This window comes from Oncorhynchus kisutch, linkage group LG29 (genome assembly GCF_002021735.2).
Source record: "Oncorhynchus kisutch isolate 150728-3 linkage group LG29, Okis_V2, whole genome shotgun sequence".
In the NCBI taxonomy this organism is placed as follows: domain Eukaryota; kingdom Metazoa; phylum Chordata; class Actinopteri; order Salmoniformes; family Salmonidae; genus Oncorhynchus; species Oncorhynchus kisutch.
Window position 1 is genome coordinate 35860256 of NC_034202.2, and position 71512 is coordinate 35931767.

The 71512-nt window shown below is 41.9% G+C and overlaps 2 protein-coding genes, 1 long non-coding RNA gene and 10 other non-coding genes across 15 annotated transcripts; 12 read left to right on the forward strand and 1 right to left on the reverse strand.

Annotated features, from left to right (window-relative positions):
- Positions 1–6139: 6139 nt before the first annotated feature.
- Positions 6140–14025, reverse strand: rab34b (RAB34, member RAS oncogene family b). 2 transcript variants are annotated; one of them, XM_020466193.2, is made up of 11 exons: positions 13654–14025; positions 12727–13061; positions 11747–11838; positions 11509–11574; positions 10156–10257; positions 9974–10038; positions 9809–9860; positions 9548–9629; positions 9349–9439; positions 8302–8409; positions 6140–8223 (listed from the first exon to the last, which is right to left on the reverse strand). In XM_020466193.2, exons 2-11 carry the CDS (start codon positions 12772–12774, stop codon positions 8162–8164), a joined length of 768 nt encoding a protein of 255 aa, XP_020321782.1. In that variant the 5' UTR covers positions 12775–13061; positions 13654–14025; the 3' UTR covers positions 6140–8161. The 2 variants fall into 2 exon arrangements, with proteins under 2 accessions (XP_020321782.1, XP_020321783.1); XM_020466194.2 differs by lacking the exon at positions 8302–8409 and having other exon boundaries at positions 13654–14007.
- A 423-nt stretch (positions 14026–14448) lies between these two features.
- LOC109874153 (uncharacterized) lies at positions 14449–18257 on the forward strand. Of its 2 annotated transcripts, none has more exons than XR_002252675.2 (12): positions 14449–14696; positions 14986–15051; positions 15340–15387; positions 15600–15651; positions 15898–15945; positions 16308–16358; positions 16649–16694; positions 16928–16977; positions 17190–17239; positions 17484–17511; positions 17707–17762; positions 17947–18257. It is a non-coding gene; the product is annotated as an uncharacterized LOC109874153 (long non-coding RNA). The 2 variants fall into 2 exon arrangements; XR_002252674.2 differs by having other exon boundaries at positions 15343–15387.
- On the forward strand, positions 14781–14847 carry LOC116358342 (small nucleolar RNA SNORD49). The gene has a single exon (XR_004206241.1). It is a non-coding gene; the product is annotated as a small nucleolar RNA SNORD49 (small nucleolar RNA).
- LOC116358353 (small nucleolar RNA SNORD65) lies at positions 15445–15519 on the forward strand. The gene has a single exon (XR_004206252.1). It is a non-coding gene; the product is annotated as a small nucleolar RNA SNORD65 (small nucleolar RNA).
- LOC116358351 (small nucleolar RNA SNORD65) lies at positions 15722–15796 on the forward strand. The gene has a single exon (XR_004206250.1). It is a non-coding gene; the product is annotated as a small nucleolar RNA SNORD65 (small nucleolar RNA).
- Positions 16110–16183, forward strand: LOC116358341 (small nucleolar RNA SNORD49). Its single transcript, XR_004206240.1, has one exon. It is a non-coding gene; the product is annotated as a small nucleolar RNA SNORD49 (small nucleolar RNA).
- LOC116358343 (small nucleolar RNA SNORD49) lies at positions 16498–16565 on the forward strand. Its single transcript, XR_004206242.1, has one exon. It is a non-coding gene; the product is annotated as a small nucleolar RNA SNORD49 (small nucleolar RNA).
- On the forward strand, positions 16750–16824 carry LOC116358354 (small nucleolar RNA SNORD65). Its single transcript, XR_004206253.1, has one exon. It is a non-coding gene; the product is annotated as a small nucleolar RNA SNORD65 (small nucleolar RNA).
- LOC116358350 (small nucleolar RNA SNORD65) lies at positions 17035–17109 on the forward strand. The gene has a single exon (XR_004206249.1). It is a non-coding gene; the product is annotated as a small nucleolar RNA SNORD65 (small nucleolar RNA).
- LOC116358352 (small nucleolar RNA SNORD65) lies at positions 17303–17377 on the forward strand. The gene has a single exon (XR_004206251.1). It is a non-coding gene; the product is annotated as a small nucleolar RNA SNORD65 (small nucleolar RNA).
- Positions 17559–17633, forward strand: LOC116358356 (small nucleolar RNA SNORD65). The gene has a single exon (XR_004206255.1). It is a non-coding gene; the product is annotated as a small nucleolar RNA SNORD65 (small nucleolar RNA).
- Positions 17808–17881, forward strand: LOC116358357 (small nucleolar RNA SNORD65). Its single transcript, XR_004206256.1, has one exon. It is a non-coding gene; the product is annotated as a small nucleolar RNA SNORD65 (small nucleolar RNA).
- A 19673-nt stretch (positions 18258–37930) lies between the features above and the next one.
- On the forward strand, positions 37931–57211 carry LOC109874382 (CMP-N-acetylneuraminate-beta-galactosamide-alpha-2,3-sialyltransferase 1). Its single transcript, XM_020466265.2, has 7 exons — positions 37931–38129; positions 40356–40695; positions 49531–49724; positions 50665–50847; positions 50936–50981; positions 56293–56412; positions 56909–57211. The coding sequence occupies exons 2-7, from the start codon at positions 40405–40407 to the stop codon at positions 57074–57076; spliced, it is 1002 nt and encodes a 333-aa protein (XP_020321854.2). The 5' UTR covers positions 37931–38129; positions 40356–40404; the 3' UTR covers positions 57077–57211.
- The last annotated feature ends 14301 nt before the right edge of the window (positions 57212–71512 follow it).

Sequence of the window (71512 nt, forward strand, 5' to 3'; positions counted from 1 at the left end):
GAAGTGTGTCCTTTGGTCTGGAGTCCGCCGTGTCTTTGTAAGACGCGGTGTGGGTGAACGGATGATCTCTGCATGTGTATTTCCCACCATAAAGCATGGAGGAGGAGGTGTGATGGTGTGGGGATGCTTTGCTGGTGACACTGTCAGTGATTTATTTAGAATTCAAGGCACAATTAACCAGCATGGCTACCACAGCATTTTGCAGCGATTCTCCATCCAATCTGATTTGCGCTTAGCCCTTACACCTCCAGGTTGTGTAAGGGCTATTTTACCAAGAAGGATAGTGATGGAGTGCTGCATCAGATGACCTGGCCTCCACAATCACCCAACCTCAATCAAATTGAGATGGTTTGTGATGAGTTGGACCGCAGAGTGAACAAAAATCAGCCATCAAGTGCTCAGCATATGTGGGAACTCCTTCAAGACAGTTGGAAAAGCATTCCAGGTGAAGCTGGTTGAGAGAATGCCAATAGTTTGCAAAGCTGTTAGCCAACCTTTGCCTTGATATTTGAAGAATCTCAAATATAACATTTGCATTTGTTTAATACTTTTTACATGAGTCCATATGTGTTATTTCATAGTTCTGATTTTTCACTGTTCTACAATGTAGAAAATGATAAAAAAAATTAAGAAAAACCCTTTGAGTGTCTAGGCATTCTAAAACTTTTGACCGGTAGTGTGTACACACACACACACACCTCTGACAGTACACACACATGCTTATGAGTCTCTGGTATTGAGAGAAATGTTTGCTATTGAATATGAAGAACGCTCTCCTTAAACTCCATCTTAATATATGTGAATGATACCTATGTGATGATGGGAATGATTCAAACCCCAACAACACAGGCTGGTGAGATTTAATATTGTCTTATGTCAAAAACCTACTGGTTTATTAGTGTTGCCGTCAGTGTACAAACAGAGATAAACTTTAGGTTTTAAACAGACAGACGGACGGGGTGTGTGGATATAACTTGGTCTACTCTACTGTCATGTATCTCTTTGGAAGACCAGAGAGTGAGCTGCTAGACTTTGTTTCTGTGTTCTAACCACCGAATAAAAGATTTAGTACTACCGGTAACCTTCTTAACTGATACCATGACGACGTCCCAGGTGAACTGAACTAGATTGTAAGAGATGGCAGTATGTTAGGGAGGAACTAGGGTTTAGCCTTGAGCTTTGCTTTGCTGTGACAACTTTTTTTCCATGTGAAGTTATTTTTGGTGGTGTAAAGCTGGTAGTTTGAAGCAGAGGAAGATTTGTTGTGAATTTATTTACTTGTAAACTAGATATTTTAACAGTTGTGTCTGTGAACTTAGCGTTTCTTTAAATCCTTTTGTCCTTGACTTTCAATCATCATGTGTGCATTTACGTCACTCTTGGGTATTCTGACATTTTACATGTGGTCTGTTTTAAATGTGTCCCTCTATTCCTAACTCCTGCCCCCTTAAAGTCCACAGATGTCCAAAGAGTGGATATCTGTGATCACTATGGAGATGGTTCCACCTAGCCCCTCAAGATGAGATGTGGAGCTCTAATTTGCCGTAGTGCGTTCACAGATCTGCACAGGTCTGGATAGATGAACTCTTAACGGGCTAGTACTAGGTCCTAAGGGAAGGGGAGGAGGCTACTGACTAAAATGTCAGTTATGTGAACACATTAGACCTTTTGTCTGATCCACAGATCATTATCATAATAAGGATTAATATCAGTGGTGAAAGACCTTGTGTATTACTGCTTCCAAGACAACAACAAAAAGCGAGGTCAAATTATGACGTCTGTGATCTTCAGGTCGGAAAGTCTGAGCTCTAGAAAGATTGCCGGAGTTTCTGACTTGGAATTCCAAGTTAAATGATCTTTTCAAAGCGATTTTTCCCAGATGGAGCTCGTTTTTTTCTTCTTCAGGATTTCCAGTTGTCTTAAACGCACTGATGTCAGAGGCACTGAAGTCGGAAGTCTGAGATTTCCGAGTTCCCCAGGTTTTTTACACAGCATATATCTCTAAGTGACACTGCCTAGTGTCACTCAAACACGTCACAGTGTTGTATTCTGGGAAATGTGTTTTTGCAATTGTGACTATTTGCTCTATTGGTATACAGTCAAATGGGTTGCTGATATACAGTTTTGGTCTTTATGTTCTTGAGTGTTCCTAAGGGTTCTAGGGTTACTCCTGGGCTAAAAACCATTGTTCAATGTATTGTCTCGTTTAAAAATGCTCAGGCTGATTATTGCAAATAAGGATGAATCAATCTGCCTGGTAAACGATGATTTAGTTCAGGGAGTATAGGTTTTATTTAGGGCTTGGAAACTAATTGTTTGACTTGTGGGTTTGTATTTTCTATTGGCAATATGAGATGTTGTACCTTCAGTAAGCCTGTGGTAGTTGGCAGTGGGAGAAGATGGGGATAGATGAAGGGATAGGGAGAGGTTTAGCCTCTGTTATTACACTGCTGATACCCTTTTCTACCGGTGATCCCTTTAATAAAAGTGTTTCTGTTATTTACGCCCCAGTCCCCACATTGTGTTATTGAAGACTGTGACTCTGTTCCATTTATTCCATACAAAGAGCCCATCCTCCTATCTATCTTATCTATCTTATCGATCTATCTTATCTATCTTATCTATCTTATCTATCTTATCTATCTATCTATCTATCTCACAGTACTACATAGAGCCATGACTACATGGAACTCTATTCCACAGTACTACATAGAGCCATGACTACATGGAACTCTATTCCACAGTACTACATAGAGCCATGACTACATGGAACTCTATTCCACAGTACTACATAGAGCCATGACTACATGGAACTCTATTCCACAGTACTACATAGAGCCATGACTACATGGAACTCTATTCCACAGTACTACATAGAGCCATGACTACATGGAACTCTATTCCACAGTACTACATAGAGCCATGACTACATGGAACTCTATTCCACAGTACTACATAGAGCCATGACTACATGGAACTCTATTCCACAGTACTACATAGAGCCATGACTACATGGAACTCTATTCCACAGTACTACATAGAGCCATGACTACATGGAACTCTATTCCACAGTGCTACATAGAGCCATGACTACATGGAACTCTATTCCACAGTGCTACATAGAGCCATGACTACATGGAACTCTATTCCACAGTGCTACATAGAGCCATGACTACATGGAACTCTATTCCACAGTGCTACATAGAGACATGACTACATGGAACTCTATTCCACAGTGCTACATAGAGACATGACTACATGGAACTCTATTCCACAGTGCTACATAGAGCCATGACTACATGGAACTCTATTCCACAGTGCTACATAGAGCCATGACTACATGGAACTCTATTCCACAGTGCTACATAGAGTCATGACTACATGGAACTCTATTCCACAGTGCTACATAGAGCCATGACTACATGGAACTCTATTCCACATCAAATAACTGACGTAAGCAGAACAATTTAGATTTAAAAAACAGATTTAAAAAACACGATGAAACAATGGGGACTGTGAAGCAACACAAACATAGACACATGCATACACACACATACGATAACACACGCACTATACATACACATGGATTTAGTAATGTACAGTTGAAGTCGGAAGTTTACATACACCTTAGTCAAATACATTTAAACTCATTTTTTCACAACTCCTGACATTTAATCCTAGTAAAAATTCCCTGTTTTAGGTCAGTTAGGAAAACCACTTTATTTTAAGAATGTAGAGAGAGAATTATATATTTCAGCTTTTATTTCTTTCATCACATTCCCAGTGGGTCAGAAGTTTACATGCACTCAATTAGTATTTGGTAGCATTGCTTTTAAATTGTTTAACTTGGGTAAAATGTTTCGGGTAGCCTTCCACAAGCTTCCGACAATAAGTTGGGTGAACTTTGCCCCATTCCTCCTGACAGAGCTGATGTAACAGTCAGTTTATAGGCCACCTTGCTCGCACACGCTTTTCAGTTCTGCCCACAAATGTTCTATAGGATTGATGTCAGGGATTTGTGATGGCCACTCCAATACCTTGACTTTGTTGTCCTTAAGCCATTTTTCCCACTTTGGAAGTATGCTTGGGGTCATTGTCCATTTGGAAGACCCATTTGCGACCGTTGTAACTTCCTGACTGATGTCTTGAGATGTTGCTTCAATATACAGTATCCACATAATTGTCCTGCCACATGATGCCATCTATTTTGTGAAGTGCACCAGTCCCTCCTGCAGCAAAGCACCCCCACAACATGATGCTGCCACCCCCGTGCTTCATGGTTGGGATGGTGTGCTTCACGGTTGGGATGGTGTTCTTCGGCTTGCAAGTCTCCCCCCTTTTCACCCAAACATAATGATGGTCATTATGGCCAAACAGTTCTATTTATGTTTCATCAGACCAGAAGACATTTCTCCAAAAAGTATGATCTGTGTCCCCATGTGCAGTTGCAAACGGAAGTCTGGCAATTTTATGGCAGTTTTGGAGCAGTGGCTTCTTCCTTGCTGAGTGGCCTTTCAGGTCATGTTGATATAGGACTCGTTTTACTGTGGATATAGATACTTTTGTACCTGTTTCCTCCAGCATCTTCACAAGGTCCTTTGCTGTTGTTCTGGGAAAGATTTGCACTTTTCGCACCAAAGTATGTTCATATCTAGGAGACAGAACGTGTCTCCTTCCTGAGCGGTATGACGGCTGCGTTGTCCCATGGTGTTTATACTTGTGTACTATTGTTTGCACAGATGAACATGGTACCTTCAGGCATTTGGAAATTTCTCCCAAGGATGAACCAGACTGGAGGTCTACAATTTGTTTTCTTTTGATTTTCCCATGATGTCAAGGAAAGAGGCACTGAGTTTGAAGGTAGGCCTTGAAGTACATCCACAGGTACACCTCCAATTTGACTCAAATGATGTCAATTAGCCTATCAGAATCTTCTAAAGCTATGACATCATTTTCTGGAATTTTCCAAGCTGTTTAAAGGCACAGTCAATTTAGTGTATGTAAACTTCTGACCTACTGGAATTGTGATAGAGTGAATTAATTATAGGTGAAATAATCTGCCTGTAAAAATTGTTGAAAAAATGACTTGTTTCATGCACAAAGTAGATGTCCTAACCGACTTGCCAAAACTAGTTTGTTAACAAGAAATCTGTGGAGTGGTTGAAAATCAAGTCTTAATGACTCAAACATAAGTGTATGTAAACTTCTGACTTCAACAGTAGATATGTGGTAGTGGTGGAGTAGGGGCCTGAGGGCACACAGTGTGTTGTAGATATGTGGTAGTGGTGGAGTAGGGGCCTGAGGGCAGACAGTATGTTGTAGATATGTGGTAAGGGGGGGAGGAGAGAGTAGGGGCCTGAGGTCACACAGTATGTTGTAGATATGTGGTAGTGGTGGAGTAGGGGCCTGAGGGCAGACAGTGTGTTGTAGATATGTGGTAGTGGTGGAGTAGGGGCCTGAGGGCAGACAGTATGTTGTAGATATGTGGTAGTGGTGGAGTAGGGGCCTGAGGGCAGACAGTGTGTTGTAGATATGTGGTCGTGGTGGAGTAGGGGCCTGAGGGCAGACAGTATGTTGTAGATATGTGGTAGTGGTGGAGTAGGGGCCTGAGGGCAGACAGTGTGTTGTGGATATGTGGTAGTGGTGGAGTAGGGGCCTGAGGGCAGACAGTGTGTTGTAGATATGTGGTAGTGGTGGAGTAGGGGCCTGAGGGCAGACCGTGTGTTGTAGATATGTGGTAGTGGTGGAGTAGGGGCCTGAGGGCAGACAGTATGTTGTAGATATGTGGTAGTGGTGGAGTAGGGGCCTGAGGGCAGACAGTATGTTGTAGATATGTGGTAGTGGTGGAGTAGGGGCCTGAGGGCAGACAGTATGTTGTGAAATCTGTGAATGTATTGTAATGTTTTTTAAATGGTATAAACTGCCTTAATCTTTGCTGGACCCCAGGAAGAGTAGCTGCTGCTTTGGCAGGAACTAATGAGGATCCATAATAAATACAAATAGCTCCTCCCACCAGCCTCCACTGGTACAGTGTTATTGAACACACACACACATACAGGCACTTGCTTCTTTGTGTAGGCCATAGTAATCAACTTCCCATTACTCTTCTGAAGAATGAAATCAATCTTTAACAGTGAAGGATAGTCATCTATATTGATTTTATGGACATAAAATATCACAAATCACATCAAATGTAATACAATCATCAGTAGTGAGGCATAACAGCATTTCAGAACATGGTAAAGCAGTAGACCTAAATGTCTGGCCTGCTTCTGCCCTCTTCACAACAGTCTTAATTCAATTTGTCCCAGATCATCAGATGTAAATTAAATGTTATTCTCTCTCTATCTCTCATTCTCTCTCCCTCTCTATCGCTCTCACTCTCTCTCCCTCTCTATCGCTCTCATTCTCTCTCCCTCTCTATCGCTCTCACTCTCTCTCCCTCTCTATCGCTCTCATTCTCTCTCTCTCTCTATCTCTCATTCTCTCTCCCTCTCTATCGCTCTCCCTCTCTCTCCCTCTCTATCGCTCTCACTCTCTCTCCATCTCTATCGCTCTCTCACTCTCTCTCCATCTTTTCTCGTGATTAAACAATCGCTGTATTTTAGGAGCCCTGAGAGTCTATATTGTGGCTGTGGTGTGGTTGGGATGTTGGGTGGTCATGGGAGGCAGCATACTCATCCCATTAGCAGACCAGACACATGACAGGAGGGGACGAAGGAGGAAAATAAACCAGCCAACGCACGGAGGTCTGCATGCCTGTTGCTGCTGACGTCTTCAACTAGAATGCAGGAATCTGTCTGGCCAAATCTCAAACGAGAACCAAGCTAACTCTGAGTGTTGAGCATTACATTAGACCAGAGTTACTTTACATTAGACCAGAGCTACATTACTTTAGACCAGAGTTACTTTACATTAGACCAGAGCTACATTACTTTAGACCAGAGTTACTTTACATTAGACCAGAGCTACATTACTTTAGACCAGAGTTACTTTACATTAGACCAGAGCTACATTACTTTAGACCAGAGTTACTTTACATTAGACCAGAGCTACATTACTTTAGACCAGAGTTACTTTACATTAGACCAGAGCTACATTACTTTAGACCAGAGTTACTTTACATTAGACCAGAGCTACATTACTTTAGACCAGAGTTACTTTACATTAGACCAGAGCTACATTACTTTAGAACAGAGCTGCATGTATTGTACCATACTACACTACACAGCATAGGGCTCTGGTGAAGGGGATATATAAGAGTTTTTCCTGGTCTGGTTACATGGTCAGGGAAAACTCAAAGCTATGGGACCTACACTATCTCCAGTTGTTTATGGAGAGGGTTTCACGTAAAGGAGCAGCATTCGACTCCAAACCCTGGTTTTGTGATTATAGAGGTTTCTTCCAGTCCACGTGCTTTGCCTATTTCTCTTTAGCTGCTTTAAAGACCATGCAAGTGTTGTCTATTTCTCTTAAACTGCTTTAAAGACCATGCAAGTGTTGTCTATTTCTCTTAAACTGCTTTAAAGACCATGCAAGTGTTGTCTATTTCTCTTAAACTGCTTTAAAGACCATGCAAGTGTTGTCTATTTCTCTTTATGACCATGTAAAAAAAAGACTAGGAACAATCTGTTTTCTATGGATTGATGGGGATAAATGCAATTGCTGTTGCTGTTACTTCTTCTCTCGTTCAGCTGACAGTCCATGGAATTAGAATCGTCCTCACTGAGACAACACTTTCACATCGTACAAACACACAGATGCGTGATTGTGTTCTGGCATTCAAGTCTCCCAGACTTCAGTATTCAGAGTTGTTTTGTGGGAATTGAGTGTAGCAGTATTATTCTCATCTTCCCGTGTGGTCATCCTCAGTGTGTTGTTGTGTTGTCCTGTGTAGTGTTGTCTTGTGGGGTGTTGTCTTGTGGGGTGTTGTCTTGTGGGGTGTTGTCTTGTGGGGTGTTGTCTTGTATTGTCCTGTGTAATGTTGTCCTGCGTAGTGTTGTCCTGTGTAGTGTAGTCCTGTGTAGTGTTGTCCTGTGTAGTGTTGTCCTGTGTAGTGTTGTCCTGTGTAGTGTTGTCCTGTGTAGTGTTGTCCAGTGTTGTCCTGTGTAGTGTTGTCCTGTGTAGTGTTGTCCTGTGTAGTGAAGTGTATCCTTCCCCATCAGCAGCAGGTTGCTTTTCTCTTGGTTGGTTTGTACTCTTCTTCTGTGCTCTCGGTGATTCCTGCAGGAAACATGTTGCTATAATGTGAGAATAAAGGAGAGCAAGTAGAAAGCCGTTGCCACTGTCTCCTACACTTACTGATAATGTCACCAACACGTCTGGACCCACTCTTCTCGAGCTCTGCCAGCACGTTGGCCTCAAAGGTTAGAGACGCTACCCGGAAGAAAAACTCCCTGATACTCTCCCCTGAGAGAGAGAGAGAGAGAGAGAGGAGGGGAGGATGGAGAGAGGAGGGAGAGAGGAGGGAGGACGGAGAGAGAGAAAGAGAGAGGAGGGGAGGATAGAGAGAGGAGGGGAGGATGGAGAGAGGAGGGAGGACGGAAGAGGAGGGAGGACGGAAGAGGAGGGAGGAGGGGAGGACGGAGAGAGGAGGGGAGGACGGAGAGAGGAGGGGAGGAGGGAGAGAGGAGGAGGGAGAGAGGAGGGGAGGATGGAGAGAGAGAGAGAGAGAGAGAGAGAGAGAGGAGGGGAGGACGGAGAGAGGAGGGGAGGAGGGAGAGAGGAGGAGGGAGAGAGGAGGGGAGGATGGAGAGAGAGAGAGAGAGAGAGAGAGAGAGAGAGAGGAGGGGAGGATGGAGAGAGGAGGGAGGACAGAGAGAGGAGGGAGGACGGAGAGAGGAGGGGAGGATGGAGAGAGGAGGGGAGGATGGAGAGAGGAGGGGAGGATGGAGAGAGGAGGGGAGGACGGAGAGAGGAGGGGAGGATGGAGAGAGGAGGGAGGACGGAGAGAGGAGGGGAGGAGGGAGAGAGGAGGAGGGAGAGAGGAGGGGAGGATGGGGAGAGAGAGAGAGAGAGAGAGAGAGAGTAGGGGAGGATGGAGAGAGGAGGGAGGACAGAGAGAGGAGGGAGGACGGAGAGAGGAGGGGAGGATGGAGAGAGGAGGGGAGGATGGAGAGAGGAGGGGAGGATGGAGAGAGGAGGGGAGGACGGAGAGAGGAGGGGAGGATGGAGAGAGGAGGGAGGACGGAGAGAGAGAAAGAGAGAGTCGAGGAGGGGAAGAAAGTGTTTGAGGGGAGGAAGAGAGCAAAACACACAGAGAGATAGAATGGGATATGATGGGGGACACATGAGGGAGTAAACCAGAGGATGTTATGTGTGGGTCTGTGTGTGTATTCCCAGCACTACCTGACTTAGCAGACACAGTCCAGTACTCTGCTCTGATCTCCTCTGACAGTCTAATGGCCTCCAGCTCCATGTAGGCCAACTGATCAGGAGACTGAGAGAGAGAGAGATACACAGTTTGAAATACTTCATCTTTAAATCAATCAATGACAGATCATTTGTACTGTCTTTAGTCAGGTAGGATCTTCTCCATCAGACTCACACTGAGGTCCTTCTTGGTTCCGACCAGGAACAGCAGAACACTGGAGGGATCGTTCTCCTTCATAGCATCCTCCAGCCACTGCCTGAACGCGCGTACAGACACACATAATGTGTCTATCACATGCAATAAAGTAGACTTTCATAGAAATTGACTGATAGAATGTGATGGGAAATTGTCTGATAGCCGAGATACTATGATGAAAATAAATTATATCTGGATGCTGCAGATGTGATCAATATGTAATGTGTTGGCATCTCTTACCTGGCGTTGTCCAGAGAGGTGACACAGCTCAGGTCAAATACCACTATGATGGCTTGAGAGAAACCAGGAGAACAACACACATTAGAGAAGAGACAGGCTGCAGGCATCACCACAATACATCTATTAAGGGTTTCCTTTAACATGCGTCTGTGTTTGATTTCATACCTTGTGCTCCTCTGTAATATGTGGAGGCTATGCACTTGAACCTCTCCTGACCCGCTGTGTCCCATCTGAGAGAGGGAGAAAGGGAGAGAGAGAGAGAGAGAGCAAGAGGCAACAGATGACAATTGATGAGGAAAGGGTGTGGTGTGTGTGTGTGTGTGCGTGCGTGCGTGCGTAGTACTCACAGCTGTAAACTGAAGGGCACCCCCAACACCTCAAACCGCTCCATCTCAAAATCTACTCCGATGGTGGCCTTATAGTTCTTATCAAACGAGTCCTTACAGAACCTGTGGAGAGACAGAGAGAGAGGGGGGGGGGACATTACATAATCAATGTCGTTATTACACTTGGGTGACTAACGCCTGTCCTCACAGCACCTGAGTAATATATAGACAGTATCAGGACAGTAACATGACACCAACAAAACAGTAACATAACAGTAACAGGACAGTAACACAACGGTAACAGGACGATAACAGGACAGTAACAGGGAGGTAACAGAACTATGATAGTAACAGGACAGTAACAGGGAGGTAACAGAACTATGACAGTAAAAGGACAGTAACAGAGAGGTAACAGAACTATGACAGTAACAGGACAGTAACAGAACTATGACAGTAACATGACAGTACCATGAAGGTAACAGGACAGTAACAGGACCTTAACAGAGCGGTAACAGGACAGTAACAGAAGAGTAAAAGGACAGTAACAGAACTATGACAGTAACAGGAAGGTAACAGGGCAGTAACATAACTATGACAGTAACAGGACAGTAACAGGACCTTAGCAAAGTGGTAACAGGACAGTAACAGAAGAGTAACAGAAGAGTAACAGGACAGTAACAGGACAGTAACAGAAGAGTAACAGGACAGAAGCAGAAGAGTAACAGGACAGTAACAGAAGAGTAACAGGACAGTAACAGAAGAGTAACAGGACAGTAACAGAAGAGTAACAGAAGAGTAAAAGGACAGTAACAGAAGAGTAACAGAAGAGTAACAGGACAGTAACAGGACTATGACAGTAACAGGACAGTAACAGAAGAGTAACAGGACAGTAACAGAATAGAGAGGAAACATTACTACATTAAGAGTTTAGCATACAGTATACTTCTTCATGTACCCAAAGCTATGACTATAAATAGCAGCTTTTCGGGAGATTTGATCACTGAACTAACTTACTTCAATATGCCAATAATCAAACCCACAAGTCAATCAAATTAGTCAACAAACAGTCTCTATTATCCCAAGCTGGGGAGAGCAGGGGTAACAGTTGTGCTGATTTCTGAAGAGGCAGGTGCTCTGCTGTGTGTGGATTCACCTTGGTGTCATGACAACAACTGACTAATAGGAAGTGAAATGGTCAGTAGTATTTTTAATTGGCAAGTACACATCCTGAGGGAGATCAGCATGCCCCCCGGGGGATAAGATCTGTAATAGACTGTTTCCCAAACGGCCCATAGGACTCTCTCAACAGTAGTGAACTAAATATGGAGTAGAGTGCCATTTCATATGCAGCCATAGACTGTAGTGTTTCCTTACCTGCTGATTAGACATGTCTTCCCAACTGCCACATCCCCTACCACAATCACCTTGGCGATGTTAAAGCTACAGACACATAAAGAGAACAGTCCAGTCAAACACAGATAATATACAAATATATATATATATGTGTGTGTGTGTGTGTGTGTGTGTGTGTGTGTGTGTGTGTGTGTGTGTGTGTGTGTGTGTGTGTGTGTGTGTGTGTGTGTGTGTGTGTGTGTGTGTGTGTTCATCTCACCCCACTGCGCCCGTCTTTTGCCCCTGACAGGCAGTCTTGACCTGTGAGTGGAAGACATCTTTAGTGTGTAGCGCTGCAGCTGGGGTAAAACACTACAGAGAGAGAGAGAAAGAGAGAGAGGGGGGGGGGGGGAGAGGTGAGAGAGACAGAGAGCGAGAGAGAGCGAGAGAGAGGGAGAGCGAGAGACAGAGAGGTGAGAGAAAGAAAGACAGAGAGAAAAAGACAGAGAGAGAGAAAGAGAGAGAGAGAAACATAGGTGAGAGAGAGACAGAGAGGAGAGAGAGAGAGAGGTTTAAACAAGGTGTCAACAAGGTGTCAACTCAAAGCAAGAAAGTATATCAGCTTTGCATCCCACATAAATCAGAGGCGTGATTGTGTTCTGGGACAACTGCCTTGTGGGGACATGGAACGGAATCTCTTCAATTCTGGCACATTTAGCACGAGCCAGTGACCGAGTCCTGAACAAAACTAAGAACATTAAGTGTGTGAAACAGACTAATAAACAGTAAATGACCACCCAGCACTGTCTAATAATCTGCTTCATTACAGGGTTCCAGAATTGTGAAAGGGTTCGTCACTGTGTTACAGAGACACATTATTAGATTAGAATCTGAGGTGTGACACAAAAGACTCCAACTGGTGGTTTTATTTGTTCCCCCATGTTTTCTGATCCAAAAATAATTATAATAATATTATTATTTTATGTTTTTATTATCGTTGGACATAAAAATGTTTTACCAGGAAATCAGCTCCAATTGATTTTAATTGGTGAAATCTGTTCCCAAGTATTCCCATGCATAATAGACATGTGATCATACACAGATGCAAGGTTTGAAATGATTATGTTTTAGTCAAATATTAAATCTGTTTGGGCTTCTAGCGGACAATTTGCAGTCTACAAATGATTTGTAATCATGTTGAGGCACCTGACCATCCCCACAAGAAAAAATCGTCCAAAATCGAAAAAAGGTGTGTGTCACCTCTGGAAGCTGAGCGATGATGCGGTCTCTCCTCACAGGTGGCAACATGTTCTTCAAGTGGAAGTTACGGGGTGGTAGGGATATACATAGACACACACACAATCAAACAATCACACACAAAAGAGACCCAGTCGCACACGCTCCAACAATCATAGGCAGACAATCACACTCAGACAGGACAAATACACAGAAACACTCTCTCTCTCTCTCTCTCTCTCTCTCTCTCTCTCTCTCTCTCTCTCTCTCTCTCTCTCTCTCTCTCTCTCTCTCTCACATACAGATGTAGAGTAGAGTGAAGAGGGGCTTCTCCATGGAAAGGCTTAAACGTCAAACAGCTGAAAGAGAAGGAATAACTGAACATTATGTAACCTGATGTGTAGCCTAATCTATAGTCTGACACCAACAGAAAAAGTGTCCCCTGAATCTCCTAGGTGACACCTACATGGCGCATATCGGCCCTCTGGTTTGCTTTATCGGGTGGAAAAGTATACAGTGTCACTGTGGCAACTCAGCCTTGTCCATTCACCTGGCAACTGTAGCAACCAAATACAAGCCCTGCTATGGGGAAGGAAGTAGAGACTCTTACATGGCATTATTTGTCTCCATGACTTTATGTCACTTGCAGCCAGATCAAAGGACTGAACATGTTGCCATTCTAGGCTTTTACACATTACCTTATAAAGTTTACACATCTAAGATCATGAAGGAGCGATGAAAAGGAAAGTTTATGCAGTAAAACATGGTATCATAATCTCCGATATCATCATTACAGACTATCTGTAGCACAGCTAAAAAATAAAGCAACATGTAGAATTGGTGAAAATAAACTAAACTGAAATTATAGTTGTCATGAAGATGGACTATCGCTACATCAAGGCTTCATTGGCATGATAGTACATCATGTAATTATAAAGAATAATACTTTACCTTGCACGTGCACTGAAATTGCGAAAAGTAAACTCCAATTCGTCAATAGGTTGCGGTAGAACACTATATATTCTACTAAACTCATATTACGTATTTTTCGCTGATAGAAAGTCTCCTAAGGGCTGCCTACATCCACCCGAAGACGGCTAGTGAGCAGCAGACCAGAGCTGCGAACTCAGCAGTGGAAACAGATGACTCAAATTATGGACCTCCGTTTTAGCTCAACCCTCTCCAGTAGGCTCCCAATGAGTGGGTTAGCTCTAGTCCAGGGCGTAGTGCCCGTTCTTACATGATTAATAAGAAACACGTACTAGGCCCTGGACCAGAGCTAGGCGCGGGTGAGCTGTCCTGAAGTGCGCGCTAGCCTTGTGTGAAACATTTTATGTATGAACATTTTGAACTTCATATACAAGAGTCAGATCCCCTTAATAGCCTATATCAACGACAAATAAAAGTACAATATTTCCATTAAATTATTTTTATTTTTATAATTGATGCTTTCATTTTACCCACATACAAGTAAAATACATTTTCATACTATTTGGGACAGTTGATATGATGAAGGTTTAATCAATGCTTATCTCTGCTTCACTCTAGAGTAGTTTGAATAAAATGTTTATATTCATTATTCTCACGCTTGACATGACTTTTGGTAAAGTGTGCAGTGATTGGTTGGGAAGAGAACACATACATTGGATGACGTCCTACCAGCGTTGTGCCTTACGTAAACTTCAGCCTACTGCATTTGTGGTGTACGTCACCGGTGCACTATAAATACCTGACTGGCGACGTTTATTCGCTCTCTCTCGCGCGTTCTTCTCTCCGATGAGTCCACTGGTTGACTTGCTGAAGCAGAACGTCCTCTGCATTATGGAAGATGATATGTTAGAAATGCTTCTTTAGTATCTACTTATTGGTATAGTGCTGTCCCTTAAGTCTTTCCCTGGTTATTAGTTAAGTAGTTAACAGTAGCTACTTTGGAGCATGGGGACTTGCAGAACCATGCACGTGGGCAACTCTGAACGTTTTGAAACCATGCCGTGGTAAGTCTGCAAGGCGAAGATATTAATTAGTTAGCTTGCTGATAATGCTTTCGAGTTAACAAGTGGTTTATTTTGTTAGTTTATGGATGTGATGATACCGATATAGGAAGTGCCGTCCGATGCGAAACTGACGAAGATTCCTAAACTGTTAGCTTGCTAGCTAGCCATCTGATCCACGATCACGGAAAACCAACCAGTTACCACCACAGCAGATGCAGTACCCCCATTTTGCTAACACTATTTAAAATGCTAGTCCAAATGCATTAATACATTTTACATTTTGTTCTAGCTGTCTGTACCTGGCTTATGTGGACTGAACTGAAGCCGTACTCGCCAATGACTGCGCACATGGCAGGTAAATTCAACTGGGATCTTCCCCGCTAGCTAGGCCTGACTAATGTCTGGTTGGCTATTCCATGGCACACTTAAAATTAGTTTTTTGTCAACTGGTATCTAGTCTGATCAAATAATTGAATAGTCACTGTCTATGGCCACTGCTTTCAGTGACGAAAGCTTGAATAGGAGTTTGCTGAAAAAACGATTTAATTATTTCGGGTACTTCTGAGCAGCGAGGTTGTCTCCTGAACAAGGTTTAGGTTATTGCTTTTATAGATTATTGTAACCCCTAGGTTTTTTTTTTAAGCAGACGCTGCCCGGGTGACTTGATTGCAAGGAGACTTAACCTCGAAAGGTAAGACTGCCACACCCGCTCAATCGTTTGAGACACTGACTATAAGCAACTGTCTGGTTGTGATGAATCCTAAACTGAAAATAGCTGGAATTACCGTCAGATTGTACAGTGGTGATATTCGGTTTTCTGAACTGGACAGACAGTTACTCTCAATTTCTACTGTTATGAACTCCAGTTGATTGTTTGCCTATTCTAATAATGGTTTTGAACAGGTGTGGAACTGAATCAAGGATGTGGCTGGAGTGGCGACATCATCTTTTGAAGGTACATGACCCCCCCCCCCCCCCCCCCCAGTCTATACCTCACCTGGCCCATTCTTCGAGTAGCTGTCTGGTTGTGATGAATCCTAAACTGAAAATAGCTGGAATTACCGTCAGATTGTACAGTGGTGATATTCGGTTTTCTGAACAGGACATGCGGTGAATTTAATTTTCATACTCTATTTCCAATTCCTTATGAACTGTAGTTGATTGTGTTCCTATTCTTTTTACTTATGGTGGGTTTAAATAGGTGTGCAACAGAACCAAGGATGTGGCTGGTGTGGAGGCATCTGAAAAGGTACATTACATTAACACACCCCAGCAGGCTGGTTGTGATGAATCCTAAGCAGACAGTGGCTGTAGTTACTGTCAATAGTACAGTGGTGATATTTAGAAACTTTGACCATGCTGCTGTGACTTTGTGGAAGTTGGCCAGTAATAAGTGGCTTAATTGGACAGTTTGGATGTGATGATACCAATATAGGAAGTGCCGTCCGATGCGAAACTGACGAAGATTCCTAAACGGTTAGCTTACTAGCTAGCCATCTGATCCACAAACAATGAAAGCCACCTAATGGATGCATTGCCCTCTAAGTTAGCTAGCACTATTGAAATGCTGGTCCTGTCAATACTTTGCTGAAATTGTATGTTTTGTTCTAGATTTGGGAGACTACTCCCTCCTGTCCTGTGGCTGAGCCATACACACGGCAAGTAAATGTAATTTTTTAAAAACATTTAGGTCTGACTAGTAATGTATTCAATGGCAAATTGAGTACGAGTGTAATTTAAAGAACTTCATATCTTGTTCTCTGTTCAAATCTTCGATCAGAGGCACCATAGCCACAGCTCTGTCAGTGATGAAAGCTTGAATAGGAAGAGTTTGATGCGACAACTGATGAGTTTATTCAACTACTGAGTAACAAAGCTGTTTTAGATCATTGTGCACAGTGGTGGTTACTGCTTATAGATTCTAATAACCCCTATGATTGTTTTTTACACAGGAGACTCCACCCAAAGTACTTAATGGTGGAGACATCACCTCAAAAGGTAAAACTACCACACCCACTCCAGCCTCAGACTTTCACTCTGGCTAACTGTCTGGTTGTGATGAATCCTAAACTGAAAATAGCTGGAATTACCGTCAGATTGTACAGTGGTGATATTCGGTTTTCTGAACACGACAGGCTGTGATTTTCAATTCTCTAGTTGCGATTCTCTCTAAGAACTGCTAATGAGTAGTTCATTTAACTCATTTTCATAACCCCTATGCCATTTAACAGGTGTGAAGCTGCCCCAATGAGTTGATGGCATGGAGACTCCATCTGCCAAGGTCAGACTAAAACCCACACCTCGTCTGTCCTATTCTCTGGGTAGCTGTCTAATCTTGTTATGATGAATCCCAAACTGAAAATAGCTGGAATTACCGTCAGATTGTACAGTGGTGATATTCGGTTTTCTGAACTGGACAGGCAGTGACTCTCAATTTCTACTGTTATGAACTCTAGTTGACTGTGTGCCTATTCTAATAGTGGTTTTGAACAGGTGTGGAACAATCAATGATGTGGCTGGAGTGGAGACATCATCTTTTGAAGGTACATGACCCCCCCCCCCCTAGTCTATAGCTCACCTGGCCCATTCTTGGAGTAGCTGTCTGGTTGTGATGAATCCTAAACTGAAAATAGCTGGAATTACCGTCAGATTGTACAGTGGTGATATTCGGTTTTCTGAACAGGACAGGCAGTGACTTCATATTCCTACTGTAGTTTTGTTCTTTCTAGTAGACTGATGCCTTTTTATTCATTTTCAAATCTTGGCTCTTGTGATTGTTTTGAACAGGTGTGGAACTGAACCAACGCTGTGAAAGGTAAGAACACCCTCTGGCTACACCCCACCTGTCACTTGTCTGTCTGGTTGTGATGAATATTAAACTGAAAATAGCTGGAATTACCGTCAGATTGTACAGTGGTGATATTCGGTTTTCTGAACAGGACTGGCTATGAGTTGTCATTTGCTTATCTCTAATTGTACATTTTCACTCAAGCTTTTTTTTACTTTTCAGGTAGGCTGCCTTTGCATAACATCCCTGCTGTCTCAGAACTGGACATGTCGACTGGGGTAAGGCTGTTCACCCTGGCTGGAAAGAATAATTGCTTATTTATGCTATGATGAATACTAAACTGAAACAGCTGGAATTACCGTCAGATTGTATAGTGGTGACATTCGGTTTTCTGAGACATTCATATACGCTTCACCATTTGTTAACTTTCCATTTATTCAGCTAATGGCAGTTTTATTTCAGGTGTTCCTCGTCTGATGCCCCTGATTTTCAGCCACAACCTACCCTTCAGGTGCAGTCACCCGATCACAATTTAGAAGAGCCTTTCATATCTATTGTCTTGAGTTTTGGTCAGTGGTGATATTTAGTTCTGAACTTTGAAGTTCAGAACTTAAGTTGTGTTTATGGGCCCTCTATTTGAGTGGGACACTTCACCTACTTAAGATGTAAAGCAGTAACTATATGCCTTCAGTGTGTTCACACCCCAGGACTCTATTCCATGTTTTTTTTTCAGCTTGAAATAAAGTGCGGTTGTTACCGGCCTACACACAGTACCCCGTGTCAGTTGAATAATTAAAATATTAAATGTGAGCTTTGTTTTACCCTTTTGTTATGGAAGCCTGTAAGTTCAGGAGTAATACATTTGCCCAGTAATTTTGATGTTGTATGAGTTTGTGCCATAATAGCTAGGCCCCCAAGGGACTCGAATCACATATTTTGTCAAATGCTGAGTGTCTTATTACCATGAAATGCTTACATACAAGCCCTTAACCAGCAATGCAGGTAATATGTAGGGGTTAAGGGGCATTAAGGGATCGACGCAAATTGTCCAGGCAGTTTATTTTTTTTACCTTTTATTTAACTGGGCAAGTCAGTTAAGAACAAATTCTTATTTTCAATGACTGCCTAGGAACAGTGGGTTAACCGCCTTTTCAGGGGCGGAATGACAAATTTGTGCCTTGTCAGCTCGGGGATTTGAACTTAAACTTTCAGTTACTAGTCCATCTCTACCCCTTAGGCTAACCACTGAGCGTTCTTGGGGGATGAAGCTGTTAGACCCTTCGACTTGGTGTGCAGTTTCAGAACAGTGAATAGTGTGGCTGGAGTGCCTATTTTTAGGGCCTTCCTCTGACACGTCTCCTATAGAGGTCAGATTTGCCAAATGGAGGCAGAGGGAGGGCTTTACACATCTGACTTTTTTCCCCCCTCATTGCATGTGTGACACTGTTAGGAATTGGGTGCCTGCTCTAAGGCCCCTGAGTTCCCCTTCTGGGTGAGTATTTAGTCTACTTATGGCTTTATACATCTCGTTGAGTACAGTCTTAGTGCCACCATCAGTTTGGTATGTAGGCAGCTACAAATAGTTAACTCTCTTGGTAGGTAGTGTGGTGTCAATGGATTTACCTGAAAAGTGATAAATGGATGCAAACAGTTATTTAAATGCATATGTAGAACAAATATTTATAGACTCACTTCACATGTACAGTGCCTTCAGAATTTATTCAAACACATTGGCATTCCACATTTGGATGTTATAGCCTGAAGTCAAAATGAATTAAATAGCTCTCATTTAATTTTCAATAAATGTTTTCGCTCATTACAGGGCATGGTGCACACAGTGAACATGTTTTACATTTAAAATATGATTGACATAAGCACTTACACCCCAGGTTAATACTTTGTAGAAGCACATTTGGCAGTGAGTAAGCCTGTCCAGGTCAATCGGCTTCTTGGTCACCTTCCTGACCAAGGCCCTTCTCACCCGATTGCTCAGTTTGGCCTGGTGGCCAGCTCTAGGAAGAGTCTTGGTGGTTCCAAACTTGTGTTCTTGGTGACCTTCAATGCTGCAGAATTATTTTGGTACCCTTCCCCAGATCTGTGCCTCAACATAATCTTGTCTCAGAGTTCTAAACTGGGTTCACGTCATTTATGGGGTAATGTGTGTAGATTGCTGAGGGGATTTTTTTTATTTTTTATTATTAAGACTAACAAAACTTGGAAGAAGTCAAGGGGTCAAACTGGTACATTGTAAGGTACATTGTAATCTGAAGACTACAATAGCTACATTTTTTTAAAGGGGCATGCATCAGGGCCTGTATTCACAGCCCATCTCAGGAGTATTAATCTAGACCAGGGGTCTTTAACATTTTCTAGCATGAGAACTACTTCAACGTGTTGTGAGCTAGATTTCAAATATGCACATTCTTCTCTTCCCCAGGTCCTTAAGTGTACAAGACAGTAGTGCACTGTTTTCTGTCATCATACCTGCTAAAAATAACAGTTAATAAACAACTTGAAGGGGGGTACTATAACATCTGATTATTTTCCCCAAAATTATGTTTTTATATTTGCCATTGTTTTCACAGTTATATTTTTCCTGGTATTAGATTTGTTTTTCACTGTAAACATTACAATTGTTCATAGAGAAACAACGAAATGTTATGTTTTGAGTCCATGTCAATGCTTAAATCACATCGGAATACCTTTTTTTTTTAGGCCTGGAAGAAAACGAACACATTTAGATTTCACTGTAATTCCCCTTTGCACATCTAGTCCTTTGATTACACATCTAATCCTTTGGTTGCACATCTAGTCCTTTGATTACACATCTAATCATTTGGTTGCACATCTAGTTCTTTGGTTGCACATCTAGTCCTTTGATTGCACATCTAGTCCTTTGATTGCACATATAGTCCTTTTGATTGCACATCTAGTCCTTTGGTTGCACATCTAGTCCTGTCATCTTCAAATAATATTTTAGCAGGAATCTCCTTGCGAATTATTTGGTAGGTGAGGAATTTGCCATCTAATGTGCAGGTCTAGTGATGGTTCTGTACTGCTGTTGCTAATTTCCTGGCAAAGTTTGCAAATAACAAATAATAGATCCAGATATACTTACTCATATACAATGGAGAAAATTTTTTTAAAGGGGCATGCATCTGGTAAGACAACTTTGCAGTTAACATTTACTTGACAAGGTTTTGGGAAACGATTTATTTCAACCCACAAGACGGTTATCACATAAACTGGCTACACATGGAGTGATGGACAAAGACTAGCACCACACCAACAGACACAGGCAATATTGCTCGAAATTACTTGGCATACATTGTGTTAGGTTTGGCTTTCTAAGCCTATAGTGGCAAACCAGGGGTGGGATAATGTCATTTTTTCATTGATTAGATATCTGCTAGGTGGGAGCTTGCTGTGTCTGATACTTGTGAGAATTGCAAGTACTTTCAGAATTGTTTGGTGAGCTACTCATAGGTGGGCTGTGAGTTACTGTACTGGTGGCAGTCGGTGTCGTTTAAGATGACGGACTATTTTGTTTTTATGAGCATGGCCTTATTTCTACTACAGCATATTGGATGACTGTCATTCATATTCCATTCACCCAGCTCAAAGTAACATCGATAAGTTAGGCTACTACTACAATTGTTCCTATACTCATCACAAGGTTACTACAACCTATGAGTTAAAGTTTACAACGTAGGTGCACAGGTCCAGAGAAATTTGAGTATTTGCGCATTGTATTCCTTCTCGTATCTACGCGCTCTCCTCCTCTCACCTTTCCCTTCCCTTGTTGACTTCAGTGCACAATACAACAGTTGTCTGTGAACAGGTGAAAAAACCTTTCCAAACCATAAACGCTAAACGCTACACACAGCCCACATTGTTGTCACCTAACATCATCGTCAACATAGCTAGCTACTAGAACTAATGCGTTAATAAACCTTGGACAATCATGGAGTACAGTAAGCAGTTTAGCAGTTACACCGGCGGGCCCAGCTGGCAATAAATTAATACAACCAAAAGCTTACCTTGACTTGGAAGAGTTCCAGTGTTGGATAGCCCTAGCCAGCTAGCTAACATAGCATCCCTCTGTTATAGCCAGCTAGCTAACATAGCATCCCTCTGTTTGAGTAGGCACAACTAGCTAGCTGCATTCGCGTGAAAGGGGGAAAAAAATACAAGGAAATATAGATAGCTCTCTCTCTCCTCTCGATTATCCTTAATTTTTTAAGAAAATGATTTATTAAAAACTGTTCCAACTATTGTCTTTCTCTCTCTCCGAGTCAACTACTTACGACATTTTCTGCAGTGCTAGCTAGCTGTAGTTTGTGCTTTCTAGATTCATTTTCTGATCTTTTGATTGGGTCGACTACATGTCAGCTCATACTGCAATAGCTCTGATAGGTTGGAGGACGTCCTCCGGAAGTTGTCATAATTACTGTGTAAGTCTATAGAAATGGGTGAGAACCATGAAACTCCTAGCATTTGTAGTGAAGTCAATGTACCCAAAGGAGGACGGAAACTAGCTATCCTCCGGCTACACCATGGTGCTACCCCAGAGAGTGCTGTTGAGGGTACTGTAGACCTTCATTGAAAAACAGTGTGCTTTAATCAATTATTTGGTGACGTGAACATATTGAGAATCTAAAAAGTACACCGGTGCCACCACATATTGATTCTGTACCGGTAGCCCCGTTGTTATTTTACTGCTGCTCTTTAATTATTTGTTATTTTTATCTCTTACTTTTTCAGGTATTTTCTTAAAACTGCATTGTTGGTTAAGGGCTTGTAAGTAAGGTTGTATTCCTGTTGTATTCGGCTCATGTGACAAATAAAATGTGATTTTATTTGATTAGAAAATTATATAATTTTTATTGTTTCACAATTTTTGGCCTCTGTCCATTGTAATCTTGTTTATAATCAGAAATTCAACTGAGATCCTAGATCATCACTCCAACTGAGATGCTTCATACAAAAGGACCCAGATCTCAAATCACCCAACCATGGGACCTACCCTTATTGTGTAGCATTCCCCTGGGTGAAGCATAGAGGGCGCTACATTCCAGGAAGTGAGTGGCTTGTCTCGACTGAAGTTCATCACCTTCGGTTCGGCCCAGTTGACTGAAAGTCGAGACTGCTAAGTCAATTTATGGTTGCACAAGTCAGACGGCACATTCAAACTATTGTCTCCGTCATGTCTTGATGCTTTGTGTATGTTAACCAATAAATAAAGGCCCTTTTGATCCCTTCTAGGTATTAGACAACATTACATGATTATCAATAGATGACCAGCAGGGTCAAATAATTGAGAAATGTTGTGACTAAACTTAACAAAACAAATGTGTCAGAGGAAGGCCCCAAAAATTGTCATAGACTCCAGTCACCCAAGTCATAGACTGTTCTCTCTGCTACTGCATGGCAAGCAGTACCGAAGCGCCAAGTCTAGAACCAAAAAGCTCCTTAACAGCTTCTACCCCCAAGCCATAAAACTGCTGAACAATTAATCAAATGGCCACCCGGACTGTTTACATTGACCCTTTTGTTTTTACACTGCTGCTACTTGCTGTTTATTATCTATGCGTAGTCACTTTACAATGACCTCGACTAACCTGTACCCCCGCACATTGACTCGGTACCGATACCCCGATAGCCTCGTTATTGTTATGCAATTTTCTTTTCTTTTTTTCTCACTTTAGTTTAGTAAATATTTTCTTAACTCTATTTCTTGAACTGCATTGATGGTTAAAGGGCTTGAAAGTAAATATTTTATATTTGGTGCATGTGACATACAATAATGAAAGAGAAGGATTGCCGTTTTGAATTTGGACAAGTTTGTGTGGAAAAACGGTCGTTATCCATCAATAATGATACAGTGCATTCGTAAAGTATTCAGACCCCTTGACTTTTCCCACATTTTGTTACGTTACAGCCTTATTCTAAACATGGTACAAAATCTGTCGTTCTGCCCCTGAACAGGCAGTTGACCCACTGTTCCTAGGCCGTCATTGAAAATAAGAATTTGTTCTTAACTGACTTGCCAAGTTAAATAAAGGTAAAATATATATTTTTTAAATAAATCGTTTTTTCCCCTCATCAATCTACACACAATACCCCCTAAAACTAAAAACCTGTTTTTGCTGTGTCATTATGGGGTATTGTGTATAGATGGAATAAGATTTCAAATGGTATTGTTAGATTTCAGTGCAGCCTTTGACATTATTGATCATAATTTGTTATTGAAAAAAACTCACTTGTTATGGCTTTACATCACCTGACATCACATGATTGGAGAGTTACTTATCCAATAGAACTCAGAGAGTATTGTTCAATGGAAGCTTCTCTAACATCATATATGTACATTGTGGTATCCCTCAGGGCAGTTGCCTTGAGGGATATGGCTGATTGTAGAGCTCATATGATGTTACGATTGAAGTCTGGCTACTCTTCTCTATTTTAACAAATGATTTGCAATTTGTCTTACAATAAGCTAAAATTACTATAGAGAAGAAAAAAAATAATATAGAGTGTGCTGATGATTGCACACTCTACACATCAGCACCTACAGCCAGTGAGCTCACTGAGACTCTTAGCAAGAAGAGTCTTGAACACATTTAAAACCGAAAGCATTGTAATCTGGGTCAAAGCAGGGGTCTCCAACCTTTTCAAGAATGAGAGCTAAAGGCAGCATCAAATGATGCAAAATGCATCATACGGGGATGATTTATGTATTTTGAAAGTTACATATCTTGAAAAGTTGATTGCTGACAAGCAAAACATTTTGAGACTATGTCAATAATGAACTAATGAAACAAATACAAAAAGATAGTTTTTGGGTGAAGTTGTCCTTTAAATAAAAATACTACTACTACTTAAGTAGTTTTGTGGGGTATCTGTACTTCACTTTATTATTAATATTTTTGACAACTTTTACTTTTATTTCACTACATTCCTAAAGAAAATATGTACTTTTTTACACCCATACATTTCCCCTGACACTAAGAAGTACTCATTACATTTCGAATGCTCAGGCAGGACGGAATTAAGCTCCAATTCACGCACTTATCAATAATAATGTGTTGTCATTCCTACTGCCTCTGATCTGGCAGACTCACCTAACACAAATACTGTGTTTGTAAATTATGTCTGAGTGTTGTAGTGTGCTCCTAGCTGTCCATAATTTTTTAAAAATAATAATAATAATAATCGTGCAGTTTTGTTTGCTTAATTTAAGGAATTTGATGTATAGCATTTACTTTGACTTTCGACTTTTACTCAAGTATGACAATTGAGTACTTTTCCCACCACCCCTCTGGTGTCTCCGAACCCTGTTGTGTCAATAATGGTCATTGAATATGAAATCTGAAAGCCTGGCTGATTGTAGAGCTCATATGATGTTACGATTGAAGTCTGGCTATCAGCCTGTGACCTGTTGGTCACGTCATGGATGAGCTTAAAGGGGTAGTGATCTTCCCACTTTACCCCGAGAATGTAGTTGATCATGACATTTACCAGAGTGGTTTTTCTTCACCTGTGGACCCCAAAAGGAATACCTTGTTATTTACTTTCTCCGCTTGCCTCCTAAACATGTACTGGCGAAAACTCTTATCAACACATTTATCTTCCTCAATGCAAGCTTATGGATTGAGAGGTTGCCTTTCTGCAACGTCTCTGATTGGTCCAGGAATGTATCACTTTTTGCGTCTGTCAAACGTTTTACTTTTGGTGAGTCAGACATCCTGACAGTGTTCAATTCAGTCTCAGGACTGAGCAAACTTCACTACCTCACCACAGTTAGCAGAGACTCTGACACTGTATGCAGTTTCAGGCTTTAGACCTTCCAGTGTGCACTCTCTGGTGGTGGTTTTGATGGTGTGCCACATCTTATTGTCAACAGCCTTTGCACCCTCTCTGTTGTCAACCTCATAGCCTATGACTTCAACATCGTCTCCCACCATGGTAGGAATGTCCCAGTTCACTCTGATACTTTCATATTCCAGGTTTTTATCTGTGGGTGGTCCAGGGGGGCTACATGGGCGGGTCCTGGAGTATTCTGTCCAGTCACTGGAGAGGCTCACACCAGGTCTACACAGCGCCCTGCAGCTGAAGCGATAGTCTTTATAGGGGTTAAAACGTCTGATGGTGACCTGGTTAGTGGTAGCATCAGCTTTGATCTCTGTCCACTCAGATTCAGCCTGCACAGCCTGGTACAAAACCTGGTACGACTCCACAGACTTGACCACAAGGTGGGGAGGGTTGATTTGCACGTGGACACAGTCATGCTCCAGACTCTTGATGGTGGGGACACCTGGCTTTGATGGCAGTTCAAACTGGGGACTCAACAGTGTCCCTCTCTCATAGACATGGATGGAGGACGCAGTGATGAGTTTGTCTGGAATTGATGCAATGCAGAATGCAAGACTTTGTATGATTCGTTGAAGTCCAGGAACAGACATATGGTTTGTCTGGTTAGGGTGGTTACCTTACCGGAGTGAAACCACTTTTCTGCACCAGATTTGGGGGTTGTAATTGAGAACCACTCTTTTATCAAAGTCACTCTTGGATGACACAACTTGAAACTCTTTCATTATGTCAAGGTAAGAGCTGACAACATTCATCTCTCTCTCTCTCTCTCTCTCTCTCTCTCTCTCTCTCTCTCTCTCTCTCTCTCTCTCTCTCTCTCTCTCTCTCTCTCTCTCTCTCTCTCTCTCTCTCTCTCTCTCTCTCTCTCTCTCTCTCTCTCTCTCTCTCTCTCTCTCTCTCTCTCTCTCTCTCTCTCTCTCTCTCTCTCTCTCTGTCTCTCTCTGTCTCTCTCTGTCTCTCTCTCTCTGTCTCTCTCTGTCTCTCTCTGTCTCTCTCTCTCTCTCTCTCTGTCTCTCTCTCTCTCTGTCATCTAGGTATGTGATCATAAGGCCATTCTGGAATGGAGAGTGTTCTGTGCTGTTAAGCATTTTTTCCTCTCCCTCCTCCTCATATGGCTGTCACACCTGAAGATGTTGTAATCAGCAATGTCCTTATCCGGGATCAGCCATTTGGCTAGTCTTTAACTCTGGTTACACCTTGCATTAACATGTGGTCGTTGTCATCAGATCAAAATGATCCGATCACTATCTGATTGACATTGGTTTTATCTACACATGGTAATCAAGTGTGTCTTTCCCACTGCTTCTGGCAATGGGTGACTTGAATGTGTACATGTCATCATGAAATCAGGAGAATACCAGGGAATGTTTGAGCGTAATGTCGGACCCAGTGTCAGAAAGCTGGGTCTCCATTGAAGGTCATGGGTCTTCCAGCAGGACAATGACCCCAAATACACTTCAAAAAGTAGCCAAGGAATGGTTCAAGACAAAACGCTGGACTGTTCTGAAGTGGCCAGCATTGAGTCCAGATCTAAATCCTGTTGAAAACTTGTGGAGAGATCTGAAAACAGCAGTTGTGTCACGTTCTGACCTTTATTTCCTGTGTTCTGTATTTAGTTAGTATGGTCAGGGCGTGAGTTGGGTGGGCAGTCTATGTTTGATTTTCTATGATTTGGGGTTTTCTATGTTTCGGCCTAGTATGGTTCTCAATCAGAGGCAGGTGTCATTAGTTGTCTCTGATTGAGAATCATACTTAGGTAGCCTGGGTGTCACTGTGTGTTTGTGGGTGATTGTTCCTGTCTTTGTGTTTGCACCAGATGGGACTTTTTTAGGTTTTCTCACATTTGTTGTTTTTGTTAGTTATCTCTTGTGTAGTTTCTTTATCAATTAAAGAATATGAATAACCACCACGCTGCGTTTTGGTCCGCCTCTCCTTCAGATGAAGAGAACCATTACAAGTTGGGAGAAGGCACCCTTAAAATCTGGGAAACCTGGAGCAGTTTGCACATGAGGAGTGGCCAAACTGCCAGTTCAGAGGTACAGGAAGCTCATCGATGAATATAGGATGCACTTGATTGCAGTTAATTTGACCAAAGGTTGTGCTCCCAATTTATTATGTCTGGGTTGTCAATCATTTAGTCACTTCTGTTGCTTTTCTGATTTAAATTGATATATTAAGTTCTGAATCAAAAACAAAGGTTCTGTAATATTAACTGTGAAATAAAGAATTTGGTGAATTTCATCTTATTTTTAGGGAAAATTGTGAGTGATTTGAAAAAAGTGCAAGAGTGCCAATATTTGTATTTTTGCCATCTATTTTTAACTGCTATTTCACAAAGGTTCTGAACCTATATACATTTTACGGAGAGTATATTTTATATTAGTTATCATGTTTTTAGTCACACCCTTCAGCTTCACTCAACCCCTCCCATCTATCTCTTAACATCATCCAGTTTTTTCCATTTGCCATATATATTTTTCAACTGTGTGAACCTTTCTATTCTCAAGATCAATTGTTTTGCTAAAAGTATTATTATATTAGCGATTGATTGACTGACTTTTCAAATCAACCAGCAGTGCTATTTGCAGAGTTAACTCCAGGTAAATGTTGCAATTCATCAGCAATTCCTGAACCTGCGACCAAAAACAAGCTATACTGTATATGGACAGTGCCAAAACAAATTATCTAATGATTCTGGTTCTCTGCAGCAAAATCTGTAGAGCTGGGATGGTTGTATCCCCCATATATATAACATTATATTGGTTGCAAGATATTTGTATAATCATTTAAATATGATTAGTTAGCTGGCAACAGCCCTCTTCAACCTCAGGATGGTGAGGAAAATCGGCTTTGCCCCTAAGACCCTCATTAACTTCTACAGATGCACCGTTGAGAGTATCCTGTCGGGCTGTATCACTGCCTGGTACGGCCATTGTACCGTCTGCAATTGCCGTACCACCCTCAGGGCTCTCCTGAGGGCTCAGCCCAGCGCATCACCGGGAGCACACTTCCTGCCCTCCAGAATATCTATAGCACCTGGTGTCACAGGAAGGCCAAGAAGATCATCAAGGACCTCAGCCACACGAACCATGGCCTGTTCACCCCGCTATTATCTAGAAGTCGGAGACAGTAGGTGCATCAAAGCTGGGACCGAGACTGAAAAACAGCTTCTATCTCCAGGCCAACAGACTGTTAAATAGTCACCACTACAAGGTCTCCGCTCAGTACCCTGCCCTGAACTTAATCACTGTTACAAGCTGGCCACCACCTGCTACTCTACCTTGCACCTTAGAGACTGCTGGTCACTACGCACTTCATATGTATATACTGTATTCTAGTCAAGGCTCATCCTATATAACTACGGCTGTACACACCTTTCCTATTCATATACTGTCCACACTGTCTATACACACACCATTATATACATATACACTGTGGACAAAACATTAGGAACACCTTCCTAATATTGAGTTGCACCCCCTTTTGCCCTCAGAAGAGCCTCAAATCCATTTCATAGACTGACCAGGTGAATCCAGGTGAAAGCTGTGGTCCCTTATTGATGTCAGGGTGGGAGACGGGTTAAAGAAGGATTTATACTATTGAGACATGGATTGTGTATGTGTGCCATTCAGAGGGGGAAAAGGAGGGGGGATGAATGAGGCAATTGGGCAAGACAAAATATTGAAGTGTCTTTGAAAGGGATATGGTAGTAGGTGCCAGGAGCACCTGTTTGTGTCAGAACTGCAACAATGCTGCGTTTTTCACACCCAACAGTTTCCCCAAAGCGTTGCAGTTCTTGACACAAACCGGTGCGCCTGGCACCTATTATCGTACAATATGCCTTTCAAAGGCAATTTAATCTTTTGTCTTGCCCAATTGGCTCATTCATCCCCCCCTCCTTTCCCCTGTAACTATTCCCCTGGTCAATTGGCTCATTCATTCCCCCCCCCCTCCTTTCCCCTGTAACTATTCCCCTGGTCAATTGGCTCATTCATCCCCCCCCCCTCCTTTCCCCTGTAACTATTCCCCTGGTCAATTGGCTCATTCATCCCCCCCCCCCTCCTTTCCCCTGTAACTATTCCCCTGGTCAATTGGCTCATTCATCCCCCCCCCCCCTCCTTTCCCCTGTAACTATTCCCCTGGTCAATTGGCTCATTCATCCCCCCCCCCCCCTTTCCCCTGTAACTATTCCCCTGGTCAATTGGCTCATTCATCCCCCCCCCCTCCTTTCCCCTGTAACTATTCCCCTGGTCAATTGGCTCATTCATCCCCCCCCCCCCCCTCCTTTCCCCTGTAACTATTCCCCTGGTCAATTGGCTCATTCATCCCCCCCCCCCCTCCTTTCCCCTGTAACTATTCCCCTGGTCAATTGGCTCATTCATCCCCCCCTCCTTTCCCCTGTAACTATTCCCCTGGTCAATTGGCTCATTCATCCCCCCCTCCTTTCCCCTGTAACTATTCCCCTGGTCAATTGGCTCATTCATCCCCCCCTCCTTTCCCCTGTAACTATTCCCCTGGTCATAGTGTTAATAAGAATGGATCAGTCAAATAAGTGTTAAATAAAAAGTATCAAGCTGCTGGGTTTTCCCTCTCAACAGTTTCCCGTTTGTATCGAGAATGGTCCCCCACCCAAAGGACATTCAGCCAACTGTGGGAAGCATTGGTGTCAACATGGACCAGCATGTGGGTTTTCCCTCTCAACAGTTTCCCGTTTGTATCGAGAATGGTCCCCCACCCAAAGGACATCCAGCCAACTTCAGACAACTGTGGGAAGCATTGGTGTCAACATGGACCAGCATGTGGGTTTTTCACCCTCAACAGTTTCCCGTGTGTATCAAGAATGGTCCCCCACCCAAAGGACATCCGGCCAGAAATGGGTAATTGATGAAAGAAGACAAAGGAAGCTGACACAAATTGTGCCGAGCAACAGATGGGCTACAGTTCGTCAACTGACAGTCCAGTACAACATTGGTGTCCAAAGACCCATAAAATAATGCACAACTCGTGGTATCTTGACACAAATGGGATATGACAGCCGACGACCTGACAAGGTATCACTTCTTTCAGCAAAAAACAAGACACTGTGGTTACATTGGCCTTGGAACTAAAACACTGGAGACTGGAGAATTGGAAAAACATTGCCTGGTCTGAAGAATCCCGGTTCCTGCTGTTTTACAACAATGGGAGGACTAGGGTATGGAGAAAACCACATGAGTACATGCATCCATCATGCCGCATGTCAACATTGCAGGTTGGTGATGTGATGGTGTGGGGTGTGTTTTCATGGCACACATTGGGCCCCTTGATAAAAGTGGAGCAATGTTTGAATGCCACAAGATATCTGAACATCATTGCCAATCAGGTGCACCCCTTCATGGCAGCAGTGAACCATATGCAAATGTATTTTTTTCAGCAGGATAATGCCCCATGCCAGGATTGCTAGGATAATGCCCCATGCCTAATGCTAGGATTGTCCAGGAATGGTTCCACAATCATGACAGTGAATTTAGCTTACTGCATTGGCCTGCCCAGTCACCAGATATTGAGCATCTGTTGGAGGAGATGGAACGAGATATTCGGAGTAGAGATCCACAACCAGCCAACTTGACACAACTGTGGGAAGCATTGGAGTCAAAATGGGCCAGCATCCCTGTGGAACATGAAACCAAAAAGAGTTCTACATTCTAAGAGTGTACAGTTGCTTCAGATAGTATTGATTCCCCTTGACTTATTCCACATTTTGTTATGTTACAGTTGAATTCAAAATAGATTAAATACATTTTTTTCTCACCCATCTACACACAATAACCTATAATGACAAAGTAAAAACATGTTTTTAAAAATAGGCAAATTGATTGAAAATGAAATACAGAAATATCTCATTTACATACGTAGTCACACCCCTTGCAGGTCAAGCTAGCCACAATGGTATCTTCAACCTAGCCTAGCTTTTAGCTAGCTAGCTGCACTGCAGTAAAACTAGCTTGACTTGTGTTGGGGAATAATCAGAATTGGTTGGTAACATAGGTAAGATGTTTTATATTCATCATATGTTTGTAAGCTACTTCTCATCAAGAATGTTATTTTTGTAAAATACTGTGGCAGGGTTGCAGTATCTGTTCTATGTCAAGACTAAGTTGCATGGGCCGCAGAGAGGGGAGAGGTCAAGGTATCATCATGTGTAAACATATCTTTTGCTCCACTGTGTCTGTGTGCCAGTGACTCCCTACTTTTCCCATCGGGGAAAGGAGGATGGCAGTGTCTGGAATCATTCTATCCTCTCCGTGAGCTTGTCCAGGATTGGTTGTATTTAGAATTGGTTGTATCTAAATGACAATTTGATATATGCCTGTTGATATGGAGGATTGGTTTATGGTTCTAGGGTTTGAGTAAGGAGACAAAGCTGAACGATTTATTATTTTTTTAAATTTTATTTAACCTTTATTTAACCAGGTAGGCTAGTTGAGAACAAGTTCTCATTTGCAACTGCGACCTGGCCAAGATAAAGCATAGCAGTGTGAACAGACAACACAGAGTTACACATGGAGTAAACAATTAACAAGTCAATAACACAGTAGAAAAAAAGGGGAGTCAATATACATTGTGTGCAAAAGGCATGAGGAGGTAGGCGAATAATTACAATTTTGCAGATGAACACTGGAGTGATAAATGATCAGATGGTCATGTACAGGTAGAGATATTGGTGTGCAAAAGAGCAGAAAAGTAAATAAATAAAAACAGTATGGGGATGAGGAAGGTAAAAATGGGTGGGCTATTTACCGATAGACTATGTACAGCTGCAGCGATCGGTTAACTGCTCAGATAGCAGATGTTTGAAGTTGGTGAGGGAGATAAAAGTCTCCAACTTCAGCAATTTTTGCAATTCGTTCCAATCACAGGCAGCAGAGAACTGGAACGAAAGGCTGCCAAATGAGGTGTTGGCTTTAGGGATGATCAGTGAGATACACCTGCTGGAGCGTGTGCTACAGATGGATGTTGCCATCGTGACCAGTGAACTGAGATAAGGCGGAGCTTTACCTAGCATGGACTTGTAGATGACCTGGAGCCAGTGGGTCTGGCGACGAATATGTAGCGAGGGCCAGCCGACTAGAGCATACAAGTCGCAGTGGTGGGTGGTATAAGGTGCTTTAGTGACAAAACAGATGGCACTGTGATAAACTGCATCCAGTTTGCTGAGTAGAGTGTTGGAAGCAATTTTGTAGATGACATCGCCGAAGTCGAGGATCGGTAGGATAGTCAGTTTTACTAGGGTAAGTTTGGCGGCGTGAGTGAAGGAGGCTTTGTTGCGGAATAGAAAGCCGACTCTTGATTTGATTTTCGATTGGAGATGTTTGATATGAGTCTGGAAGGAGAGTTTACAGTCTAGCCAGACACCTAGGTACTTATAGATGTCCACATATTCAAGGTCGGAACCATCCAGGGTGGTGATGCTGGTCAGGCGTGCGGGTGCAGGCAGCGAACGGTTGAAAAGCATGCATTTGGTTTTACTAGCGTTTAAGAGCAGTTGGAGGCCACGGAAGGAGTGTTGTATGGCATTGAAGCTCGTTTGGAGGTTAGATAGCACAGTGTCCAAGGACGGGACGGAAGTATATAGAATGGTGTCGTCTACGTAGAGGTGGATCAGGGAATCGCCCGCAGCAAGAGCAACATCATTGATATATACAGAGAAAAGAGTCGGCCCGAGGATTGAACCCTGTGGCACCCCCATAGAGACTGCCAGAGGACCGGACAGCATGCCCTCCGATTTGACACACTGAACTCTGTCTGCAAAGTAATTGGTGAACCAGGCAAGGCAGTCATCCGAAAAACCGAGGCTACTGAGTCTGCCGATAAGAATATGGTGATTGACAGAGTCGAAAGCCTTGGCAAGGTCGATGAAGACGGCTGCACAGTACTGTCTTTTATCGATGGCGGTTATGATATCGTTTAGTACCTTGAGCGTGGCTGAGGTGCACCCGTGACCGGCTCGGAAACCCGATTGCACAGCGGAGAAGGTACTTGTGTTGTGGTTTGCTCTCATGATTTGGTAAATAGAGGACATTTCCACGACACTTGCTATAAGGTTAGAGAAACAAGTTGAGGAAAAAGTAACAAAAACATATCTGATGAGAAGCTCTCCTCCATCTTGCGTTACAAACACACTTGTCCGTTCAGTAGCGGGGCAAGATGTAAACAGCTTTGCACACCTAGATTGTACAATGTTCGTACATTATTATTTAAAAAATTCTTAACTCTGTCAAATTGGTTGTTGATCATTGCTAGACAGCCATTTTCATGTCTTGCCGTAGATTTTCAAGACCATTTAAGTCAAACCTGTAACTACTCCACTCAGGAACATACAATGTTGTCTTAGTAAGCAACTCCAGTGTATATTTTGCCTTGTGTTTTTTTTTCTCCTGCTGAAAGGTGAATTAATTTCCCGTTTCCGTTTGTCTGGTGGAAAGCAGACTGAACCAGGTATTCCTCTATGGTTTTCCCAGTGTCTGGTGGAAAGCAGACTGAACCAGGTATTCCTCTATGGTTTTCCCAGTGTCTGGTGGAAAGCAGACTGAACCAGGTATTCCTCTATGGTTTTCCCAGTGTCTGGTGGAAAGCATACTGAACCTGGTATTCCTCTATGGTTTTCCCAGTGTCTGGTAGAAAGCAGACTGAACCAGGTATTCCTCTATGGTTTTCCCAGTGTCTGGTGGAAAGCAGACTGAACCAGGTATTCCTCTATGGTTTTCCCAGTGTCTGGTGGAAAGCAGACTGAACCAGGTATTCCTCTATGGTTTTCCCAGTGTCTGGTGGAAAGCAGACTGAACCAGGTATTCCTCTATGGTTTTTGCCTGTGCTTAGCTCTATTCCGTTTATTTTTATCCTAAAAAACTAACATGATGCAGCCACCACCAACTTTTTTCTGCTGCTTTCGCAACAGCTAATAAAATACCCCTCAAACATACCATGCTTGAAAATATGAAGAGTGGTACTCAGTGGTGTGTTGGATTTGCCCCAAATATAATGCTTTGTATTCAAGACAACGTTTTTTGCTGTTTTACTTTAGTGCCTTATTGAAAACAGGATGCATGTTTTGGAATATTTTTTTATTCTGTACAGGCATCCTTCTTTTCCCTCTGTCACTGAGGTTAGTATTGTGGAGTAACTACAATGATGATCCATCCTCAGTTATCTCCTATCACAGCCATTAAACTCTGTTACTCTTTTAAAGTCACCATTGGCCTCATGGTGAAATCCCTAAGCGGTTTCCTTCCTGAGTTACTGAGTTAGGAAGGACTCCTGTATCTTTGTAGCAACTGGGTGTATTGATACACCATCCGAAGTGTAATTAATAACTTCACCATGCTCAACGGGATATTCAATGCCTACCAATAAGTACCCATTTATGCTAGGCATTGGAAAACCTCCCTGGTCTTTGACCTTACAGATAACTGTATGTGTGTCATTCAAAAATCATGTTGAACACTATTTTTGCACAATTTATGTGGAATTATGTATTTTTACAAATTAATTAAAAATGAACAGCTGAAATGTCTTCAGTCAAATAAGTTTTCAACCCCTTTGTTATGGCAAGCCGAAATAAGTTCAGAAGTATAAAACATCAGAATTCTACTGTGAAAATAAATAAATACATAATTCCACATAATTCCACTGTGACATTATAGGGTATTGTGTGTTTGCCACTGACACAAAATCTCAATTCAATACATTATAAATTCAGGCTGTAACATAGCGTGTGGAAAAAGTCAAGGGGTGTGAATTACTTCCATAAATGACCAATAAAATGTGATTTGAACAGTCCAGTATTTCTTCTTGAACCATTCCTGGGTGCTTTTGGATGTGTGCTTTAAGTCATCGTCCTGCTGGATTGACCCACAACCTTCAAAGGAGAGCAACTTTCGCTACACAACTACACAACTTTTGCTACACTCGCATTAACATCTGCTAACCATGTGTATGTGACAAATAAAATTTGATTTGATTTGAACTTCAAAGAAAAGGAAAAAAAACTTCCCTACAATAAAACATAGGGGAGGTTTGTTAGTGCTGTGGAATTGCTTTGCTACTTGGGACCTTGAACATGTGCAAGACATCATAGAGCTGGGCAGATTACCAAGGTGTTTTGGAGTGCAATGATCAACCCAGTATCCAAAAATGGTATTTCTGTTGAAGGTTGTGGGTCTTTCATCAGGACAACGTGTTGTTGTATTCAGTCTGCATTCTTTGGCTTGCTAACTCTCCTGAGTGGCGCTGCGGTCTAAGGCACTGCTTCTCAGTGCTAAGAGGTGTCACTACAGACCCTGGTTTGATCCTAGGCTGTATCACAACTGGCTGTGATCGGTAGTCTCATAGGGCAGGGCAGGGCACAATTGGCCCAGCGTTCTCCTTGTAGTGCATATTCCAAAGTTTAAGATAATAGGCTGTGTACGCACACACACACACACACACACACACACACACATAATACCTTGTCTCCTAATAAGGTCTGCTTATCTATGAAACTTTATTACATCAATGAAACTTTATTACATTTTGCAATACTGTATAATATAAACCATAAAAATAAACTAGGTTTTATGATTACAATTTCTATGTACTAGTGGCAGCTAAATAAATATCCTAGTGTAAATCTGTGGAAGTCGGTGACATTTAAGATGAGGGGGGACGTTTTCTTTTTTTGTGTGAGCATGGCCTTATTTCTATTACAGCATAATGGATGACGGTCATTCATATTCCATTCACCCAGCTCAATGTAACAGCGATAGGTTTAGGCTACTACATCTTACTCTACTTTTCCCTGTTCCCATCATGAGGTTGCTACAACCTAGCCTATGAATGAAAATGTACAATTTAGGTGCCTATGTCAAGAGAAACATTTTGAGTAATCAAGGTGACAGATAGTGACACATTCAAACTGCCTTGTACACTCTTGCTTGTATCTAGCATGTAACAGTGGCAGTCAGTGACGTTTAATATAAGGGAGTACATTTAAAAAAAACTATCTACAGAGTTCACTGCAGTTAGATGTGCTGGTGCCACACAGGCAGTTTACATTATTGAATGATGACCTCTATGTTGTTGAATGTGTTGCTTTTAGTAAATGTTCATTTTTTATTGTGCTGAATTATATTGTTTTATACACGTGTATGTTGTTCTTATTTTTTTAAATTTGGTGGATCAGCTTAATATTGCGGAAAGAATGTTGCTTCCATCAATGTAATTGTCTGCATCATTTCCAATCTCCAATATTTTTTTGGTAAATATATATATATATATATATATCCATATACATACACACATGCATACGCATACACATATATATACACACATATCTATATAGACATACTTTAAAAAATATATACCTTTATTATTCCCCACAAATCCTACCACCCTGCCCCCAATTGGAGTAAACCAATAAACACTTAGGCTTCTACCTTCGGTATATATATCTTATACACATTTTACAGACACAATCTATTTTACAATAGTTATGTTTTGTTTGTTTTTAGTCCTTCCTCTATTTCTGATGTCCATCCAGTTTGATTTCTATTTGTAACTATGCTATTTCACAAACATTCTGAACATATATACATTTTACAGACCCCGTATGTTTTACATTGGTTATCTTGTTATTAGTCCCACCCTTCAGCTCCATTCAACCTCTCCCATCTGTCTCTCAACATCATCCATTTTGTATTTCTATTTGCCATATATTATTCAACTGTGCTGTGATGCTTCACAAAAGAATTGAACCTTTCTATTCTCATAGCTTCTACAGATTGTAAATTAAAAATATTTTGTTTTGCTAAAATAATTATATTATTGAATGATTGACTATGGTTTTTCAAATAACCCAGTATTGCTATCTGCAGCGTTACTTCTAGGCAAATGTTGCAATTCCTCAGCCTTTTCTGGACCTGTGACCAAAAACGAGCTACAAATGGACAATACCAAAATAAATGATCTAATGACTGCCTCCTCACAGCAGAATCTGCAGAGCTGGGAAGATTGTATATGTTGTTTTAAAATTCAGTTTTTATTGTAATGTGTACAGGGCTCTCTTGTAAAATAGATTTTTAATCTCAATGTGACACCCTGTTTAAATCAAGGTAAAAAAATAAACCTGCTACAATAATGCAGTACAGTGTACAGCTAACAAGCTGTTTAGAAGTTACACCGGCGGTCCACCGTGGCAATGAATTAATTTTAAAAAAAAGCTTACATTGACAGAATGTGTCTCCTTCCTGAGCCGTATGACGGCTGCGTGGTGCCATGATGTTTATACTTGCGTACTATTGTTTGTACAGATGAACGTGGTACCTTGAGCCATTTGGATTTTGCTCCAAGAATGAACCAGACTTGTGGAGGTCTACACTTTTTACACTTACACTTTTTCTGAGGTCTTGGCTGATTTCTTTTGATTTTCCCATGATGTCAAGCAAAGAGAAGCTGAGTTTGGTATACTCAGTGTACATTTGGTCAGTTAATAGTACATAACATAACATACTTTACTGAAAATACACTTAACATAATACCCAATAATACTTAATATACACAACTTGTTGCTGCTTATGACTCATTCAGGGAAGTGCACTAGAGATAGGTGGCTGCTGTCACATTTCTCATCCATTTACTCCTGAACTTGAATGAACTTTCGCTCTAAGCAGTGGTAACTGTTGCTGTCCTTCTGACCACATTTACAACTTGCCAGACTTGGCAGGGTTAGAGATGTGCAACATCTACACTGTCTGCAGGTAAGTGTGTATATAGTTAAAATAACTACTCGTGGAGGATTGTCATTTTTTGTCTTGTACCTTTTGATTTTCATGTATGTTCTGTGTTTTGTTAACTTAAATGTTTTTCTTGCTGACATCTGTAATGGTGTGTTGTCTTTTCAAACTTCAATAAATGTTATTGTTAACCCTGAGGGGTATACTAAGAATCGAGTTAAGAGTTCTCAGGTTTTTATTGAATTGGCTAGCTTTAGTTAGCTTCACATTCCAGCTCAAGATTCATCCATGATATGCAGGAATCAATATATCTCCATATGCATCAGAGTCACGTCTTTTGTGGGCATTTTAAAGGTTGTTTCTAGCAAAAGGCATCACGCATTTAATATTGTTATAGAATGCTTTATATTATCTGGATATTTTTTATTTATTTATTTCAAAATATAAAGTTAACAACAGGTATAGTTTTTGCCATTTTCTTTAACAAAGGGTATACCCCCACTCAATTTGAGCCCTGTTTTTAACCGAACACACCAAGCCCTTCCCAGGCATGGAGGTATTTAAGGAGTGCATGGTGACAGTATTGGAGTATTTGGCTATACCGATAAAAATCTATGGATAGCATAATTGCGTCTGTCAAACAGGTAGACCTACCTTTTATTTTTTTATAGGAAGAAATGGGCTTCAAAAAAGCCCTCTTGATGTTAGTTAAGTCGAATTAAAATGAAGACAATTGTTGAAATGAATTAATTTCAGCACCATTTGCTGCCCACGTCTGTTACGGATGTCTGCCTTTTTAGTTGACTTTCTCCTGCACTCTCTCTCTCTCCTCATTATTAAGTTAATGAATGAAAATGTGTCTGTCTCATAACATTGTAATACATTTGGTCTCCAGTCTATGGGCTAACAGAAAAAACACAAAGGCTCTACGTTAGGCTAGTTTGATTTATTTTTTACCTTTATTTAACTGGGCAAGTCGGTTAAGAACAAATTATTTTCAATGACGGCCTAGGAACTAGTGGGTTAAGGGGCAGAACGACAGATTTGTCCCTTGTCAGCTCGGGGATTTGAACTTGCAACCTTTCGGTTACTAGTCCAACACTCTAACCACTAGGCCACCCTGCCTCTATATCATTTATGTTAAATTAATTTGATGGAGCGTTAGTGGATCGCCGCAGCGCTGCGTCTTTCCAACAGCACCCTGGAGAGGCGCGCTGGGCATGGACAAGCTACATATTGTGCGCCCCTGCCTTTGGCAAAGTGGGCCTTGGTTTTCATGGGGCGACATCAGCTCTCACCTAAACAGCACTCATGCCACTGAGTGAGAGAAGTTATCGTTGTTTTTAGGCAGAATAATGTGATATTATGTGTTGTTGGAGCTGCGTCTTTGTGAGTTTAGCTGCCTCCTGTTATTGTGGCATGAACACAACCAGTCGTGATGTTTTAATCTGATGGTCAAACAATCACTTAAAAGGGCTCATTTATACTGGCTACCCGCCTAACACCTGCATTCAAGTCCGTTGGTAATTTTTCATGCCTCTAACATACCGAACATTACCACTTTTACTGTTCACTGCTTCTTATTTTACAACCTTAAACACTTTAAGACAAGCTAGTAACCACACGCATCTTTAGGAAACTTACTTTCCCAGTTAATGGGACTTCCTTCAGCAGTTTTGTACAACTTATTTCTCACTTTTTATAGTTAATCTTTGGAACGCTAATGTAGTTTATAAGGAAGGTTCGATAAGTAAGGCTGGTCTGAGAGTGGGTAGCTCACTTTTAACTTCATTCAGTAAGCACAATAAAAACAACACATTGCTTTCTCTTCTATAGGCATAATTTGAATGTTGATTCAGAGGGTTGGTTAAATGCGGAAGACACATTTCAGTTGAATGCATTCAGTTGTACAACTGACTAGGTATACCCCTTTCCGTATACAGTGCCTTCGGAAAGTATTCACACCCCTTGACTTTTTCCACATTTTGTTACATTACAGCCTTCTTCTAAAATTGATCAAATAGTCCCCCCCCCCCCCTCAATCTACACACAATGCCCCATAATGACAAAGCAAAAACGTGTTTTTAGAAATGTTTGCAAATCTATTACAAATAAAAAACAGAAATACCTTATTTACATATGTCAAATTGTTAATTAGCCTTTCATCCTTCAGCTGTTTGATTAAGACTTATAGGTTACATCTATTCTATATAAAATGTAATTGTCAGTTTATCATTGATCTCTTTACAGGTGGTGAGGATTCTGTGACACACCCAACAGATTCCCTGCTATCGGCAAAATGATTATCTCCAGGATTAGAAAAGTCCGTCGTGTCATCGTTCTACTCTGCATCACCTCTATCGTTGTGTTTTATACCGGACAGCTGTCCTCCAATTCGCTTGTGGACTTTGTTAAAAATGCCCTTCGGCCTCTGGACAGGATCCTCTCTTCAAAATATTGCGCCTGTCTCAAATGTATGACACAGCCAGACGATGACCTCTGGTTTCAGAAGCGCTTCAACACATCGTTTCAACCCTTTCTGACCAGAAAGTACAAGACACTCTCCAACGATACAAGAATGTGGTGGCAGGTAATAAAAACGTTTTTAATCAACTGTTTTTTATCACATCTTATCTTAAAGCAATAAAAGCGATGCCTGTTGTCACAGCCAACACATATTCACATATTTACTCATACATTATACACAGTATATTTCCACACCTACCAAGAACAAATAGATAGAATGCTAATTAAATAAACCATTGAAATAAAATAAAACAAATTAGAAAAATAAAACACTATCCGCCATCTCATTTGTGTGACCTTTGCATTGATTATTCTAAACGTTATAACAGTAATTGATTATTATTTGTAAAGAACAACTGATCGACTGTCACAGAAACAGTATCTTCTTATGTAGATTAGCCTATTCATGTTTCCATTGGTCAAGGAGAGTCCCAAACACTCAGTATCACTACACATTGAAATATCAAAATCTGTTTATTGTTTTCTAAAGTTAATGGAATAGTGTGACATTTTGACAATCAAGCCCTTTTTTAAATTTACTAAAGTCAGCTAGCTTTAGCACACTGACAAAAGTCTATGGGGTCAGCTAGCTGATTGCACTAATGCTAGCTGATCCAGTAGACTTCCAGTCATTGCGCTAACGCTAGTTATCAATCGCCAGAGGTGTGAACTCGAGTCATATGACTTGTACTCAAGTCTGACTCTAGTCACAAATTTGATGACTTGAGACTAGACTTGATATAAAAAATTTAAAACTTGAGACTCGACTTGGAGCCTCAAGACACGGGACTCGATTTTGACTTGAGACTGATGACTTGAAATTATCTGGCCAGGTTTTGGAACATTTTGTCACTCATTTTGTGGCACAGATTCTCTGTGGATTATTTTCCATGCAGCCAGAAATAGTATCAAACTTGTAAAAAACGCCCTCAATCAACAGAGGTTGGGTTAGCTAGAACAGTGAGAAGATTTTGGGGGGTGTTGCAAGTGTTTTATTTAACTAGGCAAGTCAGTTAAGAACAAGTCTTATTTACAACTGCCTTGTTCAGGGGCAGAACAACAGACTTTTACCTTGTCAGCTTGGGGATTTGATCTAGCAACCTCTCAGTTACTGGCCCAGTGCTTTAAAACCTTTTACTACAGTGAAATCTGGGTCACACAGAGTATTTCTTGGCAGTCTTACCTCTCTGAGATACGTGGGACACGTCCCACCTGGCCAACAGCCAGTGAAAGTGCAGGGCGCCAAATTCAAAACAACAAAAATCTCATCATTAAAATTCCTCAAGCATACAAGTATCATACACCATTTTAAAGATACAATTCTTGTTAATCCAGCCACAGTGTCCGATTTAAAAAATGCTTTACACCGAAAGCACTACAAACGATTATGTTAGGTCACCACCAAGTCTCAGAAAAATCCAGACATTTTTCCAGCCAAAGAGAGGAGTCACAAAAAGCACAAATAGAGATTAAATTAATCACTAACCTTTGATGATCTTCATCAGATGACACTCATAGGACATCATGTTACACAATACATGTATGTTATGTTCGCTAAAGTGCATATTTATATCAAAAAATCTCAATTTACATTGGCGCATTACGTTCAGTAGTTCTAAAACATGCATTGATTTTGCAGAGACCCACATCAAGTTACAGAAATACTCATCATAACTGTTGATGAGAATACAAGTGTTACACATGGAATTAGATATGCTTCTCCTTAACTTCTTGGATATAGGGGGCGCTCTTTTAATTTATGGATTAAAAAACGTGCCCGTTTTAAGCGCAATATTTTGTCACGAAAAGATGCTCGACTATGCATATAATTGACAGCTTTGGAAAGTAAAACACTATGACTTTTCCAAAACTGCAAAGATATTATCTGTGAGTGCCACAGAACTCATGCTACAGGCAAAACCAAGATGAAACTTCAAACAGGAAATGAGCAGAATTTTTGAGGCTCTGTTTTCCATTGTCTCCTTATATGGTTGTGAATGCGCCAGGACTGAGCCTGCCCTTTCTGTCGTTTCTCCAAGGTGTCTGCAGCATTGTGACGTATTTGTAGGCATATCATTGGAAGATTGGCCATAAGAGACTACCAGGGGTCCGCCCAGTGTCCTTTGTCTAAATTGGTGCGTAATCTACAAGCTGCACGCAGTCATCCAGTGATTGAGAGGAGAGAGGAGGCTTCCACGAACGATATATCATGAAGAGATATGTGAAAAACACCTTGAGGATTGATTCTAAACAACATTTACCATGTTTCAGTCGATATTATGGAGTTAATTTGGAAAAAAGTTTGGCGTTTTGATGACTGAATTTTCGGGTTTTTTTGGTAGCCAAACGTGACGCACCAAACGGAGCGATTTCTCCTAAACAAATCATCTTTTTGGAAAAACTGAACATTTGCTATCTAACTGAGAGTCTCCTCATTGAAAACATCCGAAGTTCTTCAAAGGTAAATTATTTATTTGAATGCTTTTCTGGTTTTTGTGAAAATGTTGCCTGCTGATGCTAACGCTAAATGCTACGCTAGCTACGCTAGCTGTTACACAAATGCTTGTTTTGCTATGGTTGAGAAGCATATTTTGAAAATCTGAGATGACAGTGTTGTTAATTAATGCAACCGCTGTGTCAGATTTTTAAAAAACTTGACAGAAAAAGAAAACCTTGCAATAATCTGAGTACAGCATTCAGACAACAAAGCAGCCAAAAAGATATTCGCCATATTGGGTGGTCAACATTAGTGATAAATAGCATTAGAAATATTCACTTACCTTTAATGATCTTCATCAGAATGCACTACTAGGAATCCCAGTTCCACCATAAATGTTTGGTTTGTTCGATAATGTCCATCAGTTATATCCAAATATCTTCTTTTGTTAGGGCGTTTGGTAAACAAATCCAAAAGCGCGTTCAGGTCGCGCCGAACGTCGGACGAAAAGTTCAAAAAGTTCCGTTACAGCCCGTAGAAACCTGTCAAACTAAGTAAAGAATCAATCTTTAGGATGTTTTTAACATAAATGTTCAATAATGTTCCAACCGGAGAATTCCTATGTCTGTAGAAAAGCAATGGAACGAGAGCTAACTCTCTCATGACCGCGCGTCAAAGCCCAAGGCACTCTGCCAGACCACTGACTCAAACAGCTCCTATGTGCCCATCCTTTATAGTAGAATCCTCAAACAAGTTTCTAAAGACGGTTGACATCTAGTGGAAGCCTTAGGAAGTGCAACATAACCAATATCCCACTGTATCTACAATAGGGGCTGAGTTAAAAAAAAAACTACAAGCCTCAGATTTCTCACTTCCTGGTTGGATTTTTCTCAGGTTTTCACCTGCCATATGAGTTCTGTTATACTCACAGACATCATTCAAACAGTTTTATAAACTTCAGAGTTTTCTATCCAATACTACTAATAATATGCATATATTAGCATCTGGGACAGAGTAGCAGGCAGTTTACTCTGGGCACCTTATTCATCCAAGCTACTCAATACTGCCCCCATGTCACAATTTTACTTAAAAAAACGAAAAAACTTTCCACTGGAAATGCGGAAGGCCGACATAGGCGGAAGCGGTGGATTGAGACACAGCCAATATCTCTACTTTAAACTGACAGATGGGGATTTTTTATTATGTTAATTAGATTGATACACAGGTGTGTATCATACACCCCCCCTATAGTTCAATTACCAAATCGTCCCTCTAGTGGCTGCATGGGTGGAATGTTATGAATATTTTTCATAATTTCACAATCAATAAACATATATTTTTAACCACTGAAAATTTGGTCTTGGCTTTTTCTGCCTAGAAGGCCAGCATCCCGGAGTCACCTCATCACTGTTGACGTTGAGACTGGTGTTTTGCGGGTACTATTTAATGAAGCTGCTAGTTGAGGACTTGTGAGGGGTCTGTTTCTAAAACTAAACACAGTAATGCACTTGTCCTCTTGCTTAGTTGTGCACCGGGGCCTCCCACTCCTCTTTCTATTCTGGTTAGAGCCAGTTTGCTCTGTTCTGGGAAGTTAGTAGTACACGGTGTTGAATGAGATCTTGACCATTTCTTGCATGAAATAGCCTTAATTTCTCAGAACAAGACTAGACTGACAAATTTCAGAAGAAAGAACTTTGTTTCTGGCCATTTTGAGCCTGTAACTTTTTCCAATGATCAATTAGCCTTTTAAAATGATAAACTTGGATTAGCTAACACCACGTGCCATTGGAAAACAGGAGTGATGGTTGCTGATAATGGGCCTCTGTATGCCTATGTAGATATTCCATAACAAATCTGCCGTTTCCAGCTACAATAGTAATTTACAACATTAACAATGTCTACACTGTATTTCTGATCAATTTGATGTTATTTTAATGGACAACAAATGTGCTTTTCTTTCAAAAACAAGGACAGTTCTCAGTGACACCAGACTCTTAAAGTGACAATGCATACACTGTAGATGATAACAACAGAAAGTAGCAGAGGTGTAAAAGAGTGGGGGGGGGGGGCAATGCAAATAGTCTGGGTAGCCATTTGATTAGACGTTCATGAGCCTTAGGGCTTGGGGGTAGAAGCTGTTTAGAAGCCTCTTGGACCTAGACTTGGCGCTCCGGTACCGCTTGCCGTGCTGTAGCAGAGAAAACAGTCTATGACTCAGGCCTTCCTCTGACACCGCCTGGTATAGAGATCCTGGATGGCAGGAAGCTTGGCCCCAGTGATGTACTGGGCCAATCGCACTACCCTCTTTAGTGCATTGAGGTCGGAGGCCCGAGCAGTTGCCATACCAGGCAGTGATGCAACCAGTCAGGATGCTCTCGATGTTGCAGCTGTAAAACCTTTTAAGGATCTAAGGACCCATGTCAAATATTTTCAGTCTCCTGAAGGGGAATAGGTTTTGTCATGCACTCTTCACAACTGCCTTGGCGTGCTTGGACCATGTTCATTTGTTGGTGATGGGGACAACAAGGAACTTGAAGCTCTCAACCTGCTCCACTACAGCCCCTTCGATGAGAATGGGGGCGTGCTTGGTCTTATTTTTCCTGTAGTCCACAATCATCTCCTTTGTCTTGACCCTATAGGCTGTCTCGTTGTTGTCGGTGATCAGGCCTACCACTGTTGTGTCATCGGCAAACTTAATGATGGTGTTGGCGTCGTGCTTGACTGTGCAATCATGAGTGAAGGAGGGGACTGAGCACGCACCCCTGAGGGGCCCCTGTGTTGAGGATCAGCATGGCACCGAGGGCGGCCCGTCAGGAAGTCCAGGATCCAGTTGCAGAGGGAGGTGTTTAGTCCCAGGGTCCTTAGCTTATTGATGAGCTTTGAGGGCACTATGGTGTTGAACGCTGAGCTGTACTCAATGAATATCATTCTCACATAGGTGTCACATTTGTCCAGGTGAGAAATGGCAGTGTGGAGTGCAATAGAGATGGCATCATCTGTGGATCTGTTAGGGCGGTATGTAAATTAGAGTGGGTCTTGAGTTTCTGGGATAATGGTGTTGATGAGAGCCATTACCAGCCTTTCAAAGCACTTAATGGCTACAGACTTGAGTGCTACAGGTTGGTAGTCATTTAGGAAAGTTACCTTAGTGTTCTTGGCACAGGGACTATGGTGGTCTGCTTGAAACATGTTGGTATTACAGACTCGGACAGGGAGAGGTTGAAAATGTCAGTGAAGACACTTGCTAGTCCTGGTAATCCGTCTGGCCCTGCGGCCTTGTGTATATTGACCTGTTTAAAGGCTTACTCACATCTGCTGCGGAGAGTGTGATCACACAGTCTTCTGGAACAGCTGGTGCTCTCATTCATGTTTCAGTGTTATTTGCTTCGAAGCGAACATAGAAGTAGTTTTGCTCATCTGGTAGGCTCGTGTCACTGGGCAGCTCTCAACTGTGCTTCCCATTGTAGTCTGTAATGGTTTGCAAGCCTTGCCACATCCGACGAGTGTCAGAGCCGGTGTAGTATGATTTGATCTTAGTCCAGGATTGACGCTTTGCCAGTTTGATGGTTCGTTGGAGGGCATAGCGAGATTTCTTATAAGCTTCCGGGTTAGAGTCCCACTCCTTGAATGTGGCAGCTCTAGCCTTTAACTCAGTGCGGATATTGCCTGTAATCCATCGTTTCTGGTCGGGGTATGTACTGTACATACGGTCAATGTGGGGACGACGTCATCGATGCACTTATTGATGAAGCCAGGTGACTGATGTGGTGTACCAATGCCATTGGAGCAATCCCTGAACATATTCCAGTCTGTGCTAGCCAAACAGTCCTGTAGCTTAGCATCTGCTTCATCTGACCACTTTTTTATTGATTGAGTCACTGTTGCTTCCTTCTTTAATTTTTGCTTGTAAGCAGGAATCAGGAGGATAGAATTATAGTCAGATTTGCCAAATGGAGGGCGAGGGAGAGCTTTGTATGCGTCTCTGTGTGTGGAGTAAAGGTGTCCAGAGTAGTTATCCCCCTGGTTGCACAATTTACATGCTGATAAATATTTGGTTAGACAAATGTAATTTTCCCTGCATGAAAGTCCCTTGCCCCTAGGAGCGTCGCCTCTGGGTTAGCGTTTTCCTGTTTGCTTATGGCGGAATACAGTGTGGTCTTAGTGCCAGCTTCAGTCTGTGGTGCCATGTAGACAGCTACGAAAAATACAGATGAAAACTCTCTACGTAGATAGTGTGGTCTACAGCTTATCATGAAATACTCTACCTCAGGCGAGCAAAATCTTGAGACTTCCTTGGATATCGTGCACCAGCTGTTATTTACAAAAATACATAGTCCGCCGCCCCTTGTTTTACCAGACGCCACTCTTCTATCCTGCCGATACAGCGTATAACCAGCCAGCTGTATGTTGATAGTGTCGTCGTTCTGCCACGACTCAGTGAAGCAGATATTAGTTTTGAATGTCCCGTTGGTAGTTTAATCGTCAGCGTAGGTCATCGATTTTATTTTCCAAAGATTGCACGTTTGCTAGCAGAATGGAAGGCAGTGGGGGTTTATTCGATTGCCTATGAATTCCGGCCCCTTTTTCTCTGCCTTCTCTTCACACAAATGATGGGGATCTGAGCCTGTTCCCGGGAAAGCAGTATGTAATTTACGTCGGGCTCGTCGGACTCGTTAAAGGAAAAAAGGATTCTGCCAGTTTGTGGTGAGTAATCGCAGGTCTGATGTCCAGAAGATCTTTTCGGTCATAAAAGACGGTAGCAGCAACATTATGTACAAAATACGTTTAAAAAATAAGTTGCAAACAAGGCAAGTAAATGAACAAAAACACAATCGGTTAGGGACACGTAAAACATCAGCCTTCTTCTCCGGCACCACCTTAGACATCTTAGTATGAAGGTAGTGATGTGCCAACAAAAATAAGGGGTTAAATATGTGTCCAGCTTTCTTATATCTGCTAGATATCGGACAGACACTTCAATATTTTATTTTTTGACTTTATCTTTTGCCATTTATGAATGCGTTATTCAAGCCAGGTTTTTCTGGTTGGTTTCCAACATCTCACAACCTAGATCCTAAATGTTTAATCTTGTGAACTAAGTGCTTCTATAGTAAAGGCCAAATGCAATATTTTATCCAATAATTTTAACAAATTGAGCATTAAGACAGTAACTGAATCCCCGAGCCGGAAAAGTAGAAAAATCTGCTGTTCTGCCCTTGAGCAACTCAGTAAATCCTCCAAAACAACTGCTCCCAGGGCTCAATGTGACATGATATCTCAAGTTGATATTGACTGTTCACATAAATTACATTCAGTTCAAAATGCAGGTGTAAATTGCATTTATTTCCGTATCTTGCATTTGCATCACCATTTATGACTGTAATGACACTGGTTGAATCAACGTTGTTGAACCAATGTGGAATAGACGTTGAATTTATGTTTGTGCCCAGTGGCAGGCTATATTTGCGTAGGGGGTCACACACATTTTAAGGATTGCGGGTCAAATGGTTTGAAAACCACTGGGTCAGCGAACAGATTTCAGATTTGATGTTCAGCTATAAGATCGGGTGCAAGCGCAAATGTCAAATTGTATGGAGAGAGGATTGACATCAATAAAAATGCAGTTCCAAAACATTTTGGTGATCGAGGATATGAACCGTTTATTAGCAATGGGGCATTAAGCAACAATGACTAGCATCTACTGGTCATCTGGTCAAAATGGCTTTACTTATGAAACTTGTGTTTGGAATTGGTTGTTAAAATGAATTATTACATAATCAAAATGTGTTGTAGACAAAATAATGAAAAGGCCTGTCTGGTAGCCTCAATAAATAGACAAAGATTTGTGGTTGAACGAGTCATTGCCTCTGTAGATTTTTTCTACTTGACTTGAGACCTTTGACTCGACTTCGTCCTTAGAATGCACGTCTTGGACATGACTCGAGACTCGACCCGTTCTACAAGGGACTCAACTTGAGATTTGGACCGTGTCACTTGAGACTTACTCGTGACTTGAATAATATTGACTTGGTCCCACCTCTGGCAATCGAGAAACAACCATAAACTTCCATCAAATTGCACACAGAGACATAAAACGACTTGTTCATCTGACTCTGGGGAGGTTTGCCAAAATCTCACACTATCCCTTTAAGAATCTCCAATAGTTTACTGGAGTTATATTTTTGTATACGAGGGAGTTTTATTCAGAATGAACTCTTTTATTTGATGTTTAGGCTGCAATATAAGCATGGTCACTGACAACTGATTAACGGTTTGCTATAGTAGTCATCAATAACCTCAGTGTAAAGAGCAGGTGGCTCTGGAGTCTTACCTTTAGTTTGTGGGTTTGTTATAGTGTGTCATTTGCATTAGGATGCTTTTAGTGTCAGCCTGTCCATTGTTGTGTATTTATTGTGTATTCATTGTTGTTTTATGTATTGTCTGGTGCAATTAAATAACCAGAAATTGCAGAAAGACCGTACCATAGCCAACTTTAGCGAGGTGGTGGAGAAGTTATTCCAGGTCATCCCTGATGCTGACCTTTACATGGACGCGGGCCCTGAGCGCTGTCGGACCTGTGCTGTGGTGGGGAACTCTGGGAACCTCAAGGGCTCCCACTACGGAGCCCTCATCGACTCCAGTGATGTCATCATAAGGTAAGCCAACTGAGAGGGTGTGGTTGATCGAGGGCACACTTGCCACAAAGCCTGTTTCAGCATGAGCAGTGCAACACAGCCTGTTTTAGCATGGGCAGTGCAACACAGCCTGTTTTAGCATGGGCAGTGCAACACAGCCTGTTTCAGCATGGGCAGTGCAACACAGCCTGTTTCAGCATGGGCAGTGCAACACAGCCTGTTTTAGCATGAGCAGTGCAACACAGCCTGTTTCAGCATGGGCAGTGCAACACAGCCTGTTTCAGCATGGGCAGTGCAACACAGCCTGTTTCAGCATGAGCAGTGCAACACAGCCTGTTTTAGCATGAGCAGTGCAACACAGCCTGTTTTAGCATGAGCAGTGCAATTGAGGACTTTCACCATTTTGAAGGAGTCAACTGGGCGGGACTTCCTATAGGTTAAGGAAGGATCAAAGAATTCCAAGGAATTAAGGGCTATGTCCCATTTGTCCCTCCTTCCTCAAAGTGTGCACTTGTTCACTTGCACATGGTTGTTCAGTGCTTTTAGATTTGTGGGAAGTAGTGAACGAGTGCACACACCAGGGAGAAAGTAGCAAAAATGTGGCATAGCTGCATGTGGCAGTTAATCACTAACCTTGGCCTTATACCTGTTTAGACCTCCAGGTGGTATTATATGCACCCTTTCAGTTTGTTTACCAAGTAGAATAAGAAGAAATAAACAATTTGAACATATATATAGCCCTCAATGGCCTTATCCATGGTGTCACAGAAGACAGTATGGCAAAGTTGTGCCTTCATCCAACTTAATGATTTACTGTCCTCTATGTGTGCCTCTTTTGGTTTGGTTTGGTGTTTTCATTTTTTATTATCTTGGCGGTATAAATGACTATGTGTTTTGAATTAAAGTGTTTTGGAATATGGCAATCATGATATGGATCCCGGTTATTTACTGTGTTATCCAGAATGAACAAGGCTCGTACCTCTGGCTATGAGCGGGATGTTGGCAGCCGCACCACACATCACATCATATACCCAGAGAGTGCCATAGATCTGGACAACACTACTAGTCTCTTGTTTTTCCCTTTCAAGACTCTGGACCTTCAGTGGCTACCCGGTGCCATTACCACTGGGTCTCACATCACCTTGTGAGTAACTGTTCTCCTTTTGATTAGTCCATCAATCTGTGACACTATGCATTTTTCAAAGATTACATAGTCTTATTTTATTCAACAGCTCATATTTACGTCTTAGACCGAAGATAAAGGCCAACAAAGATTTGGTGAGTCACATTGTTGATCACGATCATGTATTATGGTTCTAATGCATCTACAGTCAATGATAAATGCATGATATGTTTATATGTTGGATAGTAGGTAATTGAGGATGTTTGTTAGTTAGGTATGGGCTAATCTCGGTTGACCCTAAAATCGTGCGTCATTTGGTCAGATGCTCGATAACACATCTGCGAAGTCACGTAAAATTTCACTTGTGTTTATCATCCGTGTTTTGCACACACAATGCAGTGAAAGAGTGTCAACGTGGAATTGTTCAGAGTATGTTTACATGCACACAATACTACCATTATTGTGAATACTGAGATTAAATATGCGTTATAAAGGTTTTGTATAATTTCAGCCAGTAGTTTTGAATGTAGTGCTCGCTCACGAGGCAAAACAGCTCCCTGAAAATTGTACATAACTTCCTAGGATACACTGTATGTTCATTTATTTTACAATATGTACAATATGTTACCAATTTGTAAGTACTTAAGACCCTGTTTAATCTCTTTAATATAATAGTTCAATTAAAATGTGTACTTGCTTTACCAGAAGAACATTGTCTCTTACGATCCAGTCTACATGGAGATCACATACACATGTCACATACACATGGTTAGCAGATGTTAATGCGAGTGTAGCGAAATGCTTGTGCTTCTAGTTCCGACAATGCAGTAATAACCAACAAGTAATCTAACTAACAATTCCAAAACTACTGTCTTATACACAGTGTAAGGGGATAAAGAATATGTACATAAGGATATATGAATGAGTGATGGTACAGAGCAGCATAGGCAAGATACAGTAGATGATATCGAGTACAGTATATACATATGAGATGAGTATGTAAACAAAGTGGCATAGTTAAAGTGGCTAGTGATACATGTATTACATAAGGATGCAGTCGATGATATAGAGTACAGTATATACGTATGCATATGAGATGAATAATGTAGGGTAAGTAACATTATATAAGGTAGCATTGTTTAAAGTGGCTAGTGATATATTTACATCAATTCCCATTATTAAAGTGGCTGGAGTTGAGTCAGTGTCACTGTCAGTGTGTTGGCAGCAGCCACTCAATGTTAGTGGTGGCTGTTTAACAGTCTGATGGCCTTGAGATAGAAGCTGTTTTTCAGTCTCTCGGCCCCAGCTTTGATGCACCTGTACTGACCTCGCCTTCTGGATGATAGCGGGGTGAACAGGCAGTGGCTCGGGTGGTTGATGTCCTTGATGATCTTTATGGCCTTCCTGTAACATCGGGTGCTGTAGGTGTCCTGGAGGGCAGGTAGTTTGCCCCCGGTGATGCGTTGTGCAGACCTCACTACCCTCTGGAGAGCCTTACGGTTGAGGGCGGAGCAGTTGCCGTACCAGGCGGTGATACAGCCCACCAGGATGCTCTCGATTGTGCATCTGTAGAAGTTTGTGAGTGCTTTTGGTGACAAGCCGAATTTCTTCAGCCTCCTGAGGTTGAAGAGGCGCTGCTGCGCCTTCTTCACGATGCTTTCTGTGTGAGTGGACCAATTCAGTTTGTGATGTGTATGCCGAGGAACTTAAAACTTGCTACCCTCTCCACTACTGTTCCATCGATGTGGATAGGGGGGTGTTCCCTCTGCTGTTTCCTGAAGTCCACAATCATCTCCTTAGTTTTGTTGACGTTGAGTGTGAGGTTATTTTCCTGACACCACACTCCGAGGGCCCTCACCTCCTCCCTGTAGGCCGTCTCGTCGTTGTTGGTAATCAAGCCTACCACTGTTGAGTCGTCTGCAAACTTGATGATTGCGTTGGAGGCGTGCGTGGCCACGCAGTCGTGGGTGAACAGGGAGTACAGGAGAGGGCTCAGAACGCACCCTTGTGGGGCCCCAGTGTTGAGGATCAGCGGGGAGGAGATGTTGTTGCCTACCCTCACCACCTGGGGGCGGCCCGTCAGGAAGTCCAGTACCCAGTTGCACAGGGCGGGGTCGAGACCCAGGGTCTCGAGCTTGATGATGAGCTTGGAGGGTACTATGGTGTTGAATGCCGACTAGATAATCAGATAATCAGGCTAGGCCTACTTGATGAGACTTAGATAAATTCAGAAAATCACCAATGAAAATAAATGTTCTATCACAGTGACCATATTGTAGCGATCCTCGCTATATTGGCCATTTTACAATTCCCACCAAGTGGGTTATTGGCGCAATGAGTAAGGTGTTTGCCTTTCATGGAAGCAACCTGGGTTTGCTTCCCTGCCTCACTCTTTGCTACATTGGTGTCAGAAGGGGAATGGTGAGGCCATTGGGAACACATGGTCTGAATATGGTGGCTGAGTCATCGAAGCACAGGGACATTCCTTCCTGTTCGGAGGGGGCAGTGTAGCAATACTATATGATCCATGCTACAATTCCCACCAAGTGGGTTAACCCTATTGGGGCGATGCCTAAGGGTTTTATGTCTAGGGTGGTTTGCTTTTCATGCCAGCGCTCGGGGCCTATTCATTTTCATTCTGAGTACGGACATCTTAAAACTATTTTTAAGATGCATAGTTTCAGATTTTCCAAACTCACTTTACTCCATATGCAGGAGCTCGCAGGAATGTGTAGTGATTATCTACTTTGATGCTAATTTGCATTTTTGAATCTGAGAGTAAATAGAGCCGAATATATTGATAAAAGTCACCTTGTCTGAGAGAGATTTACATGGGTTTTCAAAACGTCACACCAGGGTAAGCCTACGTGAAACACAGGCCTTATTTTAAGGAACCATTTCCTTGTTTGACCACTAGGTTTTATGGGTATTATGGCACCTCCACTGTGGGGTTCTATGGTGTTGGTGGTATGCCCATTACTAAAATGGAATGAGGATTTTTGAACGTAGTCCAGTTTTATTGTACAAACTCAACACAATTCAAGCACCTAGGATGATGCCATTGACACTCCTTTTGTTTTGGTGGGGGGACCTTTGAGCCATGTTCGTTTAATGAAAATGCTATAGGAAAAGAGGCCCATCAGTACCGATGTAGGATCTTCATTTGATTTCATTTAACTTTTATTTTATTTATTCTGATTGAACCTTTATTTAATCAGGCAAGTCAATTAAGAACAAATTATTATTTACAAGGACGGCCTAGCAAGAGACAAAAGGCCTCCTGTAGGGGTACACGCAATGCCGTCGCGGTGTACACAAATAAAAATGTGATTCACATTTTCAAATAGTCCATTTATACATTTGGGCGAGTTTTTTTCCCGCCTGTGTAGCCTCGTTTCACTGCCAAAAATAAAATGAAACCATCTAGTGTTCAGCAAAATAACAACACAATGTCAAATAAAGGTAGCCTAGTCAAATAACTAACATCCAATCACATAAACCGTTACTCTCTCGTGGGAATTCCACTAACAGTCCGTATTTAGCCAAACATAGCTGCTGCTCATGTTGGTACCTGTACTGATGGCGCAAAAGCTATGACAGGGAGACATAGTAGAGTGGTAACACGCGTGCAAGCAGTTGCTCCCCACGCCACCTGGGTACACTGCAGCATCCACCGAGAGGCTCTTGCTGCCAAAGGAATGCCTGACAGCTTGAAAGACGTTTTGGACACAAGGAGTGGGACTCTAACCCGGAAGCTTATTAGAAATCCCGCTATGCCCTCTGATGAATCATCAAACAGGCAAAGCGTCAATACAGGACTAAGATCGAGTCCTACTACACCGGCTCTGACGTTCGTTGGATGTGGCAGGGCTTGCAAACCATTACAGAATACAAAGGGAAGCACAGCCAAGAGCTGCCCAGTGACAAGAGTCTACCGGATGAGCCAAACTACTTCTATGCTCGCTTTGAGGCAAATAACACTGAAACATGCATGAGAGCACCAGCTGTTCCGGAAGACAGTGTGATCATGCTCTCCGCTGCTGATGTGAGTAAGACCTTTAGACAGGTCAACATTCACAAGGCCGCGGGGCTAGACGGATTCCCAGGACTTGTACTGCGGGCATGCGCTGATCAACTAGCAAGTGTCTTCACAAACATTTTCAACCTCTCCCTGTCCGAGTCTGTCATATCAACATGTTTTGAGCAGACCACCATAGTGCCTGTGCCCAAGAACACTAAGGTAACCTGCCTTAATGACTATCAACCCGTAGCACTCAAGTCTGTAGCCATGAAGTGCTTTGAAAGGCTGGTCATGGCTCTCATCAACACCATCATCCCAGAAACCCAAGACCCACTCCAATTTGCATACCGCCCCAACAGATCCACAGATGATGCATTCTCTATTGCACTCCACACTGCCCTTTCCCACCTGGACAAATGGAACACCTATGTGAGAATGCTATTAATTTACTCCAGCTCAGTGTTCAACACAATAGTGCTCTCAAAGCGCATCAATAAGCTAAGGTTCCTGGAACTAAACACCTCCCTCTGCAACTGGATCCTGGTCTTCCTGACAGGGCGCCCCCAGGTGGTAAGGGTAGGTAACAACACTTCCGCCATGCTGATCCTCAACACAGGTGCCCCTCAGGGGTGCGTGCTCATCCCCTCCTGTACTCTCTGTTCACTCATGATTGCACGGCCAGGCACGACTCCAACACCATCATTAAATTTGCCAATGACACAACAGTGGTAGGCCTGATCACCGACAACAACGAGACAGCCTATAGGGAGGAGGTCAGAGACTTGGCCGTGTGGTGCCAGGACAACAACCTCTCTCTCAACGTTATCAAGACAAAGGAGATGATTGTGGACTACAGGAAAAAGAGGACCGAGCACGCCCCCATTCTCATCGACGTGGCTGCAGTAGAGCAGGTTGAGATCTTCAAGTTCCTTGTTGTCCACATCACCAACAAACTAACATGGTCCAAGCACACAACGGCAGTCGTGAAGTGGACACGACAAAACCTATTCCCCCCCAGGAGACTGAACAGATTTGGCATGGGTCCTCAGATCCTCAAAAGGTTCTACACCTGCACCATCGAGAGTATCCTGACTGGTTGCATCACTGCCTGGTATGGCAACTGCTCGGCCTCCGACCGCAAGGCACTACAGAGGGTAGTGCGATTGGCCCAGTACATCACTGGGGCCAGACTTCCTGCCATCCAGGATCTCTATACCAGGCGGTGTCAGAGGAAGGCTCTAAGAATTGTCAAAGAATCCAGCCACCCTAGTCATAGACTATTCTCTCTGCTACCACACGGCAAATCTAGGTCCAAGAGGCTTCTTAACAGCTTCTATCCCCCAAGACATAAGACTCCTGAACATCTAGTCAAATGGCTACCCAGACTATTTGCATTGCATTTTCTAATTCAATCATGCTGTTTTTGTATAATATATTCCATGCAGGTATTGGTTCTGAATCCTGTGTTCATGAAATATGTTCATGAAGTCTGGCTTGACAATTACGGCAAATACCCCTCCACCGGATTCATGGCTTTGATATTAGCCCTACACATTTGTGACGAGGTAAGACGTTATACATATCAACACACATCAAGTTCAAGTTGTGTCATATGCGCAGGATACACATGGTGTACACAGTCCAATGAAATGCTTACTAGCAGGTTCCCTCTCTATAATGCAACAACAATAAGAAATAAGTAAAACAATGAAGCTCAATGGAACAGAATAAACATTTTCACAAGTATAAATACAAGAAGACACTCAATAATTTACAGTACAATATTTACACGAGTGTCAGGGAAAGAGTATTTGGAGAGCAAAGTGTTTAAATTGTGCAGTGTTTAGCAATACCAAAACATGCTCTGCTAGGAATGGTACTTTCTCAGGTCACTACAAGATAGACTGTATGCTACACCACGCAATGCATATAGTACAACTCTAAACACCCAAATCATGTAGGCCTATAGGCTGCATAGACAATATATCACATTGCCATACATAAAACTTCTGTAAACACTGTTATTAAACTAATTCTCTAAACACTTAATTCCAAATGCAGGTGAATGTGTATGGATTTGGGAAAGACAGAAATGGGAACTGGCACCACTACTGGGAAACAATAACCAATAAAAAGCTCAAGACTGGACCACACCCTGGAGACTATGAGTACAATGTCACTAGAAAGCTCTCGGAAATACACAAACTTGAGATATATAAGGGATGGTGATAATCATTAATCCAGATCATTAACGGGATTTGCTGCACTGAAAGTAAAGGGGCTGAATAATTTTGCACGCCCAATTTTTCAGTTTTTGATTTGTTAAAAAAGTTTTAAATATTCAATAAATGTCGTTCCACTTCATGATTGTGTCCCACTTGTTGTTGATTCTTCACAAAAAAATACAGTTTTATATCTTTATGTTTGAAGCCTGAAATGTGGCAAAAGGTCGCAAAGTTCAAGGGGGCCAAATACTTTCGCAAGGCACTGTATATGGATTTATGATCTCTGTGGTAACTTGTATCTGTACAGCATGAACGCTCTCTCCTAAATTACTCGTTGTAAAGGGTTTATTGTCTATTTACATTTGTTTCATCCCCCAGACAAGCCGTTAGATACTGCGACACCCTGTGTCGATGGGGCCTGGGTGATCAGGTTACTGTAAACTTAGTATTGTTTGATTGGTCAATGGTGGTTGGTTTTGGTTTGAAAATGTTACACCTTCAGATGTTATAGATGGAATGAAGGTCTGTTTTTCTCTCTCTAATCTTGTATGACATTTTCTTATTTCCTAGGCATCTGACCTAGTATCTCTTTGCTCATGGTTTGTCTTGTAAGTTAACCTTGAGATCTATCCCCTCAAATTATGTTTTATTAATGTCAGTATTGCCTTGTAACTTAAGCTTTATACCTTGTATGGGAATCCATTAATTTTACAAAGTTATTAAATATTAATTACTTAAAATCATACAATGTGATTTTCTGGATTTTTGTTTTAGATTCCGTCTGTCACAGTTGAAGTGTACCTATGATAAAAAATTACAGACCTCTACATGCTTTGTAAGAAGGAAAACCTGCAAAATCGGGATGGTATTAACACCACTAACAAATATTCATAAGTATTGATGGGTGGGGTGTGTGTGTATGCAGGTGTCTGTGTGGTAAAACATAGAACAAAAACAACAAATGGCCAGGCCTTACATAATTTGGATGCTCCCTTAACAGCCGGATCCGGGTACCTTTATATTTTATAGTACTGCAGAGTCTCACTATCTGCTCTCCCAAGGCACCTGCCTCAGGAAGCTATTCAAAGGGAGAGATACGGAATTGTATTGTTAAACTCGACAGAAATGTTGGTAGTGGACATTCCATCAGTCCTGGAAGAGAAAATAGTTTTCACTATGCTACATCTTAATCAGTCCTCACCAGTCTCAATTTGAATCAGTCCTAAAAATGCAACATTCAGTATTACTATGCCTACATGTACCATCCTCCCCTATTGAAACAAGCTTACTGCATTTTGGGCAGGAAGCCGTGATAAAACCATGTGTATATTATCATACTGGAGACACATCAGGTGATACTGGGTCCCTTTAAGCAAAATAGGCACCTTTTAAAGTAAACAATCCCAAAGCTCCTTTCTTGTAGTCTTATCATCTAGACCTGTTGCATTTACATATGGCTTGTTCTGTACTTTCTGTTCCTGGGACATGAACTAGTCAAAATAGACAAGTTGTTGTTGAACAAATCCTCTAGCACCTTCAAACAGTTGGCGCTGGCTTATCAGAGCTTTCTTTTTTTTCATAGCCCTGGTAATAGAAAATATTTATTTGGATCTACTTCAATAGTGGACAGTGTTCCACGTAATGGGAAACAAATTATTGGTTTAGATGACGTTACCTTCTTACTTAAAATCACTGGTGTTATTCACACTATCGAATTGAAAAATAATAATTGGAAATAGTCAAATGTATCTTATTCAATTATTCAGACCTCTGTTCCAAGGTTTCCCTTGCGTCCCTTACAGCCAGAGTTCAGCGAGTACCACTCTTATCTATGGGTCCACAGGAAGCTTATCTTTAACCTAAACACCAGATGGCAGCCTCTAATCAGTCCCATGGCTCAATCCCTCTGTTCGTCACATGACCTTGTATTGAAACCTTAGTTTCTTCAAATTACTTGGATATTGCATTATTAGACTTCTATCTGAAAGCCACTAATAACATATTACCATTCACATACTGTCAAAACTTATTAAATTTGACATCAACTGACAGAACATGAGTACCATGAATCTTCCCATTTTACTTTTGTTATCACTGTCTTTGTTACTTTCACTAGTCTCCATATCTTTTTCCTTCAACCCTTTACTTTCTTCCCAATAAGAAAACCCTCTCAACCACTACTGCTAATACACACGTATCACTCAAACAATGTTCTGCTTTTACCACTATTGTAAGGTTTAAAAAACAAACAAAACAAACATGATAACGTCTGTTCATGTAATGCTCCGGGTGTCGTGGAGTCAGACGCAGGAAACAGAGAGTGCAATACTGTGCTCTTTTAATACACTAACGCAACACTGGGTGCTCAAAATCAAATGCCCTAAACATGGGGGACGAAAACAGTACAGCAGAAAATACACGACCAGGAACAAACACGTTCCTCTAGGGGAGCCACTCTGGGTAGTGCTCCTTTGCTGAGTCCGGGCCATTCCAGACTGCGTTCGCCCACTCCAGAGCACGACCCGAGGCAGGAGATGAGGACACCCACCCTCTCCGCTCCCGAGGGAGTGGGTCTGACGGTGGCCAGGTATAGCTCCAGTTGGAGTAAAAAACCCTGGCACCCTGCCGCCGCTCCATCATAAGCCCTCAGGAGTGTCAGACGGAGAGTGCTGGAGTCGGGAGATGGGAAGTCCGGAGCCGGGGGTGCCGAAGGTGGAGAGAGGAGACCACTCCTCTCCCATTGGTAAATTCTCTCCATCATTTGATCCATCGCTGATCCAATCCGATGGAGGAAGGTGGTGTGGTGGAGAACCCGTTCCTCCATCGAACCCGTTCCTCCATCGCTCCTGCTGATTCCATTCAATGTGGTGCGGGATTCTGTAATGCTCCGGGTGTCGTGGGTGTGGAGTCAGATGCAGGAAACAGAGAGTGCAATACTGTGCTCTTTTAATGCACTAACGCAACACTGGGTGCTCAAAATCAAATGCCCCAAACACGGGGGACGAAAACAGTACAGCAGAAAATATACGACCAGGAACAAACACGTTCCTCTACTACCTACACGAAGATCACAATGATTAATCCTGCACAAAGAAACAGGCGGGCCGGCTGTCTAATAAAGCCCAACTAATGACTCACTAACAGGTGCTAACAATAAACATACAAGGAGGGGGAGGAAAGACAATCAGTGGCAACGACCGCCGAGCGCCAACCGACCGGGAAGGGGAGCCACCCTCGGTCAGACTCGTGACAGTTCACCGGGATGCCATTGTCCACTTTTACTTTCACCTTATTTGAAAGCATTGTTTGCATTTTAGTCTACCCTAATGATGTTACTCTAAATATATGTGACCAATTTCCATTGGATGTTCACTTTCTGCTTCACACTCATTAAATGTCTAATTTGAGATTAACATGTCATGCGCCGAAATTATAAAATCCATTGGCCAATTCAGAAGGGGAGAGATACACTTTGGAGGGAACTTCCTAGCAAGTTAAATGGTTGAGAGGGTGAATACAGAAAACCATGTTCAACATGCATTGGTCCTATTGAACAGGGCATTGGTTTTGCTTCAAAATGTATTACTGAGGTGGTATTCCTTTAATTCTTGATGAAGGCTCTGACTTAACGATTCTATTTTTCATTGGGATCTGTTTTAAAACCATAGAAAATGTGCCAATCTTTGTCTGACACTCTAGGTCCCAGACCCTTTAGACAGTAATTTAACCGTATCAGTATAACATGATCCGTAAGGGGACCACTGAACATTTCTCAGAATACTTTTCACACCACTTATCATCTCTCTTTATGCAACGATGTCTCTCAACCAACCAACCTAACAATTACAGTCAACCTTTCCCCTATTACCAACCTAAAAATTACAGTCAACCTTTCCCCTATTACTGTCACGTTCTGACCATCGTTCATATGTGTTTTCCTTGTTTTAGTGTTGGTCAGGACGTGAGCTGGGTGGGCATTCTATGTTGTGTGTCTGGTTTGTCTATTTCTATGTTTGGCCTGATATGGTTCTCAATCAGGGGCAGGTGTTGGTCGTTGTCTCTGATTGGGAACCATATTTAGGTAGCCTGTTTTGTGTTGGGTTTTGTGGGTGATTGTCCTTAGTGTCCTTGTTCCTGTCTATGCGTTAGTTTTCACTAGTATAGGCTGGTTCGGTCATACTCTACAGATGTTGTAGAGCAGGTCACCAATCTTTTCTGAGTCAAAATGAAATCAGAGATCTACCGCTCAGATTTTGAAAAATGACTTTAAAAATCTTAATCCTATGCAACATTAACCAATTGAAAACAGTTATATAACAATGAGGGTTGTGCAGTGGCTATAGGCCCAATATACAGTGGGGCACTATTTAGTAAGTATTTAGTCAGCCACCAATTGTGCAAGTTCTCCCACTTAAAAAGACGAGAGTGGCCTGTAATTTTCATCATAGGTACACTTCAACTATGACAGAGAAAATGAGAAAAGAAAATCCAGAAAATCACATTGTAGGATTTTAATGAATTTATTGGCAAATTATGGTGGAAAATAAGTATTTGGTCACCTACAAACAAGCAAGATTTCTCTCTCACAGACCTGTAACTTCTTCTTTAAGAGGCTCCTCTGTCCTCCACAGAGGAACTAGTGAACGTAACGCGCCAAAGTATACTGAGATTTTTGTATATAAATATGAACTTTATCAAACAAAACATACATGTATTGTGTAACATGATGTACTATGAGTGTCATCTGATGAAGATCATCAAAGGTTAGTGATTCATTTAATCTCTATTTGTGCTTTTTGTGACTCCTCTCTTTGGCTGGAAAAATGGCGTTGGTGGTGACCTAACATAATCGTTTGTGGTGCTTTCGCTGTAAAGCCTATTTGAAATCGGACACTGTGGTGGGATTAACAACCCGATTACCTTTAAAACGGTATAAGATACATGTATGTTTGAGGAATTGTAATTATGAGATTTCTGTTGTTTTGAATTAGGCGCCCTGTACTTTCACTGGCTGTTGTTATATCGATCCCGTTAACGGGATTGCAGCCCTAAGAAGTTTTAAACAAGTTTTGTGGTTGCAATAATGGAGATAGCTTGGTGAGATCTGACATGTTCCCTGAGCCCACTCAGACACTCTTGACACAAATTCCAAATGGGAACTACAAATGAGGCTCATGCGCACAGTGCAATAGCACTATAAAAACATCCTAGGGGTATTATCTCATGCAAGACCAAAGGGAGTAATCTCTCTCATCACCTGTTCATGTGGAAAAGTCTATGTAGGACAAACAAAAGTACAATTAAAACACAGCATAGCTGAACACCGCAGCTCAATCAGGTGTAAGCAGCTCACTTTGTTGAAGATAGCCATCCAATCTCCTCCCTCAAATACATAGGCATTGAGCATGTTGCTCTACCAAGGAGAGGAGGAAACATTGAGATCCTACTACTACAAAGGGAGGTGTCATGACGTTGGCCTCTTTGGGTATAGCAAGCCCCATCCCCCTTTCCCTGCCTCCTCCGTTCCTCCTTCAACTAGGCTGCAGTGGTCAGAGAGACGTAAATTCCTGAGAAGACCCTGCCACATGGACACATACTATAAGAGGCAGAGGAAATTTTCATTGAGCAGAAAGGAATTTCTTCCACCTCACAGAACTTGAGGTACGAACAAATTTCATGTTCCGGAGAAAGTATAAAAGATTGGTGAAGAATCCAGCTACGAACTGGTCCGTTTGTCACAACTTGGGGAAGCTCATGGGAGATGGTGTGGCCACATTACCATAATGCTGTTTATATAATAATTGTTGTATAAGATGAATGTATGATACTGTTTATAAAATTGTGTAATATGATTTTGTACTGTTTAATGAAGGAAAACTCAAAAAGGGGATTGGAGTTGAGCCCAGTTTGGGTCAGGCGTCCTGGGACAGCCCTTTTCTGCCATTCCGAATTAAACCCAACTTTGAGAAATTATCACCAGACCATGTTTTTCTCCAGGAGGAGACAAAGGTTGTTGACCATTGCTGAATCTTTTAACCATACCATGTGGTTAAACTCTTAGACTATCGATACCGACAGAATAAGAATAAGTCTTTGATATTAATTACTAGTCTGCAACTAGCAATTCGGTATCATTGAACGTGAAGAATGACATCCGCCGAAATATCTATTCTATAACGAAACGAATTAATGTCACTCTGAACAATCCACTCTAACCAAGTGAGAGGGAGAGAGACGGACAATTCTACAAAGGAAACAAACTTTTCACCAGCGATCAAGACGACACACTGAGCGTAAATATATATATTGATTGCAATTGTTCCCGAATGAGTGAGCATTCATGTGTAAAGGATTAGCATTTCAATTGTTATAATTATCACTCTGTAGTGACTTCTTAGTTGACCCCCACTTCCCCTTTTGTCTAACAAGCCGCCATGCCAGTTTAGCCCACTAGGGCACATTCTCCTATCATTTCTTGTAACCACATTTACCTTGTTTGTTTGTTTATGCATTTCTGTGAATTACTTAGTTAGTAATAAATAAATGATTTAAGACAATTGATGTATGGATGACTCATAGTGAAGACTGGGTTCGTGCAGATAACCAACTATTTACGACGTTTGGAATGAGACTAACTTGAGGTAAATAATTCATTAATTCGAAGACTAATTGGTCAGATAAAATATCTGACAAGTTATTTTAGGAAATGATAACTTTGTAATCTGAATATTTTTCCTTGGTGCCCCGACTTCCTAGTAACTACGGTTACATGATTAATCAGTCTAATCGCGTAATACTAATTACAGAGAATCTTTGATAAAAACTATAAGTCTTCAGTTAATGATAGTAAAGACACGACAGAGGCTTACTGGATATCCTGTCTAAAAACATTGACCCCTAGTGGTCTGAAATATTCACATTGATCTCAGGCCCTTGTGAAAAATTCTCTTATTTTTTGAACTTGTCTTATAAATTGATATATTCTTTCTACAGCTTATTAGTGTACACCTAATATGTTCCCTCTGCTGATGATGCTTATTATGCATTTAATTAAACAATAATGTATGTTGATGCTAATATTATGTACAATATTTAATTATGTTTGCATATGATAACAATAGCCTAATATATTTAATATGCCATAAACTTTTTTTTTTTTTTACAGTTTCACTAATTCATCCTAATGAACTTAATCATTATGACACACCCATCACTATTGTCATTGGTTGCACTAATTGCACTGTTTGTCTACATAACCTGGTTCAAGTATTCATGACATTACCCTGAAGAAAGCACAGTGATGCTGAAACATTGGTGATTTACCCAATAAATGACTGGGAGTTTATATATGGAGTGTGCCATTCTATTTGTATAGTTTATTCCCCGTTAGTCAGCACCTCCACACAAAATCATTTTTCTGGGTGTGCACCAGCTCCTGTTTTTTATTCAGCTAATAAAATGAAAACATTACTTCAAACTACTTTTGGGTACCTTGTTAACATGACAACATGAAATCCATGTCTTTAACGTTTCTACACATGCAAACACACAGGCATGTAAAAATACAGTTATTGAATGATTATTTAAATGTTTGATTAGACATGCAATAATATTAATGACAAACAGAAAATAAAGAATACCCGTGTATTGCCATTTGTTGTCTTGTCTGATCCTGACTCGTTCTCCTTCCTTCATGACAGAAAGTTTAGGTGTGCCTTGGTCACAGTAGTGTTTTTGTCTCTGTTGTCTGCTTGTGAGACGGCTCCTGACATGCTGATAGAGTCTCTATGTTGTCTGCTTGTGAGACGGCTCCTGACATGCTGATAGAGTCTCTCTGTTGTCTGCTTGTGAGACGGCTCCTGACATGCTGATAAAGTCTCTCTGTTGTCTGCTTGTGAGACGGCTCCTGACATGCTGATAGAGTCTCTCTGTTGTCTGCTTGTGAGACGGCTCCTGACATGCTGATAGTCTCTCTGTTGTCTGCTTGTGAGACGGCTCCTGACATGCTGATAGAGTCTCTCTGTTGTCTGCTTGTGAGACGGCTCCTGACATGCTGATAGAGTCTCTCTGTTGTCTGCTTGTGAGACGGCTCCTGACATGCTGATAGAGTCTCTCTGTTGTCTGCTTGTGAGACGGCTCCTGACATGCTGATAAAGTCTCTTTGTTGTCTGCTTGTGAGATGGCTCCTGACATGCTGATAGAGTCTCTCTGTTGTCTGCTTGTGAGACGGCTCCTGACATGCTGATAGAGTCTCTCTGTTGTCTGCTTGTGAAACGGCTCCTGACATGCTGATAGAGTCTCTCTGTTGTCTGCTTGTGAGACAGCTCCTGACATGCTGATAGAGTCTCTCTGTTGTCTGCTTGTGAGACAGCTCCTGACATGCTGATAGAGTCTCTCTGTTGTCTGCTTGTGAGACAGCTCCTGACATGCTGATAAAGTCCTAGCTTTAACAATCTCTTTAATGTCGGAATCTTTGTCTTCAGCCTTCTTCCCATTAGTAGTTGTGCAGATGAGACCTACTTCCTCCAGGGGTGTGTTTCTGTACTCAAGGAGAGCTATGTAAGGATCTCCGTTGCTGTCTTGTGCTTTTTTCAACAACTTCCACCATAATGTGCAAATAAATTCATAAAAAATCCTACAATGTGGTTTTCTGGATTTTTTCCCCCTCATTTTGTCTGTCATAGTTGAAGTGTACCTATGATGGAAATTACAGGCCTCTCTCATCTTTTTAAGTGGGAGAACTTGCACAATTGGTGGCTGACTAAATGCTTTTTTGCCCCACTGTAACAGTGGTCACTAACCCACTAAACTAACCCAATATAACAGTGGTCACTAACCCACTAAACTAACCCACTATAACAGTGGTCACTAACCCACTAAACTAACCCACTAGAACAGTGGTCACTAACCCACTAGAACAGTGGAACAGTGGTCACAGAACAGTGGTCACTAACCCACTAAACTAACCCACTATAACAGTGGTCGCTAACCCACTAGAACAGTGGTCACTAACCCACTAAAGTAACCCACTATAACAGTGGTCACTAACCCACTAAACTAACCCACTAGAACACGTTTTGCAGAGCACAGCTTTTCGAAGCGGGGTTTTAAGCATGATACTGCAACTCTCAGCTCCTGCTCAATGTTTAGCTGGGACCTGTACTTGGTCTTCAGTGCAGCAACAGCAGACAAGCCAGTCTCACAAAGATAAGATGTTGCAAAAGGAAGAAGAATGCCCATGGCCCTCTGCCCTAAGAGTGGATACTGCCTCTCTACACTCAGTGTCTGTGATGTGAAACTCAGTCTCAATGTGGAGTCAGACGTCATATTAATGAACTGGTCCTCCTCTGCAGAGCTGAAACTAGTTGGAGTTGGTGCATTGAAAGGATCTCTCACCCAGTCATATTGGGAACTGTTTTCAGGGAAGTACTTTTATTTTTGCAGCACTAGCGTCATTCAGCATAACAGAGACCATGTCTAATGCTGCAGGCAGTATCAGCTCCTCTGCTATGGAGTGTTTTGCACTGAGCAATTTGGTACGCCACCTTATATGATGCTAACAGTGCTCGCTGGTTTACTGAAGTAGCATTCACAAAGCGGGACGATTGTTGGCAATATTCGGCACGTTTTCGCTGAATAAACTCAAGCGGCTTATCAGCGTGATTGGGGTGTAATGTCTTTAAGTTACGCCTTAATTTATTTGGCTTCATGCTGTCCGCTGCCAACATTTTTAGACACAGTAAACATACCGGTCTTTCCTCGTCTCCCACCGTAGTCACAGTGAAGCCAAGCGCTACATACGCTTCGTCATATTTACTCGTCTTAGCTTTCGGGAAACTTACGGTTTGTCTCATTATCTCCGTCTCTCTCCGCCTTTCTTTTCATCCCTGTTAAATGGCCCCCTGGCACCCCTCGCTCTGAGCCCCCCCAAACTAACCCACTATAACAGTGGTCACTAACCCACTAAACTAACCCAATATAACAGTGGTCACTAACCCACTAAACTAACCCACTATAACAGTGGTTACTAACCCACTAAACTAACCCACTATAACAGTGGTCACTAACCCACTAAACTAACACACTATAACAGTGGTCACTAACCCACTAAACTAACCCAATATAACAGTGGTCAGTAACCCACTAAACCAGTGGTCACTAACCCACTATAACAGTGGTCACTAACCCACTATAACAGTGGTCACTAACCCACTAAACTAACCCACTATAACAGTGGTCACCAACCCACTAAACTAACCCACTATAAAAGTGGTCACCAACCCGCTAAACTAATCCACTATAACAGTGGTCACCAACCAAAGTATATTTTCTGGGTGATTTAAATATTGACTGGCTCTCATCAAGCTGCCCACTGAAGAAAACAATTAAAACTGTAACCAGTGCCTGCAACCTGGTTCAGGTTATCAATCAACCTACCAGGGTAGTTACAAACAGCACAGGAACTAAATCATCAACATGTATTGATCACATCTTTACTAATGCTACAGAATTCTTCTTTAAAGCAGTATCCAGATCCATAGGACGTAGTGATCACAATATAATAGCCATATCTAGGAGAACCACAGTTCCAAAGGCTGGGCCTAATATAGTATATAAGAGGTCATACAAAAAGTTTTGTAGTGATTCATATGTTGATGATGTAAATAATGTTTGCTGGTCTGTGGTGTGTAATGAGGACCAACCAGACGCTGCACTTGACACATTTATGAAATTGCTTATTCCAGTTACTAATAAGCACAAACCCATTAAGAAAATGACTAAAAACGGTTAAATCTCAATCTCAAAAATTGTAGGGTTGAGAGGCGAAAGGTATGGCAAATAAGTTTGGCAGCCCATGTGTCCGTATCTTTGTGTGTTTCTTCACAGACCTCATGGTTCCATGAGGTGTATTTTTACCTGCAATTTTACCTGCAACCATACAATTGTTTGTACAGATGAAGGTGGTACCTTGAGGCGATTGGAAATTGCTCCCAAGGATAAAACAGAGGTCTACAGTTTTTTTTCCTGAGGTCTTGGCTGATTTATTTAGATTTTCCCATGATGTCAAGCAAAGAGGAACTGAGTTTGAAGGTAGGCCTTGAAATACATACACAGGTACACCTCCAATTGACTCAAATTATGTCAATTAGCCTATCAGAAGCTTCTAAAGTCATGACATAATATTCTGGAATTTTCCAAGCTGTTTAAAGGCACAGTCAACTTAGTGTATGAAAACTTCTGACCCACTGGAATTGTGATACAGTGAAATAATCTGTCTGTAAACAATTGTTGGAAAAATTACTTGTGTCATGCACAAAGTAGATGTCCTAATCGACTTGCCAAAACTATAGTTTGTTAACAAGAAATGTGTGGTTGAAAAACAAGTTCAATGACTCCAACCTAAGTGTATGTAAACCTTCGACTTCAACTGTACCAGAAAGGAATTCTCTGTACATACCGGAGAGGAACTCTCAGGACATACCGGAGAGGAACTCTCAGGACATACCGGACAGGAACTCTCAGGACATACCGGACAGGAACTCTCAGGACATACCGGACAGGAACTCTCAGGACATACCGGACAGGAACTCTCAGGACATACCGGGCAGGAACTCTCAGGACATACCGGGCAGGAACTCTCAGGACATACCGGGCAGGAACTCTCAGGACATACCGGCCCAGAACTCTCAGGACATACCGGCCCAGAACTCTCAGGACATACCGGCCCAGAACTCTCAGGACATACCGGCCCAGAACTCTCAGGACATACCGGACAGGAACTCTCAGGACATACCGGACAGGAACTCTCAGGACATACCGGGCAGGAACTCTCAGGACATACCGGGCAGGAACTCTCAGGACATACCGGGCAGGAACTCTCAGGACATACCGGGCAGGAACTCTCAGGACATACCGGGCAGGAACTCTCAGGACATACCGGACAGGAACTCTCAGGACATACCGGACAGGAACTCTCAGGACATACCGGGCAGGAACTCTCAGGACATACCGGACAGGAACTCTCAGGACATACCGGACAGGAACTCTCAGGACATACCGGAGAGGGTCTCAAAGATTTTACAATCACACAGTCTTTTTATATACTGCATCTACACAAAGAGCTGCTTACCCCTCCAAGAGGGAGGCAAACTTACAAAAGAGATAATACAAATCAGAACAGGTTCCAGTTCATCCCAAAGGTGTTCGATGGAGTTGAGGTCAGGGCTCTGTGCAGGCCAGTCAAGTTCTTCCACACCGATCTCGACAAACCATTTCTGTATGGACCTCGCTTTGTGCACGGGTTGCAATGTCATGCTGAAACAGGAAAGGGCCTTCCCCAAACTGTTGCCACAAAGTTGGAATCACAGAATTGTCTAGAATGTCATTGTTTGCTGCAGCGTTAAGATTTCCCTTCACTGGAACTAAGGGGCCTAGCCCGAACCATGAACCACAGCTCCAGAACATTACTCCACCAAACTTGGCACTATGCATTCAGGAAGGTAGCGTTCTCATGGCAGCCATCAATCCCAGATTTGTCCATCGGAATCCCAGATGGTGAAGCGTGATTCATTACTCCAGAGAATGCATTTCCACTGCTCCAGAGTCCAATGGCGATGAGCTTTACACCACTCCAGCTGATGTTTGGAATTGCGCATGGTGATCTTAGGCTTGTGTGCTGTTCAGCCATGGAAATCCATTTCATGAAGCTGCCGACGAACAGTTCTTGTTCTGTTGCCACCTCCAGAGGCAGTTTGGAACTCGGTACCGAGTGTTGTAACCGAGGACAGACATTTTTTTCACACTTCAGCGGTCCCGTTCTGTAAGCGTGTGTGGCCTACCACTTTGCGACTGAGCCATTGTTTCTCCTAGACGTTTCCACTTACAGTTGACCGGGGCAGCTCTAGCAGGGCAGATATTTGACGAACTGACTTGTTGGAAAGGTGGCATCTTATGACAGTGCCACGTTGAAAGTCACTGAGCTCTTCAGAAAGGCCATTCTACTGCCAATGTTTGTCTATGGAGATCGCATGTCGGTGTGCTCGATTTTATATACCTGTCAGAAAATGAGTGTGGCTGAAATAGCCAAATCCACTAATTTGAAGGGGTGTCCACATACCTTTTGTAAACAGTATATAGTGTATTTTACAAACCAATTCATCAGGCAATGAGAACACCTAATGGTGTTGGAGTGTTCAGTGTCAGGTGGGACTCACTGGTGTGAAGGGCTGTCTGCGGCCATGTAATAAACAAGAGATTGAGTGAAAGAAAAACCAGACCATTTTTTGCAGACACACAGAAATATGTTAAAATGTGGTCTCACATGTGAGGTACATATGGCCTGCAACCTAAATGTCATCCTGTGCCCTGTTTAGTGCACTACTTTAACCCATAAGGCTCTGGTCAGAAGTTGTACACTATAGGCAAATCGGCTGCATTTGTTGCAAAACGTAAAAGGTTATTTACTCTTTCAGGTTTTCAGAATCTTTTATCTGTGCATATTTTGCTATTTCTTTTTCTTAAAATGGCTGCTTTTTGGTGATTCTTAAACACCTGAATGAACTGGCACCAGGCAGAGGCTACCTTCTCTTTGATCTAATGTTACTGTTTGTGTGATGTAATTGGAGAGAAAAAATATTTTGTATTATTGTATGTAAAACTATTTTATTAACCTATTCATCAGGCAATGGGAACATCAAAGGGTGTTTGGAGTATTAGGGGGGAATCTGGTGTGAAGAGCTTTCTCAGGCCATGATAAATGAGACAGTCAGAGTGAAAGAAGAACTAGTCCATTTTGTGCAGACACACACATATGCTAAAATGGGTCTCATATGTGAGGTACATATGGGCTAACAAGAATCAGCCAGCGAGTGGTTTGTGTGTTGTGAGTGAGAGATATGAAACTCTGCGGCCAGGTCAACACCAAATAAAGTGGACAGTGTGCTTGACAAATCACATACTAAGGACTCATTCTGTGTTCAACAACATGATTTTTGAACGATTACCCCATTTCTGTACACCACACATACAATTATCTGTAAGGTCAATCAATCACTGACATAACATATTTTCTCTGGACCCCCGGGGTAATTACTTGTTCACTAATTGAAGTTGGAAATTCAAACATTGCAGATTTCTCTTGTATCTGCATGATATGAGCCGTCTTCGTTCTCCCAGCTTGTAATACAAGTTGTTGTGTGTAAAACCACAACAAATAATACTGTCAGTAATACTGTCAGTCCACCCTCAAACCACTAGCTTACTAGGGATTGTTTCATTATGCAGTGTATTGTAAATACAGCTCCATCGGAAAGTATATAGAAACCTTGACCTTTTCCACATTTTGTTACATTACAGCCTTATTCTAAACTGTATTAAATAAGTAAAAATCCTCAGCAATCTACAAACAATACAACATAATGAAAAAGGGAAAAAAGGTTTT

Coding starts and splice junctions, on each gene's coding strand:
- LOC109874382 (XM_020466265.2), top strand. CDS start 40,405: ATGATTATCTCCAGGATTAGAAAAGTCCGTCGTGTCATCGTTCTACTC. Junction 50,848..50,935: donor ACTGGGTCTCACATCACCTT/GTGAGTAACTGT, acceptor TTTATTCAACAG/CTCATATTTACGTCTTAGAC. Junction 56,413..56,908: donor CCCTACACATTTGTGACGAG/GTAAGACGTTAT, acceptor TTCCAAATGCAG/GTGAATGTGTATGGATTTGG.
- rab34b (XM_020466193.2), bottom strand. CDS start 12,774: ATGTTGCCACCTGTGAGGAGAGACCGCATCATCGCTCAGCTTCCAGAG. Junction 11,575..11,746: donor CAAAAGACGGGCGCAGTGGG/GTGAGATGAACA, acceptor ATGTGTCTGTAG/CTTTAACATCGCCAAGGTGA. Junction 9,630..9,808: donor ACCTCTCTGGACAACGCCAG/GTAAGAGATGCC, acceptor ACGCGCGTTCAG/GCAGTGGCTGGAGGATGCTA.